The sequence below is a fragment of the Drosophila sulfurigaster genome, chromosome 3, assembly GCF_023558435.1.
Source record: "Drosophila sulfurigaster albostrigata strain 15112-1811.04 chromosome 3, ASM2355843v2, whole genome shotgun sequence".
Lineage (NCBI taxonomy): Eukaryota > Metazoa > Arthropoda > Insecta > Diptera > Drosophilidae > Drosophila > Drosophila sulfurigaster.
Genome location: NC_084883.1, coordinates 24,040,504 through 24,109,173, shown reverse-complemented (window position 1 = coordinate 24,109,173; position 68,670 = coordinate 24,040,504). Strand labels below are relative to the sequence as shown.

Sequence of the window (68,670 nt, the reverse complement as noted above, 5' to 3'; positions counted from 1 at the left end):
TCACTCACACTCTCTCGCTCTGTGAACACTCCCTACTCCTAACCTCACATTTCACTCCCCATCAACAGAATGCGGCGTTCGTCCACATGTCAAGTCCGGACGTATTGTCGGCGGCAAAGGCTCCACATTCGGCGCCTTTCCCTGGCAGGTTCTCGTCCGTGAGTCCACCTGGTTGGGACTCTTCACCAAGAACAAATGTGGCGGCGTTTTAATTACTAGTCGCTACGTCATCACCGCCGCTCATTGTCAGCCTGGGTAAGTTCTTTAAACCATCGAAGTTAAATCATTTGCTAATAATTTGTGCCTCTATACAGCTTCTTGGCGTCTTTGGTTGCCGTCATGGGTGAGTTTGACATCTCTGGCGATCTGGAGAGCAAACGTCCCGTCACAAAGAATGTCAAGCGCGTCATTGTGCATCGCCAATACGATCCGGCAACGTTCGAGAATGATCTGGCGCTGCTTGAAATGGACAGCCCCGTGCAATTCGATACGCACATAGGTAAGTTCCTTAATCACCATGAAAAACGCTTAATTTAACTCTTTTAATCTACACTTGCAGTGCCAATTTGCATGCCCAGCGATTTGGCTGATTTCACTGGACGCATGGCCACGGTCACAGGCTGGGGTCGACTCAAGTATGGTGGCGGTGTGCCCTCGGTTCTTCAGGAGGTTCAGGTGCGTGTTGCCAACTGGGAAATGCCCGCATTCCCAACTTGACTACAGTCATTTGTACGATTAAAAACTTTTTAATTGCTTTCTCACACGCTACAGGTGCCAATTATCGAGAACAGCGTTTGCCAGGAGATGTTCCACACCGCTGGGCACAACAAAAAGATCCTTAACTCCTTCCTGTGCGCCGGCTATGCCAATGGGCAGAAGGACTCTTGCGAGGTAAGTTACAATTATTGAACAGTTGCACTCATGCAAAACACCTAATCAATCAATCAATGTCCCTTTTTTTTGCAGGGCGACAGCGGTGGTCCTTTGGTGTTGCAACGTCCTGATGGTCGTTACGAGTTGGCTGGCACCGTTTCCCATGGCATCAAGTGTGCGGCGCCATACCTCCCGGGCGTCTATATGCGTACGACATTCTACAAGCCTTGGCTGCGCAGCATAACGGGCGTTAAATAGGCCACGCCCACTTGGTCAAGGCGCAACAGGCGAACTGTAAATAGAAGTAGTAGAGTTAGAAACTAGCAGAAAACAAAGTTGAAACAACTTTCATATATTTTGTAATTCGAACGTCGCATTCTCGACTCTGACCCCTTCATGCACAATCATCCCCCCTCAATTCCCCCCACATACACTGTCATTAGCTTAATTGGAAAAGTGTAGCAGCAGTAGGAAAAGCAAAACAAAAAACAAAACAAGAAAAAAGAAAAATACTCGTGAAACATGAGCAGGACACAAATTGAGTGCCATCTACAGTTTTGCATGCCACTCAAGTGACTGTCAAACTGCAAGCGCACAATTTGTGTTGCCTACTTTGCGGCGAGTACTTTTATTCATTTTAGCAGCGCGTGTCTAACAGAGTAGTCTGAATGTGTTTAATAATTACAAATTAAACTAATTTATTGAGCCTAATACGCAATAATAGCTTAAGACATAACATATTTATTTGTACGCTAAGTCTATTTATTTATTTATTTAAATTATTTGATATATATTTATTTATTGACGATTATTGCTGTTTTTTTTTAAATGTGTGCGCCAATTTCATTTGATTCAACTAAAAACTTCACGCGTTTTGATTTTCATATATTAATAATGATAATAATCATCAATTGTTAATTTTCATAGGCAAATTGTTGTTATGTTAAAATGAAAGAGAGCGAGCGAGAGCAAATGTTTTTAGTTCAATTGAATTTACTAATTATTTAAATTATTTATATTTCTCTATAAATATATATACATATCTAAACTTGTTAGCAACTTAAGTGCAAACAACGAACAAAGCGAACAAAAAAAAAACATGACGAAATAAACGAGAGTAAATTAGTGAAATAGCATTCACAAATTCTTGAACTCCATTGAGAATTGTATTTCCTTGTACTTGCCATGAATTTGAATCAGCAAATCCGTTTGTTCCATTTACTCACAAAGCAAAAGGGCAAGTGAAAATCATGAAAAGTTAATTTGATTTCATGTTGTGCAACTCTAGACCAAAGAATGCACGAAGAGAATTCTGAAAGGTAAGCAATTTGCAGTTTGGATATAAAGGAACTTTCTTCACTCCCAGTTCAATGCAAACTCATTGATGGCACTGCACTTGACTCGCATCAACTTTTGACTTTTGCTTTCCCCAGTTGCCATGTGCATATTGAATTTCATATTGCCGAAGTTGTTGCATTAACCCATTTGCGTCAAATCTCTTGGGTGCCCAGATGCCATTGCAGCCAAAGAAGCCATCATTTTCAGTTTTCAAACAGCATATTAAATAACATTTTATGAACAACTTTGTACGCAAAAAGTACGAGACATTGCAAGCGATTTTAAAGCCATTTTCATTGGGGTTAAGTTTCCGAGAAAATAATCGCTCTGACTTTATACTTATGGGGGGAAATAATCGCATAAACAACACAGGTGAATTTTGGCTCTTAACGTGAATTTAAAAGCTCCAAAAATAAAAAATCATAATAAAACGAAAATCGTTTCTGTGGTTGAGTGCTTTTCAAAACATGGATAAACCGTTGTGTACAGGGTGACTTACAAAGAGGATTTATAGCTGAATTTCCGCTGGAAATAGCTAAAAAGAAATTCAAGAATTCTTTGAGAAATATATATAATATTTACAAATTTACTCCATTGCACACTGCAAACTATTTCTTCTTGGCAACTCTTCAAATTCATCTCTATTGCAATCCATTTATAGACTCAAGCAATTGAATTATTCAGGCTAATTGATTTGCTTTTCAACAATTTATACAAGCTAAATGGATTAATTTGCATATCACAGATTTAGCCAGCGACAAGGACGACGACAAGGACAAGTTACAATTTTAGTCAGGGCAACGAGACAATGGCAATGAAGCTGCAGGCATTTTGGCTTGTTTTTCATGCCAAAAATGTACTTAAAATCGTGTTTTAATTCAAATTGGCGCACAGCCCGCAGCGATTTGTTGTCAGCCAACTATATTGACAGGCATATCAAATTTGCAGAACTGCCGCCGGCAGTCTTAGGATACTCTGTGCCGATTACACAGAGAGAGAGCAAGACAACATGGCGTATTTTGTCAGGAGGTCAGTGCTTGCCTTGCTTTGCTTTTGCTTGTGACGTCATTAGGGTGCCAAAGCAAATGCTAGGTACACAAATGTAGCCTTTCATTGATTCGTTGTAGGCCTTTAAGTTGACACAAACCAACATTCTCACGTTTCTACAAATACACATACACAGAGATGAATACTGATAGAAAGAAAGCTTTTTTGCTGCGCCACCGAAATTTAATTCATAAAAATGCACAGAACTGGCGAAAAAAGCTTTGCGGAAAAAGCTTCAGAGTTTTGCTTTGGTTGGCAGCGAGCGTCATGCGGCAGCCGACAGGTGTTGCCGCAGTCGTTTTAAGGACACACCAGCAGCAGGTACACGCCAGCTCCTGCCACCTGCGTTTGTGCCACAGCTACAAGAACAACAACGAAAACAACAACAACTATAGACTCGAGTGTGTTGTGATTGCACTTGAAGGCATTTGCCAGTTCAGTTCTGTAAAGTCATGTAAGTGCTAGTGAATGTGGCTTGTGGCTTGTGGCATTAGGCACTTAGGTCTACCACTTGTCTGCAACATCAGTTGCAGCATCGTTTGCATAATTACGTGCATAAATTGCAACGAGAGACGAGAGAGAAAGAGCGAACTGTGTGGAAAGTGGAGAACTATAAATTTTGCGAGCTGTGTTATAATTAAAGCGTTTTGTCATAATTAACTTTTTGCAAACCGTCCAAACTCATTTGTGTCCAATAATAATTACACTTCCGTGAGTAGGCACGCCACACACATCATCAACTTACAGGAAAACTAACGTTAATACACGCCAACTATCCAACTTATCAAATTTCTTAACTGACAGAAGGACTGAGGCCGCTTAATGACATTTGGCCAGGCCACATTTATAGCTTAGACAATATCCTGGGGCTAAACAAGTCATTAAATTGTCAGCGCGTCTGTCATTCGAGTTGACTTTTATGAGCTGCCAAGAGCCGTGAGCGAGAAATGTCAGAGAACTCGCAGTAAACGTAATATGATAAGCGTATCCATTTATCTGTGCTGGAAAGTATGCTACATATTTAAGTGGAAATTATAAGTAACTTGAGCTGTAATGTTTTTAATAGCCATAAAGTAGCCCCCAAGCTACTTTTATTTACTTAGCAATCAATCAAAGGGCTCATCTATAGTTTGTTGTACTTCATGATTGTCACAGTTAAATGATTTCCTTCAAAGTGAACCAGATGCTATTTTTAAAACATGAAATTTCCGGTACATTAAAATGGGTCTGCCTGCAATAAGAAAATTGTATTAGCTGACAACCTTAGCTGATTAAAAAAGGTAGGCTTTACTTTGAGCATGAAAAGTTAATTATATGATTGGATAACTTTCTAAAAATATTGCTGGCTACAAAATTCGCATGACCTTCAGTGTTAAGTAACGAGGCAAGCAGAGATGTTAACTATTTTAAAAATATAATTAATAAATAAGTAATTGAATACTTTATGCACTTCATAAAATCAGAATATTAACATATTTAGCAAACAACAACTACCGAAAAAAAACTTTGTAACCTTCTCTTAACACCTTTCTTAATATGCCAAAACCCGAAAAATATATTTTAACAGCAATCAATCAAATCGCAGCGTTATAAATAAGTCATACCTAATAATAAATTAACAATTTTAGCCAAATTCAAGACAGGCACACCCAAAAGCTAAGCCAAGCGCCAAGTTTAATCACCCCGAAAAAGGAGCTTCAGACAGCAGCAACAGTTGTTGTGCTTTCCATTTATTTTGTTGTTGCCGTTTTGCTTGGCTTTGATGTTAAAATATAATTAGCTAGTATTTCATAATCCAACAGAATGATACTCTTTCCTTTCACTCTCGTAAACCTTTTCTTTGCCAAGCCAAAAACTCAGTTGAGTGCCCCAAACTCGTGCAACTTTGTGCAAAAAGTTTGTCTCCCCAAAAAGTTTACCAACAAGTAATGAAAATGTTGCGTAGAATGCATACCTGTTAAAAAGTAATTAGTAGAATGTCGAAAAAACAAAGGTTTGAGTTTGAGACTGCAAAACTTGGTTAAAGCCAAACTAGACGGGGCCAATTAATGAAATTGATTCAAGAATAGGACGATGCCTAGCCCAAGATGTCAAGATAATGAAATGTTTCAATTACGGCAGCGCGAGTGTATTTGACTTGCGTGGGCGACTACTAACTTGTGTCTATTTTTAAAAGCGGCACCTTTGCGCAGCTTTGGTCGTAAACACCTTGAATCATGGGCAGCTGTCAATGCCTCGCTGGCCAACGGATAGTATAACCGGCAATTTTGCTAGTGCGTCAAACTAAAATATCAAATATGCATTTGAATTATTTAGTAAGAAAAATGTGGTATAAAAGTGCAGAGAGTATAGTTTTCCTGCAATATCAAACGTTGCCCAGTGAAGTATGCAACACTTTTTTCTCGAACCTTTCAAGTAACCAAAATGGCTGCTAGAACAATCAGGAATTCGTTTTCTTTCCAAAGCGTTGATTTATAACCGACATCCTTACTTGCCCGGATGTTGGCGATACACTGAGAATGTGAGAGCGCACACATAAATTAAGTAACTGCCGGTAATAATACTAAAAGCAAACCATATACAACTCGCATAATTTTAATGACCGGCAAGAGAGAGAGAGAGAACGTTGCCTGCCTGCGCAACGGAAACGCCTTTTATGCCATGAACATTTAATACAAACGGCGATTAAAGCTGGCTAAACATTGCGTTGCGTGGGTTGTGCGTTTTAATTAACGGTCGTGTTTTGGTTTTCACACACACACACACACACACACACAATTTTTCGCAGATCAACAGTCAACAGCCAACGGTCATGCGGTTTAACTAACATTGCAAATATGAGAAGCATTCCATTGCGACTTGCAGTGGCGGCTCTGCTGCTGCTGCTGCTGGTGCTGGGCCTGGCCACACAATTGGATGCCAGCGCCTCGAACACGGGCTGGCCATCGCACTCTTCATCGTCGTCGTCGTCGTCGTCGCTCTTTGGCCGCAATTCTCGCAATTTGCGGCATCGCAATACGGCAGCTGCTGTTGGCGATCTGGCCGCCGATGTGCCGACATTCGATATGATTGCCAGCAATTTGAACAACGCGGCGTATAACAATGAATATGGTCAACTATTTGTGCCATATGCCATCGAGTCGCAGTCGCAGCAGCAGCCACAACAACAACAGCAACTACAGCAACCGCATCAACAACAACAGGTGAGTGTGCGAAAAGTAAAAGCAATTAGAGCCAGGGACACTGAAAAGTCTGCTCTAGAGTCAGTGAGACAGGTAATTAAAATAGAAATGGAAGACTCTATGCGATGCGAGCTACGAGTTGCGCTGCTTAAAGCGAACTAAGCGTTAAGTGAAAGTTATAGCGCATCTAGTATAACGATGATAGCATTAAGCATGTTGTTGGCACAACTCCAAGCAATCTGTGCTCTATTATAAACGAGTGCAAAGAGAGACTGCAGCCTGCAGCCTGCAGCGTAATATTCAGGCAATTTTATTACTCATACGCAACGTGTGCACAGCCGAGGTGGCAAAGTGCAAGGCTGTGAACATAAATTGAAACGACACGCTGTTCTGCGCAGTTGTTTGTTAATTAATTTCAATTGTGCCCACGACCAGGTTTCCGTTGATTGCTTTTGGTTGAAGAGGACAGAGCAGGCTCAAAAGTGCAAAGTTCAAAGTGAAATTGAAATTGACAGGCCGCAAAGTTGTCAAGAACTTAATTAATGACAAGCGAGGCAAGCAATCGGTAATGGCACCCCATTGAGAACGTAGTCGAATATCACTCATACGCACTATTTAATAAATGTCACGCATACGCATCGTGTGCCACACTTCCCACCTAAAGATAATTTCTTTGATTGCTGACACAGGCCATGGCACCTCTATCGTCGCCACTGCGTCAGCAACAGACCGAAGTGTATGGCATTGTGGAGCCACTGATTGAGGACACGCCCTGCGCCAACCGCGCCTGTGTTCTCAACGATGATTGCTGCCCCACAGGAGTCTGTGTCAACACCTATGGCGGTAAGTTGGCCTAATTGCACCTTGCACCAGTCACACACTGTTGAACAGCCACTGCCATTATTTTGTGATAGAGGGCAAGTGCGTTTATGTCTTTGGGCGTCAACGGGATTTGTGCCAGCGTCATGCGGACTGTGCACCAGGCAGCGCTTGCATGCTTGCCCCCCAGGAGGGAATTTGGCGCTGCGAAACGGATGCACCGCTCTTGCAGGAGATGTTCAATGTGCGGGCCAAGCAGCCGCTAGGAGGCGAATGCACCAGCAGCAGTGACTGTCAGGTGATCAAGTAAGTGCCACATAACATCATCTCTCTGCCTCTCTCTCTGACAACAGATTCATTTCCTTCACTTCAATCAGCGGCATGTGTTGCCAGCAACAGCGTTTGCATCATCGTGCTGCCACAAAGTTGAGCTGCGGCTACTTTCGTGATGCCTTCGACTGCGTAAATGTGGCTCAAGAGGTAAGCTCTTGTCTCTTTATGCACTCACTTTCTATCTTTCTCTTTTTATTACTTTGTTATCCTTACTGCAGCATGTGGCTAGCATTTTCCAGCATCGCCGCAACTGAAGCTGACCACTTGAGAGGCAAACGGCACCGATTGATAAAGAGACCCACAAAGAGAATATTTCAATTACATATCAAATGTTTAAACCAAATACACATATCACTCTTGATGTTTATATAACTATTTAAGTGCTTTAATATATACACAAAATAATAATAATCGATACAAGTTTTCTGTAGACATATATAATTATTTACCCAACCAAAGGAAAAAAATTATTAAAATAAAATACTGACTGAGGCATTCAATGTTATTACAGCAAGTATTACAATATTAACTTTTATTCCAAATTAGCTCGTTCCAAGTCTAAATGTAACAACACAATCACAACATAATAATATAATTATAATAATAAAAGACCATAACCAATATGTGAACTGTACTTTTCCTTTACAAGCACATTGTATTCCCATTCGGATCAAGTCAAGTCAAGTCAAAAGCAAAAAGGAAAAGATAAATTATACATTAAAATTTAATCCTATGCGAATATGTTGTTTTAATAAACCAACAAAAAAAAAAGCAACCAAAGCAAAAACATGTTAATGAAGAAACAATGTAAACAAACGAGTAAGCAAATAAACATAAAAAAAAAAAAAAAAAAAAAAAAAAACAAACAAAATGTAAGGCACGCGTAAAGTGCAAAGGGCGTACGTCCTATATAAAACCAAAAAAAAAACAACAACAACAAAAAACACAAACAACAATTATTAATTCATTTAAATTTACGTCGGGTCGCCTTTGGGTAGCATTTCAGCTGTTCCACTCACTCCATGTAATGAAAAGACATAAAAGGAGACGCCTACTTTGCCCGAATTTATGGTTCGTATACATATGGAGGATTACATTATGCATAACTCGAGTGTCTACGTTGCCTTAAGCATGCTAATGAATCTGCAGTGCTTGCAAGACATATGCCAAAGTTGACACAACTTGAATTTTGCCTATTTTCATAACTCAATTTGTAGTTGTTTTAATTTTGATCAAATTATTTTTTATTGCATTAAATACTTTTGCATTTCTTCATTAAGCAAATGTGAATTACGTTGGCGCAGCTCGATGCCAACAGAATATACAAGTATTAAATATTATATTGAGTTAGTTGAGCCTGCAGTATAATTTTTAATATACTACATATGTGGACACTTTATGATAACAGAAGCTGTGATCTGTAAAAGATTTTCTTGCTTCGTTTTTCATGCTTGGATAAGTTTTGGTGAAATAAAAGGCACAGGAATATTTTTGGATTTGGCAACGATATTATTCTTAGAGCACAAATAAAAACAAGTAAGAATTCTTCGAGTACACTCGACTGTGAGATACGCATTTTTAATAAATGCGAAAAAGTGCGGTGTTATTTTTAAAATATACTGAATTAATATACCACAAACACTTAAAAAGCCTATATTGGTATATCCATATACTAATACATTCAAAATATTCCATAGACTACAAAAAAACTATACCACATTGTCAACCAAACCAAGCTCGAATGAAATAGGACATTTCTTTTGAATTTAAAATTTATTCAAATTAATTTGAAAATACAAGTTGGAATAAAACGCATTAAGTTGATAACAAACTAAATTATCTGGCAACGTTTTTCAATCATTTCTAATAAATATATTAGTAGAAGAAAATTGCTCATAACGTTGGTAATAATTAAATTCAACACTGTCTTTAGAAGAAGCAACTTCATGTGCGGAAGAAATTCAATTATGCAATTTAAAATTATGTATGTACATGACCTCGAGCTGGACTTGGAAATAGGTAAAAAGGGAGGCCAAGTAAAAGGCGAAAGTCCCTAAAGAAATTTGCAAATGGCAAAGGAGAGAAGCGCCAACTTCTGTTCCGTGAAATGTAGTTACAATTTTAATTAAACCAATTTTTCACCACATGAATAATCTAAGAATGTTGCGCCGTGGGCTGAAACCAAAAAAAAGCAGTTCGAATAAAAGAGAGACAAGGTGAGTTTGTTCATTTACAAATATTTTGGGTTTTTGTTTTTATTTAAAGTGCCAGTAAAAACGCAGCTTAAAGCTAAAAGTTAGACTCTGTTTACACTTTCAACGCTTTTGTTTGTTTGTTTTCAACAGTACACCGTAAATGCTCCACATACGTTACACATACCAAATACCAATTCACATTCTTCTTTCTCTCTCAAATCTTTCACTTTCTTCGTCACTTCGTCTTCAGCTAAGTTACGTTTAATACACATTACAAACACTTTTACATCATTTTCAATTTAACTTTCATGCCACGCTTGAGCCTAACAACTAAATCATAGTTAGTTTTGAATATTTTTCTCGGCTTCAATTCAAATTTTCTTAAAAAAACAAACCAAATATATTTTGGTTTTCAATCAGCTGCAAAATAGGAAATTAATTGTATTATTTTTCTTTGCGCATTTGTTTATCAAGTCTTTTATGTGTGAGTTTTCTTTTTCTTCACTTCGGTTGTGATATTTCGGTTTTTCTGTCAACTTCTTCAGCTCAGCTCTAGTTAAGTTGCCTCTTTAGCAAAAGGTTGTTCTCAATTCCGAATTCGCTTGGATAACATTTATGCATGCTTTACGTATATTTTTCTTAAGAATTGATGCGAATGTGGAATTGCGAACAACCTGATTTTTTGTCGATGGGGACAACATTTGGTAGGGAATTATGGTTTGCAATCAATTGGATGTGTCTTTACAGCAACTTAGGGGCACTGGGGGAGAGTAGGATTTGGGAGTTTTCGATTCTAGTTAAACATTTATCGAATTTAACATTGTTACAAATTGTTCTCTCTTTTCGTTATTATTTACACATTTTACAATTACAGGAATATTCATCGTAAAAACTTATATAATATGTACGATCCGTTAATTTGCAAGTGGAATATGAATAGAACATTCAGCAAATTACAATAATGTAGTATTACAGTTACAGGAAATGAATTAAGTTTAACTTAAAGTTTAATCGTAATCGTAATCAATTGTTTGTATAATTTTTTGTTTTTTGTTTTTCGCTTTCTTTTTAGTTGTTTTGGTGTGCCTAAATTAATAGGAAATCAAATTTCGCAGGCCGAAAGATATAACAATATAGTTAAAGTTCTGATAATATATATGCTAATATGTATATATATATATATATAGTTTATCTCGTTATACGCATATCAAATAGAATTATAATTATAATTAATGATGCTTCTTACAATTTACTTTGATGTAGGTCAAATTAATGGCTTTATCTTCATCTTTCATTATTTAAGTTCACATTAATCTCTCAGCGTTGATGTTTTGGGGAATTAAGGAAACATTTGATGTTATATAGAAACTACTATTGCAGGTTTATGTTATGATCGAGTGGGTGGTGAATGGGTCAGTGATTTGAGTGGTCGTAGCGTGGTGCAGACATACATATAAAACATTTAGTTCTTGAACAGATCAACATACACGACAGCTCTCGTAAAATGACTTATGATTACACTTTCATTCAATATTTTTGTTCATGAAACATCCCGAGTTTCTTACATGGATTGTTACATTGTTTCTTATATCATTTAGTTTTGTTTTTTTTTCCTTTTTTTTTTGCATTATTATTACAGTTAAAATAGGAAGAACAAGCTTTGGTTATACAAAGAGGGAGTGAGTTCCAGGATATGAAAACAACAACAGAAATTGCTGATAAGAACTTAAACGCAAAAACAATGTCTATATTTAGAGTAATGTGTATGTATTTTCTGTGTGTGTGTGTGTGTGTGTGTATCTGTGTAAACAGCTTGGGAGTCGCACACATTGTACGCTGAGCAGCACTGTGGACGTATATTTGGGGGAGGTTAGCTGGGGCAATGGGGCATGGGGCATGGGGCATGGGGCATGAGGCATGCAGCATGTGATGAGCAGGCGGCGCGCCAATTATTATTTTGTATTTCGTAAACTGTATTTTTATTTTCAGTATTTTCGCTTATCAATTTCGTTTTTATTGTAATTCGTGAGTTCCTGAGTTTTGTCAACGATAAACGCCTAAAAATGTGTTGAATCCTCTTTTCTCATTGTCTATATAAATGTATTCTCTAAATGTGTATAATCGCTACTTCTATATATGTATGTTTGTATATTACTCGTATATTGATATAATGCAGCACAAAAGTTGCCTGCAAGTTTGTAATTTATATTCCACTTTTTTGTAATATGTTTTCTATTTGTATTTCTCTTTTTTGTTTTGTTTTTGTTTTTGTTTTCGTTTTCGTTTTTTTACTTTTTTTGTTTTCTTTTTGGATTTTGCTTTTCTCTCACTGCTGCTCAGTCTTGGCAAAGTCTTTTAACTGTATGTATTTTGTTTTAGTTTTGTGAACAGTGGCTATAAAAAATATACGTATACGTATATGTATATGTTTTGTATGTATGCGTATGCTCTAATCATTTAGCACTAATGGCAGTGCGACGGTTTTGTGGCGCGCCGCATTCTGCTCCTCGTTTTTTTTTTTCTTGTCTCTGGCCGTGAAATGAAGCAAATCTCAGCAACAATTTCAACGAAAAAATTATATGTACAAAAGTATAAAAGCAAAAGAAAGAACTATAAGGAAAATTAACTAAATGCGATTACGAGTCATATCCAAAAGCGGCAATGGGTTCGGGGATGGGCTGGGGGGTGGTAGGCGGCGATTGTTATTTGTTAAGTCCTAAGTATGTACAAAGTATTTGTTAGTTGTGGGTTTCTTGCTTGCTTGCTTCGTTTTCTCTTAGGTTATATGTATTTAGATTTAGATTTTGTTTTTGTTTTTGCTGCTTGTCGCTTGAAGGTAACACGGGACCAGGTTACAGGTTACACAGGTGCGATGTACAGAGTCAGAGTTAAATAAAACGCATTCCATTCGGCTACGCACTAGAGCCACAATCAGTTCTTGACCTTATCCTCCACACGTATACTGGCAAGCGTCTTCTTGATCCGCAGCGCAGTCAGACGTGCCACGGGATTGGGATACCAGCACTCCTTCATGACCTTGGCCATGTTGTGCAGCACATCGGAGGCATGCCAGCGATTTGGTATATTCGGTCGACTCTTCTCAATGCACACCACCTGCAACACAAACCAAACTATAGTAACCAAACTCTTCGTTTAACACTGCTTCAATGTCACCTTTTTCATCTCATCAATGCTGGGATCGGGCTGCACGGCATCCCAATAGGGCAATTGGTATTCCTCAAAGATCATGCCCATGTTGCAGCGACGCGCTATCTCCCAGAGTATCAAGCCAAAGGCATAGACGTCAGCCCGTTTATACGAATCAAAGTGCTGGGCATTCATGCTCTCGTCGAGCACCTCGGGTGCCATATAACGCTTGGTGCCCACACGATGTGTGGATGGAATGTCCACCGAATCATCTTTCTCGACATGTCGCACGGCCAGCCCCAAATCGCCAATGGCACAGCTCAAATTCGTCTTGACCAGTATGTTCTTTGACTTTAGATCGCGATGGGCAATCGCTGGCTTTCCACGTGTGCCCACAATATCCATGTGCAGATGCGCCAATCCAGTGGCTATGCTCAGCGCCATGTTCAGCATGGTGTTGGTGTCCACAGTGTGTGTGGTCAGATAATCAAACAGTGAGCCGTTCTCGTGGTAATCCGTAACCAGCCAAAGCTGAGTCCAAGTGCCGTTGTCTAAAATAAAAGAACAGAAAGTGAATTTATAGAAATCGTTTAAAAGAATTCATAACTCACCTTTGTTGTCTGCTGCAATGAAACCCAAAATATTCTCATGTCGCAACATAACAGTCTGATATATTTCGGCTTCGCGGAACCAGGAGCACTCTTCACGACTGGAAAAGATCTTGACGGCAACATTCTCGCCACGCCAGCGACCGCGCCACACCTCACCGAAGCGTCCCTTGCCAATAACATGACACAGTTGCACTTGTCGGGCAATCGAACGTTGCACCAAGAGCGGCAGACCAGCTACAAAGAGTAAAGAGTTAAACTAATGCTTATGAATGCAAAGATATTACTCACCTGAACCAGATCCGGATGTGGTCATCTCAATGATATCGTGCAGTGTCGTGTTGCCATTCAGTATGGGATCATAGACAGAATCCTCCTTGGCAAACGGTCTTCCATTGGCCAATTGCTTGCGACGCTGGCAATAATACCAAGTCGCTGTGCCAGACAGACAGATGATTAACGTGGCGCTCACAATGATGGCCACCAATTCCCAGCTGCTTAGCGTCTTATTAGGTAGAAAATCTGATGGAAACACAAGCTTGATTAGTTCAGAGAGTTAAGCGGGTGGAGAGAACAGATTGAAAGCAGCTAAGGTTGAGCGTGAGAATTAATGGAAAATTAAATGCCAGAAAGTTAGTGAATAAATACCATATACATACATTACACCACAAAATATATTAAAGGTGAAGACAACATGCTGCAAGCCAACAGTTAAATCATTAATAACATATAAACATAAAACCAATTAAACTGCGGGTGCATGCTAACGAAACAGTTAATTGCCAAGTGCCGAGTGCATGTGTAGTTGTGTGAGTGTTCGAGTGTGTGTGTGTGAGTGTTATTTCGTGCATAGTTGTAATTAACTAGGTGCATTTTTCACTAACCTGCTTATGACTTTTGATACGTTATTTACAAACCTTTGCATACTTTGCGGCGCAAACTTAAAATCTACAGAGCAATAAACTGCAAAACTTATGTACATAAACACACACACACCCTCACACACACACAGACACACGCGCGCATTCATACAATATGGACGCAAAACAGAACTACTAATAATATAAATATGAGTGTACAAAATAATAAGTATAACAAAAAGAATGCTGCAAACAGCAAAAACACAAAAATGCGGCCATAAAAATGAATGGAAAATGAAGCCGCCGCCTGCAGTTGCTGCGACTGCGACGTCGACAGCGACGCAGCAGCAGATGAATGAATATACATACATACATACATATATGAATGCACGACTTGCATAAACAGACGCAGTGAGAGAGAGTAGTGAAAGAGAAAGAGCGAGCGAGGGAGTGAGCGAACGAGGTAAACAAAATGCGACGTCTGGTTGGTGTTTCTTCTTCCTCTTCTGCTGCTGCTTCTGCTGCAGTTGTTGTTGTCCCCTTGAGACAGTTGTTGTTGTTGTTGTGGTTGCTGTTGCCTACTTCCTTTTTTTTATGCAGTTGTTTGGCTTTTATGTGCGTCGTGTCGTCTTTTTAACAAGTCAATATGAATGATGCGAAAGGTCAGCAGACAACTCGGCGAAGCGACAAGTGGAGGGTAGGGGAGGGGAGTGGTGGGTGTTGATGGTATTGCGACGAGGCCACAAAAACAGCGCAGACAAGGTGAGACACACGCACACACCGAACAAAAACAAGTGTGTGAGTGCAACGCAAGTATGTGTATGTGTGTGTGTGTGAACCGAGAACGAGAAATCCCAACAAACAAAATACGTGTGTGTTTTTTTATTATTATTATTTGAAGACAGCACAACGACGCATGAGAGAATGTGGGGCAGGTCCAAGGGCAACGTGGGGGGTGGGGCAGACGGGGGCAGGACAACAGCGTGCAGCATGACAGGTGTGCGTGTGTGTCTGTGTGTGTGTGTGTGCCACAAATTTCGGTCTAAAAAAAACGCAAATAATGCGGTGCAATGACATGGGCGTGGCTCGCAGGGGGAAGAGTGACGACGTGTGAATGTGGTTAAATTTGTTGTCGCTGATGCGATGATCTATGTGTCTATGAATGTCTATGGCTGGCTGGACGGATGAATGAATGGATGTGTGAGTGAGTGAGTGAATGAATGGATGGCTGCATGAATGGTTTTGGTTGAAGATGGGAAGATGAGAGAAGATGGTTGAATGGTTGGATGGTTGGATGGGTTTAAGCAACTCTCACCTGGTATAGCACCATTGTAACTTTCACGCGTATTGCAAAAATCTTCTTGACAACATTTTGTGGAGGAGGTGGGTGTGTTGTCATGACACCAGGCGGGATCTTCGGGTGGTAAGTGGTTTGCAAGAGGCAGGCATCTACATACATACACACATACATTTACAATTGTTGTTCTTTCTTTCTTTTTTTTTTGTTTTTACTAGTAAGGTTTAATATAGTCTTGAATTTTAGTTACAAACTACTTAGTTAGGCGGGATAAAAGGGTCAAGGGCTAAATAATACTATTTGGCGGTTGCTTTTGTTGTTGCTGTTGGGGGTTTTGCTGTATTTGTTGTTGCTGTTGTTGTTGTAGTTGTGCAATTGTTGATAAGCAGCTGTTGTCATTGTTGTTGTTGTTATTGTTATTGCTATTATTATTGTAAAGTTGTTAAAGTTGCAGTTTTTGCTGTTTTGCTACGACTTACGAACTAAATCAGCTGTAAAATTGTTTGCGGGCGTGCAGCAAAGGCGTGGACTAAGAGGGGGGAAGGGCGGGTTGCTCACAAAATGGAGGATCAAGGTTGGAAGAACAAGAGTCAAAGCAGTTCAGAATATATTCCCAAAATCATTATGTACAATAAAAAATACAAGAGGAATCAAAGCACCAGTCGATAGTTTACCCAATTATACAATTGTAGATCGATAAAAAGGAACCTCAGTATTAACACAATTACTATCGATACTTCATACTATCGAAACCAAAAAAAAATTTACAAATGGTACGAAATCCTTTATTTGCACAAGTCGAAAACTGGAGAAATATACAAAAATGTAATTGCATAATGAATTGTTATCGATAGTATCGATAGTACCAACGATAGTTTTGCAGTTCCAGGCATGTACAAAAAAATGCAAAAAAGTACACGAAACCATACCATGAATAAATATGCCTACTAGTGGTTCCACAAAATATCATATAATACTGTACTTACTACAATAAGATCAGCGAAGAGTTTAAGAAATATAATTGACATGCAAACAAATTGATTGAGTATCCGAATAAGTACCGTCATACTTATATATTATGTGTAGGTGTTGTTGTTTGTAGCTGTTGTTGTTGTTGTGCATTTAGATAAAATAGTTACTTAAATAGTGCAAGAGGCAGAGAGAGCGAAGAGCAGAGAAAGACAAGCGGCAAACAGGCGGATATCGTGCAGAAAGATCAAAAGAAACCAAAAATAAAGAGACCTACAAATCGGAGGACGACTAAGGTGCAAATAGAAAACTAAATAAATGAAATACTCAAGATATATATTTTCAGAAGAAAACAAAATAAAGAAACATTTAGGATCAATTATAGTTCGAGTACTAAATTGTTGTGCAAACCGAATTAAAATGATTATTTATTATTATTACTATTAATATTATTATTAATACTGTTGTGCGGTAAGTGTGGAAATTGTTGGCATACAATAAAATTGTGTTGTTGTTGTTTTTTGTTTTGTTTGTTTGTTTGTTTGTTGTTGTTGTAGTGCATAATTAGCTGAGAGTACAAATGAAGAGTGCAAAACCAAAAAGCTTTTTAATAGAGACAGAGAAAGAAAAAAAGTATTTTTTGTTTATCTTTTTTGCTATAGTTTTCTAGTTGTTTTTTTTGTTATTTGTGTGTTGATTCATGTTTGTTGCTGTACCTGGTTCAAATATGGTTTTCATAAGCTCTTCCTTATTGCAGAAATCCTTACTACAACATCTAATTCTATACGAATCGATTTTACTGCGACTGGAGAGGCATTCCAGAGGTTCGCGATGCAGTTCGTAACGCTTTTCGAGGCAACTGTACAGCATAATAGACCAATACAAGTAAGTTTGAGTGTGTGTGTGCGTATGTGTGTTATTTGAAAGAGAGCAACGACGAGCGAGCGAGCGAGCGAAACGAACGATCACACAGAGAGTGACAGAGAATGTGCAGAGCAGAGAACAAGAGATCGCGTGTGGCATTTCATTATTGATCGTTTTGTCGGGTGTACACGAGCGTTTTAGGTGAAAGACAGAGAGAGAGGAGAGATAAATAGAGAAAGAAATCAAATTAGTAAAGTGTCGCTGTTGTTTTTGTTATTGTTGTTGTTGTAGCTGAGGCCAGTGTCTTTCGGCCAGCTGCTAATTGAAACTCAGTCTGGTTAGTAGCAATCAAAACAGAAACGAATACGAATCAAACGAATTTGTTGCCAGGAGCTTTGCTCGCTCTTAACGTAGTTGTTGTTGCTGTTGTTGCTGCAGTTGCTGCCGCTACGGTTGATGTTGCTGTTGTAGTTGTTACTTCTGCTGGGTTTTAGTAATGTGCGCTGCATTTAATTAAATTATTTATTTTCTTTTTTGGATTTTGAGGTTAGCTTTCGAGTTGAACTCAACGAGAACGAGCATGGTAGAATATAAATGGTAGAAGAACAAGTTCAAAGAACGAACAAACTGGAACAAATCAACTTGAACGACGTGCGTTTGTTTCACTTGAATGGATGGTTGTTAGCTAGGAGGAGCAGTTCAGGAATATAGAGGATAGGATTTTCTTTTTTTTTTTTTTTTGTTGAACAAAAGACGTGCACAGCATAGCGCACCTTCGTAGACAACCGAGTTGGTTTTATCCATGGACGGCGCATAGTACTTGATAACGGGACGCAGATCTTTATTGCAAAAGTCACGATCATTACAACACCCGTGTCCGCCACGAGGTGCGGCCGGACGTGCTGTCGGTCCGCCATGGCGACCATCGTTGCACCAGATGAAACGGCCCGGCGGAAAGCTCTGCGACATGTTGAGGCAGCTACGACAATGAATTCGAATCGGAATTCGAGTTCGAATTCGCGCACACGCAGATTGATCAGCAAATTGATTGTCATGTCGTTGTATTTGTATTTTTTTTTTCCTAATAAACCATATCAACTAACTTACCGGAAACTGAAGATTATCTTGTTGTCGTTGTCCTTCTCCACTGAGGTGAAGCAATAACCATCCGTTTCGCATATGTGGTTCGTTTCCTTGCAGATATCACAATGGCATTTGATAATTTCTGTAAAACAAAATAATAAATAATAATATAGTTAGTTAAAAAATATAATCATTTGGAATCTATAGATAAAATAAATTTAGCTCGATCAGTCTTATAGATAAGCAATCCTAAAAATTGTAACTCATCAAAACCTAAAAAAAAGAAGCAATATCATTGATATTCATCACTAAAATTTAGAGTTCAATCTAATAAATATCTTCACTCACAGAACATAAGGAATATTTAAAAGAATAGAATTCAATACTTCGAATTAGTTCTTTCACGATCAGCCTTATATACAACAGAAACAAAAGTTACGTTATGATTAACAATAAATATATATATTACAAAAAATAAAGTAAATGAAAAATATAAGTACAATTAACAGTCTTAATCTTGCAAGAACTGAATATTTTTCATTCCTCAATAATATACTAAATACCATAGTTCCTCCAAGATCAATCAACACTAAGCGTTTTCACATTATATCTGCTAAGGCTTCTTTAAAGTGCCACACAGTTCTAATTAAAATTATAATACCCCAAGCAAGTGTATAAACATATTATTTCCGTGAAAGCGATCAGCGAGCTTATCATATCTTTTTCTATATCAATTTCCTCTGAACTTTTCTATCAGCATATTGAAATTTACACAAAATTGTAGTTTTATGCAGGCCACTTATTCCGAAAACGGTTTTTCGTACGAAACCGAGGATTGAACCATTAAGGGAAATCAAAATAAGCTATTACTGATCTCAATTAGTGGCGACAGTTATCGGTTATCAGTTGCGATCTTTAAAGCTGCTGACACGAGTCGCTTGGGGCCAATTAGCAAGTCGCTTCTCAGCCCAATTTAAAGTTTTATCATTAATCATAATTCGGTCTTTATTATTGATTATTTTGTTGCTTCTTGAGCGATCGCTGACATTCAACGTCAAGCGACAAGCGCCAAGAGCCGACGACACGTTGTACGAGGGGGAGGGGTTAACTGCGTGGGGGGAAGGGGTCGGTCTCAAGTTGCTCGCACAAAAGCAAAAGCAAAAACAAAAGGCATTTAGCATAATAATAACAACAACGAAACAGAGACAGACGAAGACAAGTGTAAAGCGGAAAGCATAAAGAACCCAGACGAAGTTGACGCGGCCGTTGACGTCGCTGCCGCTGCCGCAGTCGCTGCTGCCGTTGGCGTTTGGCGCTGGCTTTGCGCGCCAGTTTTGTTGTTTTTGCAGTCTTTGGTTGCAGTTGCATTGCAGTCAAGTTGAGTTGTTGTTGCTGTCGCTGTAGGCACAAGTGCAATGCAAAACGCGGGGGTGGCTCAAGTGCGAGTGTCTGCTGCTGTTGTTCTTGTTGTTGTTGCTGTTTCAGTCAGTCAGTCAGTCAGACAGCGCGTGGGAATGAGAGACAGAGAGAGAGAGGGAGAGAGAGAACTGCAGTCTGCAGCACATTGACATCGGCAATGAGCTGACGTCACGAGACATGGCTTGAGGGCAAAGGGAGGGGGAAGTTGTGGAGTTGAGGTAAAAGCCAGACAGCTTGAGTTGGGTTGGGGATTTTTTAAACTCCATGAATAACGCTTGAGCTGCTCTTTGAGGTGTTAAAGTCACGCGAGCCGCGTTTCAGTTCATTCGTCTGTCCGTCTGTTTGATTGTCTTGGGTCTTGATTGTCTGCTCTCTGATTTGGCGGCTTTTACTTTGGACTTACTTTCGTGCTTCTTGTTGTGCAGTGGCGCGTAAGTGGGCATCGATGATTGTTGCAGCGAAGTGGCAGCAACAGCAGCCGTTTCATTTGCGGCTGCCATTTGGATTGACACTGCGCTGTTGTCGCTGCCGTTGCTGCTGCTACTGTTGTTGTTGTTGTTGTTGCCATGGCCGCTGTTATCAGCGGACGACAGCGACGATTTAGTTAGATAAGCACCAGCTGTTTCATTTGCTGCTGTTGTTGTTGCTGTTGCTGTTGTTCTTGTCGCTTTTCTTGTTGTTGTAGCTGCTGTCGCTGTTGCCGCCGCCGCCGCTTCGGGCAAAGCTTTGTTGCCAATTTTTGTTGCTTCATTTGTGGTATTTATGACAAGTTCAATTGGTGAGGCTGCATACAAAATATAGAAAGAAAAAAAAACAAATACAAATTTAGGTTAGTTTCACACCTCAAACTGTGACGTGGGCACGAGGGGAGGGCGAGAGGAGTGTGCTTATTGTCACCACATATCCTCGATGATCAGTGTTGGATAGTCTCTGTTTACTTACCGCCGATTACATGAAGCAGAGCCATCAGGCAGAGCAGCTTAATCCACAGCCACATTTTGATTGTTCTTCTTCTTTTTGATAATCGCTGACCGTTCGCCATGTTATTGTTTTCGTTATTGTGATTTTTCTTTTGTTTTCCGCGTACACACACGCACGCACACATACACACACACACGCACACGTGCACGCACACAAGCGCGTAAGCTCAAAGTCTGTGTGGGCAGCAAAATTTATTTGTGCTCCTTCTTCTGGCTGTTGTTGTTCTTGACGACACAAACAAAACTATGCAAAGGAGACAACAACAACGACAACGGCGACAAGGACGACGATGACGACGACGTCGACTGCAGACGGCAACTAATTTGCTTTATATTGCGCATTTATTGTGTTGTGTAGGACTCGAAACTCGCGCTCTGCTTGCGCCGCAACGAGCTTACATTTTGTTTGAACATTCGTTTAGCGATTTAATTAGCATAAGCAGCACTTTTTATTTTTTCATTTATTTTGGCCATTCGGCATTAAATGGTGCACCTGGCACGCATGTTTTACAATTACAAAACTGCACACAAAAAAAATCGTTTCACTTCTTTTGCAATCCAATTAGAAAAACTTGATCCCCTCCCACTTTACGGATAATTTTTCAGCCGTATTTTCATCACGTGAGTTTGGCACTTGTCTGGCTTGTTTTACCACCAAATATTATTTATAATTGTGGCCAGCACCTTGAATTGTATTGTGCACTGTTGTGTTTGCGTTAATTTCTATTATTTATTTGCTATATATGCAATTTTGTTTAACGAAATCAGCGGAAAACCCGTCTGTGTGCGAATAGTTTAGCGAACGATGTGACCGTCTTCGGCAAGCATAGCAATAACGCATTTTTATTGCAAAATACCAATGCGATAACGTTTAAGGCGTTGCCCCCTCTCCAAATTAAAATGACAACCAGTGTTTCCACAAGCAAAAATAAAATCATATATTATATCCATGTAATTCTAATGTTTTCATAACAAACATTTATAGTTTTGAAAGGGATCTAAATTAAAATTAGATTAGTCGTAACCGGCAATGGAAATAAAAAGCTATTTAAATGACTCGGCTTTAATCACGCATTTGGAAATATACCAAATGAAGAGTAACCAGAGGACATTGACAACGGGATTTCCTTATCTCGACGTTAAAACCTAATTTAGCTTATGATAAATTCCGGTTCAGATGCTAGAGCTTTATGGAAGCTCAATTTATCCGTTTATATTAGTTGATTTCATATTCTACGAAACAGATAGTTTTAAAACAATTGCATTGTGAACCACCAAATATTTTAATATTATTTGAACAGAAATTTATTTCCGCTAGCTCTCCTTAAGGTACTAGTGCTTTGAAAATGCCAAGCAATCAACAACAACATTTTGTCAATTTTATTTTGAGTTTGTTTCCGCTTGCAACCATACTCGGTATGAATTAAATATGTGTGTATCTATTGCCACAGAAGACTCAGAAGGGATAGTGGAGGCATTCCAGGCTCAGCTCCCTTGGAGAATCCTATTCAAATAAAAAACATAATTGTCAATACAAAATCAATAGAATTCACTTGTGGTGCTTATCGCCAACACGTGCAAGAAGTACTTACCTAAATAAAGGACCATGGGCACAAATCCCCAGTGAAATGTGGTCTGCACGATATCCACAACCACTCCCAGACGTTCCTTGACTCCCTCAGAAAGAACCATTTTAATTTATTATTGCAAAAAATGCGAACAATGAATGCACACTCTCGTATTATGAAATTGTATCAGCAGCAAATCACCGACTAGAAAAGACAGTGTTGGTAACCGTGTTATTTTTCAATAATCGAATGAAATAATATCGTTTGCGTGGAAGTTTAAAAAATAATTCGGCTTTCAACATTAAATTTGAAGTGAATTTCTTACGTAAGATAATTAAAACAGAGTCTACTGTATCCAAGCTTCAAAAATAGCTGGACGTTTTGTCTACACTGGTATTACAGTTGTCATGCCTTTATTTCTGATAAGATGTAAACAAACAGATGGTGGTGCCGGACTGTGCAAAACGAAACGGTGACAGGTTGTTCATGTTTTTTTGTTTTTCACAAACAAATGTAGCATAAATTTTACAAATAATGTTCTAGTAAAAAAAACTGACTGAATGCTGCGTTCCAATCAAAAATATTTTATTTGGACTCTATTTTATTAGAAAAACTCGCAAATAAAAACTATTCAAATAATTCAGTTTCGAGTGTAACCATATAGTAATATAATAATGGTATATTTTATCAGCGTGTATTAGGAAATTAATTTACGGTCACTCTGCCAACCATCTGCTCTTTCCTGCTGTAGCCCTGTCAGCCCTGGCATGCTGCTTGAGAGAATTTTTGCTTTTTTTTTGTAAATTAAATTAATGCATTAACAATCTCAACGCAGAACGCTCGGAACTGCATTATTGAATAGACGTCGGCAGAGGGCATCGCATTCAAATTACTCACTCACACTATGTAAGTTTTGATAAGCAGGTGCTGACGACTTTCACACTGACATTCTGAACGAATGAAAAAAAAAGGAAAAATCAATTTCCTCTTATGTAAGCTGGGCTGCGCTCGAAACTGAAATTTTGTTTGCTTTTCAGATAATAATTGATTGATCGGACAATGAAAACAACTAATATCGGATTATATGCATTTCGTTTAACTTTCGGTCAGGTGAGCATTCGCTAAATAGCAAAAAGAAAAACACAACCGGATTTTAAGTATTGGCAAATGCAAAAAATATGCAAATTGAGGGGAAATTGTGCGTAGCGTAAATTTCCCAAACACGTTTCGAGAAATTCCCTCGCAACACGCACACTCGCGCCCACATTACCTATAGAATGGACAAACTGCGGCCAGGTGATTCTTGCGAGGATTGCCAAAGTCAGGGATTAAACCATAAATTGCGATGGTTCTATATCAACCTCGAGGAGCAAGTACTGAAATGCGAGGCACGCAGTTGTTTGTGGCCGCACAATGATGAAGTGTCTTCCGACGAGGAAGATTTACCTGCTGAAGTGGTTGCCCGGCCGGAATCGATTGATGAAGTGACGGCCTCGCTGGATCTGTATGATGATGATGATTTTATTAAGGAACTACTCGAACAACTGGCACCGGAAGTGAAGCCGGAGCCCCAGCATGCAACAGATAACATTCCCAGTAACTCGAATCCAGAAACAGATGACTTAATCCAGATTAATGAAATTCTTGAGCTGCCGCCGACTCAGAATATTTGCATCGACGCAGATAGCAACAGTCCAAAGATCACTACAGTATCCAGCACTGATAAATCCTTATCAGCTACAACAACAGCTGCCAACTCAATGCCCGATTTAACGTCGAATCTCTCAATCAAGACTGATCCATTTGTATTAACTACCACAAGCAACAGCAAAACCGGAGATGCCGTGGAGTTCTCCACCTCCTTTGATCCCACGTCACTCGCTGGGAATACCGAGAAAGTGAAGCGGGTTCTTGACATTCCAAAGGCATCTGTCTTCCAGGCTGCACCCAAAAAAGCATCCACACTAACCACCAACTTGGGCCAACAGAAGCAACAAACAAAAGCATCGCCTGCGTCGGATTTTCTGGATGCATTGAAGCGACAGTCGGAGTCACGCCTAATACGTCCCCAAAGGCAACAGCGTAGCAATAGACGTAACATTGGCAACGCTCCAGTTGCCAGCCGGCCAAATACGCATCAGGTGATGCAGTTGCTCCAAAGCATTGATGCGCAGAAGCGACAGAAGGAAATAAAAACGGAACCCAAACAGGAAAGGGAAACGGAAGCTAAGCAAACGCAATCGCAATGAATGATTTTGGATCTTTTTTGTTTTGTTATGCCAAATAAATTTGCGTATCAAAATGAGTGTCAAAAATTGCCAAACACGTCGCATTTATTTATAAACATTGAATTTTTTTTGTTGACGGTCGCTCGCTATTCTACAAAATTGTTGATGCGGGCCACGCGTCCAGTGCATGATGAGCAATGACCAGCGGACTGAGAGAGATAGCCCAGATGAATCTGCTGAAAGTAATGAGGAAAGCGGGTCAAGCCAAGTGCGTCACAAGATGAACAAGATATCGCAGCTTAAGTTGCAACGCGGTGAGAGTTACAAATGCGAGGCTACCGCTTGCTTACTACAGCTGATAAAGTAATTACGGACAATGTCACACGGTGCACAGTGGTGCGCGAGTTGAGCGAAAAGCGCGAGTACAAACAAAACTTGTTTGCCTCCTTCACAATAATTGAAGCAAGGCAACGCGGCGCCGGCGGTGCTAAAAATAATTTATCGTTTTATTTGGCGAGCGTTGCCAAACCACAAATTTAAATACGCATATTTTCTGCATTTGTATTTTACTTACGTACATATATAAGATATATTATACTTGTATTTAGGTATTTTATGGGAAAACTGCTGAATCGCATTATTATATTTCTACTTAGCAATTATTTTTATTTCATTTGACCTAAAAATGCTTATGAAGATTGTTTTTGTTGAAGTCATCAAATTATTTTGTATATTAAGATCTCTTAACTAAACTTCTTTTCATTGCAATCGTTATATAACGTATTTTTATTATCGAGTCGCAATTAAATTGACTTCCTGGAAATACTTATTTAGATTGTTAGTGTGCTTATCAAGATTGTTTTTTATCGCAAATATTCGTAATATCAAACACCTAATTTTAACTTGATTAACCTAAAGCTTATGAAGATCTATTTGTTACGCTTGTAATATTAATTATCTTCAAGGTCGAGTACATTTATGGAGAGTACATAGTGTCCTTCATGAAATTATAATATATATTTTTTTGAATTGTTTTTATAAATATTTTTAATATTCGTTCTTAATCTAATAGTTAATTTTGTTTCTTCAATATTAGAATATTTCAATTTTATCGAGTCACCTTCTGAACTCTACATAAACGCTGCAATTTATTTCGCAGAAGTTCCAATAAGCTTTTTCCAATGTGCGCAGCTGACGTCACATGCCACGCGCTCGCAGCTATTGCGTCTTTGCTTAGTTTCATTGAGGAATGCAAAAGCTGTTCCAATTGCAATAAAATCAACTACAACTACAACAACAAAGTACAGTCGAGGCCTATACTAAATTTGCTGTTGCTGGGGGGATTGCCATTAATAGTAATGAATCGTAGTAGAATATATTATATATTATTGCATTATCAATATTATCAACAGGTGTTACAAGTTCACTGGCATGTCGAATACGCTTTACAGCGATTTCAATTGTTCGGTTTGTTTATCAGTTCAATGAACGTGGGAACGTGTGTGGTTGGGGGTAATCAGTCTCGATCCCATTTGAGGGAGGGGGGCTGAAGGAGGCACTTGAACTTGCCGTTGCCAACGGGTAAATTCGCAAACTTCTGCTGCGTAGTAGAAAGAGGCTTTTAGACTTTTTTTTTGGCAATAGGCCAACTTATTTGTTTGACATTTATAAAAATAGGAATGTACGCTGTGATAAGGCGTTAGCATTAACCTGGTGCTGATGTCTTAATCTCTTTCATATTATTTCAAGTATTATCTGTCTCAAGACGATAAGCGAGTGAATTACAATAAAATTTATAGGAATAGAAAGTTAACGGACAATTTTACTTTTATGTTTAACTAGGCGTTAATCTTTTTTTAAAATTATAATCCAAAGTATTAAGATAATCAATTTGATTCCATAATTATATATTGAGTTCGCCATTTGCACGGTTATATTTGTAATATTTGACATTTATAATTTATTTGAATTACAATAAGATAATTAATATCCAATTATACTTATTAATTTGCTTACCATAAAGGATAAATAAATATTTTAAAATTCTTTTAGTTACAATCTTAAGCAAATAGTATAATATAACATACTATTATATAATTTTATAAATATTAAAGATCTGGAACGAGCTTTCTTCTCATTCTTTTTGGTTCCAAGCTATTATCAGTTAGGCTTATTGTTAAGATGCTTTCTTGGTTGAGAATTCTATTTAATCTAGGTTTAACTATATTTTACGACACATATTTTTAAAAAATATTTAGTTACAATCTTAATTAAATTTATTTGGAATATTTATTTATACAAATATAATAATACTATCACATTATTATTACTATCTACTTAGTATTATGTTATTTAGTATAGTTTTATAAATACAAATTATCTGGAAGAAGCTTTCTTTTCATTCTTTTTAGTTCCAAGCTATTATCAGTTAGGCTTATTGTTAAGATGCTTTCTTGGTTGAGAAGTCTATTTAATCTAGGTTTAACTATAATTATGATAATACTATTACATTATTACTTTCTACTTAGTATTATGTTACTTAGTATAGTTTTATAAATATAAATTATCTGGAATAAGCTTTCTTTTCGTTCTTTTTAGTTCCGAGCTATTATCATTTAGGTTTATTGTTAAGATGTTTTCTTGGTTGAGAAGTTTATTTAATCTAGGCTTAAGTATATTTTACAATATCTTAATCTGATTTTAATTGGCTTATCTCGTTATCATTCTAATTGCAGGCACCGCCGCTGTCCGCGCAGGCCTCGACACACAGCAGCCATGCGTTCACCACCAGCTCGTCGGCGCCCAACCGTGTGGTGACCCGATCTGCCACGATGTTGGCCCTGTTTGGGATTGCGCTCTCCTCGTTCAGCCTGAAGCAGCTGTTGTCCAAGAAGCACAACAAACACAATCCGCTGCGCAAGCTTTAAACGTTGATAGATGAGGCTCATCTTCTGTTAGATAGTATTGTTGTTGGCCATGTCGTCCTCTGTTCGCTCGCCATACATTCTCAGTTCTCATTTCACATCGTAGTGTATATTTCTTTATGTTTAAGTCATCATCAGCCAAAAACCGATAGCGCAGCGACATGGCAACAACAATGACGAGGAGTTCATATTATTATTATGATTATTATATATTTTGAGACGGATGGGATTGAATGTGTATATAATTACTTGTTCTTCATACATACAACAAACAAACACACACATACTCAAGAAACACAAACATATACGTGAACGCGTCGCCAACAGAAAAGGAATAAAAATTGTGATAGTTACTAATGAACATGATGATGATAAGGATGATGATGATGATCGACAGGATCGAGATGATGTTGCAATGAATTGTTGTTGATGAGCGCATCCTATGGAATCCCAATGTATATTCTATATATGTATGTTTTCAAAGTCTCTGTCAACAAGTCCTATTATATACATATAAGATCTTTTAGTTAAATTCTAAATTTTAAACAAAACAAGCAACCCCCTAAAAGAAACGACTAAGTGAAGAATTATAATACAACATATAACAATAGCAACAGGATAAATAATTGCCTAATAATGGTCTGCAATTATGGGCGAAAGTATCCAAGTTTTGTATTAGTTTTAGTTCAATATTCAAATAAACCGCATTATTATCGAAATTTGATTTCTTTTTATTTTTACAAATCACTTTTATCATATGAAATACAAGCGAACTATAGACTAGATTACTCTATTAAATAAACAGAATATGACAAAATAACTGAAACTATTTTAATTGATATAATTGTGATCTAGTTGAGTTATATCAATAATTTCTATTAGTTCGCTGCCTTCCTCAAATTCAAATGAATCTTGTGTGACTTTGGAGATATTCTCGTTGTTATTCATTTGTTGCAGTGCTCTCGTCGATGGCAATGGATAATTCTTCTGGAGCAGCATGCTATAGACAGTTGGACTTGCCGCATATAGAGTAAATGCATCTTTTAGATCCTGTTTTGGCCACATTATGCGTTTGCCGCTTTGTAATTTATGAATTTGTGATCGGGAAAATACCTTTTCCAATTGGGTGTATAGGTTATTGTAACGAGCATTTACCGCCTCCAATTGCTGCCTCAGTTTCTCCTTCTCCGCGGCGACTTTTTTGTTCGCCAAGCTCATTTTAAAGTTCTCACGACGCAGCAAGATGCTAAAATATATAATATGTAATTAGAATTTGTTTTACGTTTTAATACAAAGACCTTTACTCACTTCTCCCTCTCCAAAGCTGTAAGATAGGCGTCTGCATCGACCACCACCTGGACAACCTCCTCAGTTGGCTGTTCATCCGTGATTTCTTCATCCTGTTCCAAAGATTCATTACTTTGTTTTTCCTCATATTCCGTTAGTAGAGAATCCACAATTCGTTTTCTTTGTGCCAATGATTTTGCTTGCTTATCATCCCCTCCTTCCAGTTCTCCTTCGTATTCGAAGTCAAAGTCTTCTTCATTGTTGCTTACACTTGGCACTGATTCCGGCTTCAGTTTCAATGGTCTGGGTTTATTATAGACTCCTAGTTCATAAGGCAAATCCCTTTCAAAGTCACTATCCAGAAAGTGTTGCACACATATTTTCTCCAATTTGGTGTTTATTTTATCTGTTCGCCGGCAAAATTCCACCCATCTCTGCCGCAACTTTGCATCCTTTGGAAACAAAAAGTAACGGCTTTTTGATTTGCGATTTGAGCAGCCTTCAACCGCGCAAAACATGTGTGAAACGGATTTCTGTAGGCGAAATAAACTTGTAGGGAGCACAATTGACGTCACTTTTATATAACAGTGCTGGACAATATTAAAACAGCGCAAGTTCAGATCTGAGCTGCGAACTAGCAAATGAACTATTTTGTAATGAGCTGCCTTAGAAATTAATTTCAATTGATCATTTATATGATCATTAATTATGTAAATTTTATAACAATTATGTAAATTGTTCTGTTTAAGATTTTTAATGGTTTATATACTTCAACTACAGCTATACCTGAATGAACTACTAAACTATCGCACCAAAGTTAGCACTTGCGGCGATATATGCAGTGTTGCGAAACGCACACAAAAAACATATGAGAGAAAGAAAAAAAAACACATACAAATAAATGGGTGACGTGCCTAGTGCCAACTCGTTGAATTGTTATTATTTGTGAATTGAAAATAGGCCGAGTGCCCTGGCAAGTGGCAACAAATGCGCTAGGCAACTCCAAGCCAGACACTAGACCAGCAGCAGCAGCGACAGAGCGGAGAATTGTGTTTACAGAGACAAAAACAAATATGGGCATTAACGTCAGCAGAAATGCCGACTTGGCGTCAAATGAGTTTCTATTGCGGTTTGTGGGACGCCAGCATATTGCCCATGATGATGAGGCCTTCTGGAACGGTCTTCTCAACTACAATATTGTGATGCCCGAGAACAGGTAACATCAGCAAACAGTAACAACAGTGAAAACAACTCAAGTGTTAATCTTTCTAGTCAGGATCAGCTGAGTCTGGACTCGCGGCTGGAGACACTATGTCAATCGTTTATTGGAAACAATCTGAAGACGGGCAACTTTGGCTCGCTCATCACCGTCTTTCTGGAGAAAGCCACCGAACTGTTGTCACTCTCGGATCAGGAGAGTAACATGCATGTGTGGCAGACGTTCAATGCGCTCTTTATCATCCGCACATTGATTAAATATATCAACGAGACGGCATCGGAGTTTCAGCTGCTACAGCACTTTGAGGCCATGCCCAGCGCTGAGCTGCTGAAGGCCGCCGAGGAGCAACAACAGCAACAGGATACGGCAACCATTGCCATAGAGGCTATCGAAAATCCACCATTGGCCGCTCTCATTGTGGACGGCGCCAAGTTTGAGACATTCATCGATGCGCTTGTGAATCTGATTGTTGTCATACCCGTCAAGGAGTTCACCTACCATCTGCATCTGGAGTCGGTGAATACGCTAATCACGCTGCTGGCCGTGCATCTGTTTGCCCAGCAACAGCAGCCGAGCAGCCCGGATAAATCGATCGTCTTTCGCACCATCTACAAGTGCCAGCATGCCAATGTGCTGATGTCGGCACTGTTGCATTTCGTGGCACGCATGGTTGAGGTGCCGCACACCATGTTCGGCTCCAGTTCAGCGGGCTCCTTTGTCTTTGGCATTGCCGAATCGTTGCTCTCCATTTTCACGTTTCGCAAGCAACAGGATGTCCTCAAGACGACCAATGCCACGGGTGGCGAGTTGTCGCAACAGTTTCGCACGCACTATCCGCTGGCTAATCAGAGTCTGCTATTGATCTTGGTACTGACGAATCATTGCACCGCCCAGGACAATGCGTATCGCAACAGTTTGTTTGGCTGTGCCGACTCCAAGGACTCGCCCAAACAGAGCGGCGGTGCTGTTTCCTTTCAAATTGACTTCTCCGCAGTGTATGAGACGCTGTGCCGCATTGTGACCATCGATCAGGCCACGTTGCTGCTGTACTTGCTGTTGCATCGCAACGAACGCTTCTATCGGTTTGTCATGCAACAACCGGATCTGGAGCAGCTGGTGATACCCATACTGCAGACGCTGTACAATGCACCCGATAGCAATTCACATCACATTTACATGTCGCTCATTGTGCTGCTCATTCTCAGCGAGGACGAGGGCTTCAACAAGAATGTGCACACGATTGTAAGTTGCTCTCGAATATGGTTTAGAATATGTCTTAACTTATGTCTTCCATTTGCAGCTGCTGAAGAACATTAGTTGGTACACGGAGCGCACCATATCGGAAATATCATTGGGCGGCATTTTAATACTGATTGTCATACGCACGATTCAGTATAATATGCTAAAGATGCGGGACAAGTATTTGCACACCAATTGCCTGGCCGCGTTGGCCAACATGTCCGGACACTTCCGATCATTGCATCCGTATGTGGCACAGCGTCTGGTGTCGCTGTTTGAGACCCTGGCGCGTAAACACACACGACTGGATGCCCAGTTGAAGGAGCCGGCGGATAGTGCCGTCTTTGTGAATGTATCGACAACGCCCGAGGACATGATGCAGGATTTGAGTGTGCTGGAGGAGGTGCTGCGCATGGTGTTGGAAATCTTAAACTCCTGCCTTACAAATCAGTTGGTCTATTGTCCCAATCTTGTCTATACGCTGCTCTACAAACGCAGCGTCTTCGAGGGCTTCCGCAGCCATCATGCGTTTCAAGATGTCATACAAAATATCGATATGGTGAGTGTTAGCGCGATATCTGCTTTATCTTCTTTATGACTCACATTAATTGCTCTTATCTGCAGGTGGTTGGCTTCTTCTCGTCGCGTTTGCAACGTGTGCAAGAGCAACGTGGCGAATTGGGAGTCAATGAGGTGCTCGAGGTGATATCGAAAGGCGCCAGCCAATGGTCCAGCGATCGACTGCGGGTGAGTAACTGACTAAATTGAATTATTATTTATATTAATAAGTTTTATTTCGTAGAAATTTCCGGATCTGAAGTTTAAGTACGTCGAAGAGGATGCGCCCGAGGAGTTCTTCATTCCATATGTGTGGACGCTGGTCTGCAAATACGGCTGCGTGCACTTCAGCTCCGAGAGCATTAAGAGTGTCACCACAGACATTGCCTGCTAATATAAGACCACTCTTCACTCCACGCTCTACGTTCTTCTACGTTCTACGTTCGCCCACTTCCCTACAATTACTTATCCACATACGCTGTTCCGCTTTCATTTGCTTCTTTAGTCTATGTCTTAACAAATTATGTGTAATCCCAGCTAAAAACGAGAGGGAGCCTGGCTCGCTCCGCTCTGATTACCGTCAAGCCAAATGGTCGAAACATAAGCGATACCTAATAGAGAAAAACAAAGTAACGTTGACGTTAAAGTATCCTCTCGATGAACTAATGATAATACATAGAACTAGGCTGCAGAGCATAAACGAAATCAACAAATAATTATAATAATAATTAATAATAATAAAATACATATTTTGCTACCGCTAAAAAACAGTTCAGATAGTTGAGGATGAAAAAAAGTTAAGCTCCGATATCGATTGTACTAATCAAATAAAGACAACAGCAAAACGATATAAATATTATTGATAAATTAAATTACAAATTTAAAGAGAAAACAAAAATTGAATATATACATATATATTTACATTGTGTATGTTAGTTATAATGATTATATATTATTGTATTTAGCAATTGGAAAAGATCGATAAATTAAATATTAACACGAGTTGATGAAGTTTCACAGTATGTTTCCATTCTCGTATTTTATATCTGTCTTTAGATAAGCCCCTCTTATCTACTCTCCACCTTACTTAAAAGTTATTCCCATGGGCGTTGGGGGCTTTTTATTGCTTCTCTTTATCTAGACTCTAGATATGAGGACAGCTGCTTCGATGCATTGATGGGCAGCCACTTGAGCAGACAGGAAATTACCTCCAATAATGCCTATGCCTATTTGCGCCTCATTATGCATATTTACATTATCAGCTGTAAAAATAACAACAACAACATCAACGTCAACAATATCATTGACAATAACAATGCATTCGTCATGTCTGTAAGTGTTTTCCCCAATATCAACGGCAATATAAATAACCTAGCAAGAAGAAGACGCTGGTTGGCGACCCTTGTTGAAGACCGAACATTATATACTCTTTGCTATCTAAATTGAAATCAGCAAAACTGTCACGAATTCGAGGGTCGCACTTAGTTTTAGTGTTGTAAATTTATTGTAATTTATTTTGGAATAGTTTTTCGAAATGTGTGATGTATTTTTGTGGATCTTTCTGTATTTAATCATACAAATATATATACATATATTTTTCCATTTAAAAATACAACTTTTTAATATCCCAAATCCTTCCATTTTTAAATTTCTTATGTTAGACTCTTACTACCATTTCTTGTTAACTAAAAGACTATCTTAGTTTTTAAAATATGTTTATCTTTTTTCTTTGTAGTTAGTTACGTCTTTGCAACCTGTTATCGTAAAAGTGTGTTAGGGTATCGTAAGGGACTTTTACTGCCAACGTAAAAAGTTCGTTGACTTTTGTCGTCGTCACATTTTAACATAGACACAAACCCGCAGGGGGGCGGGGCGCTTTGTGGTCGGCTGACTTTAGTTGTTGTTATGGTTGTTGTTTATATATATTTTTGTTGCATTTTTTTGTGCAGTTTTTGTGTTCGCTACGTGCTTTCAATAAATAAATTGCAACGGCAAAAGCAAAAACATAAAAAATTACAAACAAGAAAAAATCATAAAACATTAAACAAAATTTATTTGCTGTTCATTAGTTGTTTGTTGTTTGTGTTTTTGTTGCTGCTGCTGCTGCTGCTCAACGCGGAAAATTTGTTATTGTGCATTTTCATACAAGTTGAGAGTTGTTGTTGTTGTTGATGGTGCGCTTAGCGCATTTTAATTAATTTTTCTACACACAACAAATGTTTTCAAATTTCCTAGCGTGCCCCGAATTGTTGTTGTTTTTGTTGCCTACTAATGTTGTTGGCCGCTATGCAGGTTAAAACAGTTTATTGACTTCACTCGCCCGCATTTTGTTAAAGCCATTTGTTTTTGCCAATTTCAATTTGGCAATTGGCCACTAACAACGCTAAATAGACGCGATTGTGTTGAATTCTTGACCAATTCCAAGCGAAGAATTTGCCAGAATTTATATAGTAAGAATTCGCTTAGCGAAGTTCGCAACCAAAAACCCAATTGCGAAAATTCTCCGTTAAAAATAAATCGTTGCGCATGCGCCAAACGAAAATCGTGAGAGAAACAGAGACAACAACAACAACAACAGCAACAACAACAACAATTATTGTGGAGACCGAAATCAATGTGAGTTAAGCTTGAGCTTGATTGGATTTGGAGTTGGACTCGGTTTCGGACCCGACTGGACTGAAAACGTGAGCAGACCAAATACTTGATGTATGTGTGTATGAGTGTGTGTGTGCGTGTGTGGAGTGCAATAAATGCGGGCCCCTCACAACGCCCCTGGGCGCCCCCCTTTTGGTGCTAGTAAATTACAAATTATTGTGCAAAGTCCGCCTCATTGTGAATTAATAAAGCCAACAACAATTTTATGACATAAATATTGGCAAAAACCAAAAAAAACTACAAAAAATAAATGGCAGAAAATGAAAATGAAAACGAAATAAGAGCATAATGGCAAACATAAGCCCGCATTTTGAATGGGCCTACAACTGGACGTGATCTTTGTTACATAGTTATATATTCATGTCATCTAACGGTCATTGATCCAACACATATGTGTTCGCAAAAAAAGAAAAAGAAAAACAAACCCGCAGATTAGTTATTGGGTTCAAATTGAACCGTGTTCGGCCCGCAGCCCAAGCTCAGGTCGAGTGAATGAATGAGTTACATTTGTTTTGCCCATTTGCCCTGAGGTTTGCCCTCGCTTTCGGTTTCGCTTCAAAGACTACGAGATTCGCGCAGACCGAAAGAGAGACAAATTATGTTTTATGTTTATTGCCAATCGATTTAACATAAATTCGCACCTTTCAATTGTTTATGTTTACTCTTGTCACGGTCCGGTTTGACGTCCATCTCTGTCCGTCCGTCTGTCCGTCTGTCTGTCCGTCTGTTTGTCTTGTTGCTGGTTGTATTTTTACCGCTGACGTCTTGTAGTGGTTTACCTAGACCCAACTAGACATCCATTGACAATCTATCCATCCAGTCATCGAGCCAGTCATCTTTTGGCGTGTGACCTTTGCTGCTATTGATCTGGTTTGCTTACCGATCTCATTTTGTTTGCTATTCGCCAACAATTTTTTCTATTTCTGTTTGTTTGCCCGTTTGTTTTGGCCCCTAAGAAATGATTTTTGTTTTTTTGCCATTCGACTTGGGCCATTTCCAAGTGAAATCTATGAAAGTTGCACTGCGACTCGATCGCTCTCCTCCATTGTCCATTGTCACTAGCCTCCAGCATTGCTGGAAATCAATCAATTCGATTTGCATAATCGTTTCATTTATTAATCTACATATAGTAGGCTGTTGTTAATGATCTCAGACAGCAGCCGACAGCTGAGAAGCCATAACAATTGCTTCACACAATTACAAGCGAGTATTTCACTGCATACAAGTAATTAGATCGCTAGCTAAATGTTGTGCTAAGTGTTTATAGTCAGCAGTAGTAATTGCAAAATACTACAAGAAACTACTAGAGAATTCCAGCGGTTTCCATTGAGTGATTTATTCGACTTTTAAATGCTCTGCGATGGTAGAAATGAATTAAAATACTATTCAAATATTAAAGTATAGTAAAATGTAATAGAATTTATCATTAAAAGTAATTTAATATACTTAATTTAAAAAGATTTAGACTCTCTGAGGAAACATGGAGAAACTTTGATTTAAAATATTTGGAATAATAAGTAGGAAAGCTTCTATTGATTTTAAATAAGAGTAAAGCAGTGCGGTATTATTCTTAAATTATACCGCATTAATGAATTAACGCTTTATTTGGTATATTGATATAGTGATGCATTGAAAAATACCATAATTAAGATACCAGAGTACCAGATATACGGAATGCTATATTTGGTATATGTATATAGTACTGCATTCAAAAAATACCATACTTAACTTACCAGATTGTCAGATATATTGAAGGCCATATTTGGTATTCTAATATAGTACTCCATTTAGAATATACAATAGAATATTTAACATACCAGATTGTCAGTCAGTTACAGATTTTTCTATACAAAAGTATTCCTTAAATAATTTTATTTTCAATTTGATCGCTTTATAAAAATAAGAATATACTCTACTCTATGATACTCTTTGTATATTTAAAATCATTGTCCAATTACTTACAATCCATTACCAAATAGATAAATAAAATTATTTATTTGTTTGGAATTTCTTGTTTACTAAATATGTTTAAAGGAAATCAGTTTAATATTTGCTAATACTTACATATATCATATATCCAGTTAAAATTGACTTTTAAAATTGCAATTCAACAACAAGCTTAATATATTGCAGAAAACAACAAAACTCTGAACTATCCTCCATCGGTTTAAAGTAAATAATAAAATACGGTTTATTTGTTGGTTTTATAAAAAATGTTTTATGTATTTTATTTCATCATGAATAATTATCACAATAACTTAAGAGCTACGCAAGTGTTGAACACCTTATGTAAAGCAATAGAAAATGATGCATGAAATTACTTACAAAATAAGAAACTGCATAAATATTAAGAGAAATATTGAAAGACAGTTGCTTAATGGATAATGTGTACTTGTTGTTGTTGTGAGTGTGTGTGTGTGTGTGTGTGAATGTGAATGTGTTTTATAAGTAAATGCTGCCTTCGATTCGGGTGAAAGAAAAGCATGCGCCTTTGGCAACGCCGGCTAATCGGAAACGGAAACACCGACCAGCAGAACTCCCCTTAAATTTCCCTTCGAAATTTCCCTTCGAAATTTCCCTTAGAAATTTCCCTTCGAAATTTCCCTTCGAAATTTCCCTCTACATGCCCTCGCAGGTGGCCATGCACGTCTTGTAGCTGGGGAAATTGTTTTCGTTGCCATCGCAGCCACCGAATTTGAATTCCACACACTTTTTCTGCTCCGGATCGTATCGCCATCTGGGGATCAAGGCACGACAAACACCTTTGCGGGCTGGCATCATGCAGAATTGCTCGGGATGCGTGTTGCGTCCAGTGTTCGCCACATCGTCCAGTGAGATGGCATCGAAGAAGTCGCTGACATCATCGTACAGATCCATGGGACGCGCCTGACACGCCACCAATAGCATCATCAACACCATCACCACGACTCCAAAGACTTTCAGCTGGGCACACATTTCGGTTCGATTCGAATACGATTTTTGGCACGAGAATACGCGAATTGATTTAGTTGATTTTATTTATGTGATCTATGATCTGCGTCGGCTTTCTTTCTTTTGCTGCGTTTACTTTGTTTTTCTTTTTGTATTTTGGTTTGTTTTGGTCTCTACCGTGAGCTCTTCATCAACGACTGGCGACTGACTGATTGCATTACAAGAGTCGCATTTGGTTTTATACCAGGAACGTGACGTGACTGTTGTCTCGCGCCGTCGCAACGTTCGATCGGATGGTCGAATGCTTTACTCTCGGCCCCTCGATTCACAACAATTCGCATAACTCATGTTAACTCTTGGCTCTTAACACGCTCTTTACTCTTTATCTCTTTTTTTACACTGTACATAAAGTGGCCAGATCGACAAAAACATTAAAATTTTACAATTTTAATTTTGTAAAGTACAAAATTGGAATGTCATATATTTAACTATTCTAGTAACTAAATCAACACTCAAATTATATCCTAAAATATAAATAGAAGAAGTCATTATATAGTATTTACTTTGTAAGAATTGATTGAAACAAGGAATTGTAAATTAGAAAATTGGTAACACAAAATAAATATATAATATATTTGAATGCATAAAATTAGGAAACCTTAGAAAAATCCCTTTTTATGTTGAAATATAAATAATAATAATTTATTTTATGTAAATCAAATGAATTGCAAGAAATTGCTTGAAAAAATTGTAAAAATATATATAGATATATATAAATTTAGATGTATGAATATACAAGTAGTATGTCATAAAAACCAATAAAAATCAATTAAACTTTAACAACTAAATCGATGCTCACATTAAACCCTAAAATATGAAATTCTTTAAAATGAAAAAGTTATCCAATGTAATATAGAATGAATGAGTTTTTGAGATACTATTTTATAAATAAAAATCCAGCAATCTGTGAAGAAGTTGAATATTAAAATTATGTAAAAACCAAAGAAAAAATTAACATCAAATAAGATGAATGATTTACTAAATGTCCCTTAAAAAACTAGCATTCACATCAATGAATCCTTAACCTCACTAAGTTTAATCAAATAAAACTTAAAATATAAATTGCTTTAAATTTCAATGCATTACAATAAAGGAAATAATAAGACGTTGCAACAATTGCAACAATCCTTTGTTGAAATTAAAAAATTAACAGTATGTAATACAACAAAATGAACATAAAATTAGGTGTAAGAATCAAATCAATTAAACTTATGTATTAATGGTTTTAATTAGGCTTTAAATTAGATAATTACAAGTGAAGAATATTCAATTGCCCAACAGCTAATAAATAACACATGTGTCTAAAACGAATGTGTAAAATGAATTTATTTAGAAACATTTAAAGCCTGTCCGCAGTTAACGCTGTGTTGTGGCCATTGATGGCTAGAAATGTAAGCGAACCACTTGCTGCGTTCAAAGTATTACTTGGATAATAAAATAAACAATTTTATTGCTGTTGACTCATTTGAGAATTGTCTGCCTGTCTGTCTGTCTGTTGTGTGTAAGCTCGTGTTGGCCAGTTCAGCTTCAGGTTGAGCGCATGAGGAACGTGCCCCAAACGAAGTCGCAGCTAAAGCTGAGCAAGCCAGCAAGGATGATGCTGATGATGACGATGGCAGCAGTGGAAAGCAACAGTCAGCGCCCAGTGGCATTAATTTGTGCAATTGCCTTGGCCATGCCGTACAACGTAACGCACACACATAGATAAGCAGAGTAGAGGAGGAGTAAGATGCCAGTGAACAGGTAACAGGTAACAGGCAACATCTTGTTAGCTCCGACTCCGACTCCGATCCGCGTGTACTTCGTTGTACTAGCTTGAATGTTGCGTCTGCATTTGCTGCTGCTGCTTTTGTGGCCGTGATAAAAATTGCATGAGCATGCACTTGGCATTTTATGCTGCCTGCAACTTGCGCCCGTTGCTTCCGTTGGCAGACGTTCCCAAGTTGCAGTCAAATTTTCATTTTTCCGCTCACGTATTTCGATTAAATTCTCATTTTGGTCATAATTTTGCCGTTTTTACGTTTGCCTTGGCATTAACTTTTCTCACTCTCTTTATCTCTTTCTCTGTGTATCTCTCTTTCCCTTTCGCCCACACTCTATCACTCTCACTTCTCAGTGGTTTATGTTTCTTTATTTGTGTGTGTGTGTGTGTGTGTGTGTTTTAGCACTCTCCAGTTGGTCTGCGTTCTTTATGTGTGTAACGAAATCATCAAGTTTGTCCAAAATACATTTGGAAAATTAAAAGTTTTTAACTTGAATTCTCCCTCATCTCTGGGCTAATACACGCATCGTGGTTGCCAATAGTTCGATTGTTTTGCCTTATTGTTGGTTGGCAACATACATAAATCAATTTGGTTTGCGCGACATTCTCCGCTGCTCCGGTTAGAGTTGGCAACTTTTTATTATTGCTGCATAAATCCGTTAACAAAGCCCAAGCACCTGCGGTCGCTCTCTCCAGCTCTCTCTTTCTCTCGCTTTACTTTGTCTTGGCTGTCTTTGGCTAATTTTCCCGGCACGCACACATTGGCACGTCACATTGGCAAATTCCCCATGAGCATTGAACAGTTGGCAGTCACAGGAGCAGCGCGCTCTGCTAAAGCTTAGCAATAAACTTTTGTTATGTGCGCGTAATAAATTGAAAAATAGTGCGCACAACTGCAGAGTTACACACCCACACACACACGCACTGACACACACCCACACACACACACATACACCTCACATTCAACTGTTGCGCATATCCGTTCACATCTTCACCGTTAAATTGCTGTCCATGGAGAATGCAAATGCATGTAACATGTCTGACATCGAACCGATTTCCTTTTGCCGTCTAAAAGTATGCAACAGCTTTTGCGCAACTACAGGTTTTGCAGTCGGGAGCAAAGCCAGCAATTTTATGTTGCATACTATTAGGCTGATGGTAATATTATTACTAGGCTGCATACGGTAGACAGGATAATTCCGTTAAGATATTAATTAAATAAAATCAATTGCCTAAACTATAATCAAAGCATCGACATCAAATATGAATTCCAAAAATGGCACTCCACACGTCTATCTAATCTATGTGCAAAGCCAATAAAATCACACACACACAGCGTTCGATGCAATAAAGCATATTGCAATAATTTTACTGCCGCAATGTAATTAAATTACTTAGCTGAGGCCCCCAGGAGCACACTGAATGCACGGAACAAATCCTTTTAAAACGGCCGTAAACGCGCCAGTGTCATGCCAGTGAATCCGAAGTGGATCCAATGGGATGCGTTATGCTCTGGGCATATTTTGCAGTAAAAGCCACCGCAATAACCGCTGTCAATATGCGGATTAACGCATCAATTACATGACCAGCCAGAGGGGGCACTCGCAACTGAATGAAGGGAGCACTTGGTGGCTCCAGGCTGGATATCGTGTTTATTAAATTTGTTCGTGTAAAAAAAGATGCGACTGTTGCATGCAGCAAAAATGTCATTTACGCTGTAATTTAATTAATTGCAAATTTTTCAATCAGACATCCAGCCGCACAATTGAGTTCCACCAGCAACAGCAGTAACAGCAACAGCTTGCCATCAAAAATAAAACAATTTGAATTCCATTTCGGGCAGCTGACGATGGCTCAAAGCCATTTACATTTATGATGCACCCTAAAAACTAAAAGTACAGCAAGAAAAATATAAAAAAGGAGTGTCGAAAAAAATAGAACGAGCAAAAGGAATTCCCCATTTAGCCAGGTCACTTGCAACTAAATTAATTCGATAATTGACTTCCACACTCTTGACTGCTTCTCCGGTCAGTTTTCGGTTCTCGCAGAGTTTTTTTTCGTTGCTGTGTCCTTTTGCCGGGTTGTCGCCCCGACATGGTTCGAAAGCTTCCACTTTCGGCTCGTTTATTTTTTTATGTGCGGCGCACACAAAACATAAAAACGTCTGTTGCGTGTTGCATATGGAAAATTGCCAAAAGTGTAAGGGCGAAAGGGCGACGCAAAGAAGTCGCAAAAGGAAATGTAGCAAGTCGTAATGGCCTGACAGGGCCCAAAACACAAGCATCAAAATAAAAAAAAAAAAAATAACTGAACTGAACGAAGGAGAAGGAAGGAAATTTGTACTTCAAGTTTGGCTGGCAGTTTTAATAGTTGTGCAAGTGCATGTGATTGCTTTATGAGCTTGGGATGAACTTGCCGGGCACGTGCCACGTGCCACTTGGTATTTAGTTAATTATACGAAATTAGCCAGTGCTGGCTGCACAAATTGATTGTCGACTTTCTTTCCATTCATTTTGAACAGTTTTCTTGGGGTTGCATTTGTTTAAGTTTGAAATGTCTTAACTTCAATTTAAGTATTTTCAAATGAAGAAAACTCTTTGAGTAGTAACTGAGCTGTCAATTTGTTGATACATCGATGTCATTCTGTTTGCGTTCTTTAACAATTTTGAGCGTTTTAAGAAGTGAATGACAAGATCTATATTCAGTTTGCAGTTGACAATTTCAAATGAAATTGTTTTGTAAGGTTTCGTTCACCTTTTGGGCAAATGCAGTTGAAAATTTGTCAGCTCTCTCAGATGTCCAGCTCACACAGTTCTCATGTATATTTAATTTGATCAATTGGCGCAGCGTGTCACATAAATTCGCCCATTTTAGAAATGCACAAAAAGACACTAAATTTGCCGGTTGTTTGCCTTGGCAGGCAGACAAAACTGAAAACGAAATGGGCGACACTTGTGGACTTGTGAACGCCCATGGGCCAACGTCAGCCAACAGCTACGTCTTGACCTGTCCACGTAGCTCACATACGTCTCAACACCTTTGGCAAATGAAAAGAAATGGCCAAGACAGACGGCGAGGCGATTCTATTGTGGAATGTGTATGCAACACATTCGATATTCTTACTTTTCTTTATTTTGTATTTTTTTTTGTATTTGAGAATGCAACAATTTCCCTGTTGTGCACGTGCCTAGCATCCTCATTCTCATACTCATACTCATTTTCATTCCCAGTCAAAGTCTCATTCTCATTCTCATGCTTGTTCTCATGCTGTTCCTTGTGGACCTGCCTGCCTGCAACTGACAACATACTTCAATGCAATTGCATTTAAATCAGTTGGCTATGCGTTGTGTCTGCCTGTCTTTCACTCGGTTTATTTGTGTTTGTGTGTTTCTCTCTGTGTGTGTGAGTCCTTCGTGTGTTGCTGCCATTGCCGTTGCGCTTTGTTCATAAATTATGCAAAATTTTTTGGAGTCAACATTATAGCCCACTGTATGTGTGTGTGTGTGTTGTTGTTGTTGTTGTTGTGCGGTTGGTGGCGTACGTTGTGCTCCATTTGTTCATTTCGAGACCAATAAAATGAAACATTTCAAAGTAGTAAATATGCAACCCATCGACATTTGCCCGTTGTCTGCGTCTGTGGCTCGTAAACTCGTTCGGCGTAGACGCTTTTCCCTCCCTTCCCGTCCCCACGCAGTCAGCGCATCAGTAATTTTCTATTTTCTATTGCGCTTAATGAATTGCTTGTGTGCGGTTAGCAGCCCCAAGCATTTTGAATATGCATAAGCAAAACACTATGGAAATGCATTTAACTAAGTTTTTTCCTTTTCTCATTTCTTTTTTTTTTCTTTTGCTCTTCTCTACGCTTATTTTTTTTGGTTTTTCACACAGCCGCCAGCGAAAATGCAACAACAATGCACAAAAGTTTTTGTTGGCTGTAACATAATATTTTACTCAAAGCGCACAAGAATATACACAAAAAAAATGTTTGGACGCAGCCCAAAAAACAACAAAAAGTGAGTACGAAAAAAAAACGAATGAGATAGCTGCAAAGTAAGAATAGAAAAACAAACGAAATGGCTCGTGCCATGTCATGTTTTTTGATGCACGCCCGCGCTGCCACAGTCGCTCTAGTGTCCAGTATCCTGTGTGTACTGTATCCTTTTTTTTTGTTTTTGTTTTTTGTATTTTTCATTTTGTCGTGTCGCTCAGCATTTTTCCTTCCTTCTCCTGTTCGCAGAACACTCGGACAAGGCAAAAGTATTGAGGCATAAGTAAAAATTGCTGTAGCATTTGCTCACAAAACTGCTGCCGAGTTGACGATGTGGAAACTGGCAAGCTGGCAACTGAAAACTTTGGCAGCCTCAGCTTTAAGCCCACGCAAGGCTTTCCAAATAAAAAGAAAGGTGGCAGCAGCAAATTAAAGTCACAGCCTATGCGAATAATTGAATCATTGCAAATAAATGATGTACTGTGAGCGTAAATACTGAGAAGAATCTTCCACCTCAATTTTATATTGTTCTTTGATAAGCAAAATCAGTTTATAGAACTATTAACATTTTTATAAAAATATAAAATCAGTTTCCTCTCTCACTTCTTATATGTTTAATTTAATAATGTTGCTAAAAGAAAACACGTTCTTAGAAATATTTAAAATTTGTGGAGTGGGAAATTCTAGTTTCAATATCATTCGATTCATATATTTCTTTCACACATAATTTGTTAAAAAAGGGCTTCATTCCTTCCGTGGCAGTAGATAATCATATAATACAAATTTGATTATATTTTATATCATTAAATTTTCCATTTGCGTTCAAGTTTATTTAGACATTTTATACAACATTAAAAGGAGTTTAAAACGCTTATCGGTATAAGAAAACTCAAGATAAAAAATAGATAAAATGTATAACAAATGAAAATAGTGTGTAGGCAAAACTTTAGTTGTCTTTGAAATTGTAGTCACTTGGGAATGTTTACTGTTTACTGTTACTGTTGAGAAGTGTAATCGCATATTTAATTTTGATGACTTTGTTCAATGAATTGGCGCTTCAGTCAAGCCGCAAAACTTTTAATCAAATGTGCTCGCTAATTACATTAGTTTCGACTGTTGCTCCATGCGGAGGAGTAGTTGTTGTTGCTGCTGCTGTGTTTGCTGTCGTTTGTTGACTGCACATTTGATTATTTTCAATTATTTCGAGCGCGCGCATTGTGCTGACTTTGGCATTGACTATACACACACACGTATTCCCAAGTGGCGATAACACAAACTCTCACCCACACACAGAAGCGAGGACGCGTGCTCACCCACACACATAGTCAGACAAACAGACAGGCAGACGGAAATAGGAAATGTTATTGTCGTTGCGCATACGCCCCCATAGCCCGTTCACTTTTCGCTGTTGGGTAAAAGTTTTGGCATAAAACAAAAATGTGATTTACATGGGGAAACGCAGCTAACAATGCGCCAGCTGTGTGTGTGTGTGTGTGCGAGTGTGTGTGCGTATGTGGTTTGTATGTTGTATTGGCAACAATGAACATTTCATGTTAAACAGTTGGCATCGCTTGTCGGAAGTCGCCGTGCAAAACTTGCCACAATGCAGAGCAAAAAAAAAAGTGAAGGGGAAACTCAGGCTCAAGCTCGAAACTCGAGCACAGGACTCGACTCGACTTGACTCGACTCTCTCCAACCCAACACTACTTAGCTTGGCTCGACTCGACTCGGCTCGACTCTTATCAGTTGTTGTCAAAAAGTTGGCGGCAACAATGGAGCTGATGTCAGACACCTGTTGCCAAGTTAATGAAAACTCAATCGAGGCAGTTGGCGCAAACTTTTCAATTGAATTTCGTTATGCGACTTCGTATTATGCACAACTCAAATTGTTTTTATATTTATATTTTGTATTTACTTGTGTGTGTGCTTAAAATTCAACATGATCTTTCTACAACTCTGGTGGACTTTAATGGTCTTAGCAGGCTCGAATACGCTGACGCCAAAGGACGAACCCGTGGGCAGCGACAAGTTGCGCAACTTTCACGATGCTGTCAACGAGGCGCGTGAGCAATTGCACGAACTGCATTCCAACTATGGCGTTGTTCAGGGATCGGAGCTCTATCGGCATAGACGGAACACCATTGACGACTTGCTGGCGAGCTTTGCTCAGGCAGGTGATAAACAGGAAGCCGAGGAACACGATGACAAGTCGCAGCAACATGCAGAGGATGATTGGTTTCGTGATTTCGAAGCGGGTGTTGTGCGAATGGCGCCAGCTGCTTCAGCGGCGGATTCAACTATGAAGCACTCGCGCTCCGCCGGGCGAACTAATGCCAAGACCTATGTCAATGATTATGCCAAGATGCTGGAACAAACCGAGATCGGTAAGGTGAAGAAAAAAGTACAAAGATAACGGCATGGAAGGCATGCCTTTGGCTGCGCCGGTTGAGACTCAACCAGCGCCAGTTGAGCCGTTGACTGGCGGCGCCTCACAGCTGGACATTAAGCTGAAGCATGTGCAGCAGCTGCTGGCTAACCAGGAGTTGGAGCAACAGCACCGAGAGCGAGATCGTCAGCGTGGCCACAAGGAGAACAAGGGCAATACCAAAGAGCGAGACGAAAGGATGCCCGAGTTCGGGGATAACGCTGTGCCCGATGGCATCTATGAGCAGACATTGGCGCGCCTGCAGATCGCTCACATGAATCCCAATAATCTTTCGCATGAGGCCAACTACAAGCTGTCCAAGATCGAGCAGGAAGCAGCCGAACGAGCGGGCAAGATGCGGTACCCGGGTGGACTGCAGAAGCGCAGCTCCAGCGCTGGCTTTAATCCCATGAACGAGATCAAGCTGAAGACCAGCAATCGATTGATGCGCAAGGGCATGGGACCTTCGTTGCCCAGCAATGCGTTGTCTGACAACATGCGCGCCCATTATGTGGATGACATGTTGATGCGACGGGAGCGCAACATGAAGCGGCAGCGAGAGCGACAACAGTTGCAACAGCAGCAAAAGCTGCAGGAGGAGGAGGCTGAGGAGGAGAAGGATCCCATGCTGGCACCTTATGAAGAGCGCAACGCTGCAGCTGACAGCTCCTTGGATGTATCTGGCATGCGTCTGCTGGAGACGCCACAGAGCTACGACTATCGCTTGCCGCAACTTGATCATTTTCGCACTCTGAATCAACGCACGATGCCGAATATGCGCGATTATGTGCAGGCTATTGACAGGTTGAATCCGAAGGCTGAACGCTTCAAGCGGCAGCCAGATGAAGTAAAGCAGCAGGCGGAGGCAGAGCTAAAACTTACAGAGACAAAGCCGAAGCTGGAGCAGAGCGAAGTGGCCAGCAGTAATAGAAAATTGGCAGAGGGAGAGGAACTTCAACAGCCAAATTTAAAAGAATCAGCTGGCAAAGAAGCAGCCAAGCTGCAAGCAGAGAGTGTCAGCAAAGACAAGTTGGAGAATGCTGCAAGTGAAGAGCTTAAGCAAGCTGAAACTGCTGCTGTAAAGTCTGAGAAAGTGGTGAACGCAGGTGAGGAAGACAAACCCCAACTTGAAGCTCAAGTTAAGCCCCAAACTGAGGACAAGTCAGAGAAACAGCTTGTGGCGCCACTTGCTGAGTCGAAGCCACAGCAGGCTGAAGAACCAGAGCAGCAGCAAGTGCAGGCTGAGCAACCTTTAGGCGAACTAAAGTTAGAGACCGAAAAAGATCAGCAGCCTATGCTAAAGACGGACAGCAAGCTGAAAGCCGAGGCGCCACAGTCAGCTGCTCATCTGGAGCCAAGATGTGGCCCCGAAGCAGTTGTCAAGTTGCTGGCCAACAAGTTATCGTTGGCGAATAGCATTGATCGCGACAAGCGCAACATTAAACGCTGGACCTGGCACAGATGCCATCGCCAGAAGGGCAGCCATGTGCCTTTGGAGGCAACACATCAAAAACGACGCAGCAAACGCGCTGTGGAGCAACAAGAGACGAGTAAACCAGCTGCCAAGCTGTTGGACGAGTTCGAGGATCACAATGGCAATCGTGTGCCTTTTGGTAGTCTGGGAAATGGTTTGCTAACAGATCCGGATGAAGATGACACTCTTCGCTATCCACGTCATCAGCAACTCAAGGTGGAGGCAGATGAAGCTGCTCATATCGATAGTCTGATTGAGTCCAATACTTTTGCCAATTCACGCTATCAGGTGCCCATGATTGGCCAGCGTAACAACAATTTGGTTTATCCACAGCCGCAACAGCAGCAACCATCTTACGGACAGCAGCCACAAGCGCCACAGCAGCAGCAATTGTTGCCTATGCAACAACAGCCACAGCAACCTTTGCTTTCGCAATGCCAGCCACAGTTGCAGCTGTCTAAGCCACAGCAGCAGCAACAGTTGCCAGCGCCGAATAATGCAAAGTCCAATTTCAATTTGACGCACTTTTTCAATGAGCTGGCTAAGCTGGAAAAGTTGCCAGTGGCAACGCTGCAGCAGTTGCAACAGCAACCACAACAACAGCAGCAACAGCAACCACAACAACAGCAACCACAACAACAGCAGCAACAACAACAGCAGCAGCAGCAACAACAGCAACCACAACAACAGCCACTATTGCCAACTCAGCAGCAGCAACAACCACTTGGACAGCAGCAACAGTTGCCGCCGGGTCAGCAGCTGCCAACAGGTCAACCTGGACAACAGCCTCCAGTGCATCTGCAGCCAACGGTGCAGCTGCAACCAGCAATGCCGCAACAGCAGCAGCAATCGCAACTGTTGCCGCAGCAACAACAGCAGCCGCAGCAGCAACCACAGCAGCCAATAAGTCCAGAGATAAGCCAAGGCAAGCCGCTCTATGGCATGCATCGTTATCTAGGGCCATTTATGAACAAGGTGGGCAAAGGTGGCACCACAATTGATCCTTGTGCAACCACCACGACGACAGTTGCTCCCGAAGTGACAACCATGAATCCGGATTGTGTGCCAATCACAGCAACTGACTCAGCGAGCACAATTTATGCCGGCGACTCTGGCAATCCTTGCGGCAATGCCGATGCCATGAAGCTTCGAATATCCATGAATGGCAATGTGTGCAGTGATCCGAAGACGAAGCAGCTCTTTGGCAATGGATCGATCAGTGTGCAGCCGAGCAATCAGCGCATGAATGCCGAAGCATACTATCAACTGGTGGATGCTTTGGTGGACGAAACGGAAGCGGAAGCGGATATGGACAGTGATCATCACTATACCAGACAGGTCAATCTACGTGTCAACAGGGATAACAGGGATAACCAGTTGGATATGGATACGGACAATGATAAGGAGAAGGATAAAGAAAATGTGACTGAAAAGTCTAAATTTGGTCATTCGAAAAAATTGAAAGCCAAGGAACGCAAGAAAACTACACGAACGAAGGACAAAATGCAGAGCAAGACAAAAAAGGAGAACAAATCCGAGAAGAAAAAGGGTCAGGGGAAAAAGAACGATCAAGACTATAGGTAAGCCATAACATAAATGTATATTAACAAAAATACACCCTTATTTCAAACCTAATAGCAACATCGATCGTGGCGAACCTTTAACCGATAACTATGACAAGCTGATCACTGGTCGCGCTTCTGAGCAGATTGTGCGTGCTGTCTTCGATATGGTTAGCAATGATCCCAGCATGGATCCATTGCTATCGGTGCTTTCCCGCAATCGTAAGATAGCTAACAAATATCCGAAGACTTTTTATCAAATACGCAACGATCGCACCGAGGTGCAATTGCAACAGACCGAGGAGATGGTCAGACGGACCATGGAGTCGATTAGTGACATCATCGATACACAAATGCGACAGCGGTCGTGCATTCCATTGAGACCCGATCTCATTGAGTTCTACGATCTGATAGTCAAGACAATGAACGAACAGCAAAAGACACGCGAAAAGCGAGAAGCGAATTTGGGTTTGCTATCTGATCAGTACAATCAAGATGTGCGCATTCTAGATGCGAACAATATTGAGCAAAAGTCGCGAATTGTCAAGAAACTGTTGAGACAGTATGAAGAGCTGCCGCTGGAAGAGCAGCGCAATGCGGCTTCAGTCAGAGATGAATTGCTCATGGATCTCATATATCTGCGTAAGATGGCCGATTCGCTGGAGCGCAATAAGCGCAACGAGCAACTGCAGAATGTGATGAAAAAGTTCAATGGCAACGGGGCGGATGATCAGCAAGTGAATAGCGAGTATACGCCCCGTTTCATCAAACTGCTAAAGACAGCTGAGATCTTTAAAGAGGTGGGCGAGCAGCAGGCAAAGGAGTTTATTGGACTCTAAGATAAAGGTTATTTATTTAGTTATTTTATTGGAAAAGTATTAAATTATTTTGCAATAAAGAAAGTGTTGAATTGCAAATTCCATTTAATGTCATTGAACAAAATTTTAAAGAGCAGCAAATGTAGTGGGGAAAGTTGCCCTTACACTTATTAGATAAAGAGTAGTCCTGGTACCTACGAAAGGTAATACCGATATCAACAAAGTTGTTATATATGTTATTCTATTACAACGAGTTTCATGCATTTTTCTGGTTTTGTCTAACATAAGTAACCCAATAATCTTGAAGAACGCTTGTAAGGAAATTTCCTAAGTGACCCCAAGTTCATTTATGTTGTTAAGCGGTTCAGTTATGCATTTGGATTTCGTGATACGATTAAACTGGAATCCATTGACCAGCTTATTTTGTGCGGCAAAAGCCATGTGTCAAAATTATGTACGCCATTACTGAAGGGACTCAAAGTTTCTGTTTGTTGGACGCTATTCCTCACACCAGGTACGTGTTTGACTGACTTTTGGTCAGTTCCACACTATGCCTATGTCTGTGTAAGAAATGATTAATCGTGCTGCCAGCTAATTAAGGGAAACAGCCTGACAAACCTATTTGCTGTAGGCTAAGGTGTCGCCACTGCCTGCTGGTCTGATGACACGAAGAACAGTTTGCCATTGTGCTCTACGTTGTCGAGTACATCAGCCCAGTAAGCTGGATTCGAGGTAAGCGATCCACCAAAGGCCTAACGGCGTGCTCGTTAAAGCACCATTGGCAACGTCGGTGGCGGATTATAAACTAGGTGCTGGACATACACTTGCTGTGCATTGCTGTTGCAAATAGGCAATATGTAGCCCAACGCTGACTATGATGAAACTAACGCACATTGAACTCATTGTGAATTAGTGCACTTACTCGAACAGTGCTTGACTCCGACTGCAATTTATGCGGCGATAGTGTTGATTGGGTTTTTATAGCAATCGCAAGTTCTAACTGTTGTTCTAATAAAGCTTTTCTAAGGTTCGTGCTGACTCAACATTGCCTGATTTTGGTCAACATTTCATTTCAAAATTATTTTTTAACGTTCTACTGTAGAGCTAGCATAGTTTCAGAACATTTCTGCTTGATATTGTATTTATTTATTATTTAGCATAATTAATATAACTTGTAAGAATTTACGGAATTGTTTTGAGGCACTCTTTATGTAATAATATTATCTAAAAAACTAAAGACTTTTCAATTTAATTATATTTTCAGCTGATATGTGACAACTGACAACTGTAATTCAAATGATTTAAAACTTCTCATTTTTCAGATAATATAAAGTATGTTTTATGATGACTGCTTCCAAGCACTCTTTAGTTTAGAGGCTTTAGTCAATAAATAAATACTTTCAGAAAGATGTTCAAACCCTTATTTATGCATACAAAATTAGTTGATTACTTCGTTTAGGCTACTAATGCTGATTAAAAATATACTTGCATATATTAATAAGTGGCTTACGATATCGTAGATGTTTCCTGACATATATAACTTACTTATTGGAATACAATTTAACAATAAGTCTACCCTATAAATATATAACTATTTGAAAACATACGTGTATACTATTTAGTCAAAGAATTTAAAAATAGCCTTATAAGAAAAACTATCTTAGTTAGTGCAGAGATAAAATTCAAAATTTTTGTGTGCATATAAACAGAAAGTTAAACTTTGTATAGCTAAACACAATTAACAATTTTACTACAGACAAATTGAAAATGGGGAAAAGAGATTCACTGGGCGATTATTCGCTGGAGATGCAGTTGATCCAGAAGAAGATCGAGCATATTATAAGATCGATATCCGAGGATAAATTGAAGGGAGTGCACAACCCTCGCGGAATGCGTGAATTGCGGAACAGATTATTTGTTAATCTGAAGAGGCTGCTGAAGGTGAAGTTAAAGAAGAACAAGTCACTGAAGAAGAACGACATCGGATTGCTGAGAAAGTACAGTAATAAGTTGCATAAGTGGCAAAAATATCTGAATGAGCAGCAAAACGAATTGCAAGAAAAGGAGCAGAAAGAAATTAAATTAGATAATAAAATGCAAAAGTTGAGCAAACAGTTGAAAGAACTTCCGCAAACACATAATAAACGTAAGGAGATTCCTCCAGCACGAGTAATCATACCAATTTCTGGCATTGAAAAAAATTCTCTGGTTAAAAAACGCAATCGTAAAGTCAAGTTTGCAAAATTTACCAATCAGAAGAGATACACTGTGCCGAGCACAATTATTGACTATTCGAGACGTTCAAGTTCTTTTAGTGGACCACGAAAAACTTTAAGTGCCGAAAATTCAATTAAATTAAGAGATATATTGGAAAACATTGAAAAATCGACTGCAGAGAAGAAAGTGGAGCGGGAAAACATATCTGAACCGGATTTGTTACCAGTGAGATCACAACAGTTCCTGAGCAGTCACGATAAGAGATTAGATCCATATTTCAGGGATATCCGAAAGAGCATTTCTGCACAGTTGATTACTAACCACAGGCCTGAATCTAGGAGCAGTAGCAGAATGAGCACAAAATCATTAAGTTCATTGAGATTGAAGAGGCTCAAAAGGAAACTGCAGCAGCATGTAAATGTCGGTTCTGGTACCCAGACCCCTCAGCATACGGTGCCTGTTGTGATTGCGACACCAACACACAAGTTGCATATATCAGATGTCGATGCTTTGGTGATTCCCAAGATTATTTCCGCCGGGCTTTTCACACAGAAAACACTCAAATCTCCGCACTGGAAGTTATTTCAACGCGTTGTTGCTGAAAATAAAAAAAGTTTTGGTGAGGAATTTATTGAGAACGTCGATGATACGACTAAAACGAATCTCAGATCAGTGCACATTTTGCTTAAAGATGTCATTCAAGGACCGAGCATGCTTGACATTATTGCAGATAGAAATGGCATTCTTAGAATTGTGCGTCGCCATTATATGTGGAAAAATTTGGCAGGTGTTTACAGTGATATGAGCAGTGTTGGTGTTGGAAAGAAGGAAATTTATAATGTCTTACGCAATCAATACTTGGAAAATATCGATGAAATCTTTAATGAAGCCATGGAGAATGGCATGGCACTTGTTAGCGAAAAGGAACCCACAATATCTGTGGACGATCTGCAATTTCATAATTTGCATTTGACTGACTCTACTGAGAACTCAATGGATGTATTACGATTTAAGAGAACTTCTGCATCGAGAGAGGGTTCGATTGCCTCCGGAGGCTCAGACCGACAAAGCGTTCTTTCACTTGCGATAAAGGACTTATCTGATGTGAATAATCGTTACTCGCTCACAAACTTGAAAAACATACAGAAGGCGCATGTGGCTTACTTTGCTAGCCTAAAGAAAACGCCATTGGAAATTCAATTGCAGCAACAGAAGAATGCCATGAAAAAAGAATTACGAAAACAATCGCGATTACAATCGGCGACTAAAGAATGCAAAAAGAAGCAAAAAAAACTGCAGCAGAATGTCGACAACAATCGATTGTACTATGAGCCAAGGAAAACTTGCAGAGAGCGCAGCATCTTGGATGATGAGCTGCAAGATTGCAACTGCCTTGAGCCGCTTTGCACTCCAAAGTGCATGCGCTGTGGTGCCGAAATGCCATCGCTGGACACTATGGAAGTGAAAAGTAGCAGCAGCAAACTCTCCTTGTACTCCATTGCAGCATGTGGCAAGAACAAGGATTTGCTGCATCTGACCTCTGACATATGCGATCAGTGCGGCTTTGTGCATCATCAGCGTTCACCTTGTCCCATGCTCATTGAAGCGTCACCCTCAAGGACAATGCAGCAACTGCGATGGATAAAAGAGATCGCTCCGTATGCTGAAGATCGTTGCCAAGTGCTGACGAATTGAAGTGTTGCAAGCGCAGTCAGTGTGCTGCTGATTGCCCTTGCAACACTTTCAATTCGTTGCAGCTGCCTTGGTATTAGCATCAAATCAGATGGCAAAAGGCAATGGCATCCTGATGCTGATGCTGCTGGCAAATGAAACATTTTGTTTAAGTGCAAAATAAATTCAAGTAATGAGTTTGCAGCGTTTATGGTTGCAAATACTACAAGTGAATAACAGAATGGGAGGAGAGAGAAAGAGAGCGAGCGACTTTGTAGACGTTGCACATACGCAGCGTGGGCTGCTGCTGGGCGTTAAATGCTCGCCAAGTTTCATAAAATATGCAAAAAGCCAACACACACACACATGCAGAGAAAGAGTACATACACTCACGTAGTGGCAAATGGGGCTGGCTTTTAATACACTTGCTGTCGGCTGTGCGCCTCAGCGTATGCAACGAAATTTTTCGGCCAAGTTTTTAAGTCAAGCGGCTGTAATGGAATTTTATTGCAGCACTCGCATTCTGTTTGCGCAGGCGAAACATGTGCCAGACATTTTCATAAACGCTCCGCTCCACTCCACTCGACTCGAACAACGAATGGAATGGAAAGAAAGGATACACTGTTAGCCAGCAGTTGCCTAAGTTGTCCATGCTCATTGATTTAATTTCCTTTAAGTTTTGTTCGCTTAAAGTCAAGCAGTGAGACCAGCAGCTGAGCCGTGTTGAGCTCAATTGAGCTGAGCTAAACATAGCTTCAAGCTGAGCGAGTCGACAAACTATCGAAAGCAACGCAATAATGTTGAAAATTGATGCCTGTGATCAATCATTTAGTTGCCCATTGCTGCTCTATCTGCGGCAGCACTTTCATTTGGCCAGCAGCAGCAGCAACAACAGCAGCAGCAACAGCAACCGACACCAAAACCAACGACCGCGGCATTCTCTCTTGCCACCAAACCGCCCTTCGACCTAGGGCCGGTTGCCGCATATTGCTGGCCACTGGCTGGGCGTAAGCTGAGACGTTTTCATTTGCATTTTGTGCCAGCAGCTGCAAAAACCGAATAGTCAATTGAGAGGAGACACGACTGAAAGATGCTCTGTGTAAAGTGAAGTCAAGATGATTTGCAATACTTATATGTCTTAAATTGTCCTACGATCTGTAATAAAGTAATCGATATAAGTGTGGTTAAATTGTTTAATTCTAATGCTATTTATTTTAATCTAAAGCTTATAAAAATCACATTGGATTTTTCGATTTTAAATATGAAATTTCTATAATTTACTAATACTATTTTGTTGTAACACAATTATACAGTATTTATACATATGCATATATAAATATTGTCATTCATGTGTTGTTTACGTTCTTTTCATGTTTGTACACTTAATAAATAAAAAGAAAAATGGAAAATCTAAAAAATTAATATAAATTAAGGCAGCAGAGTTTAAAGAAGTGGTATAAAGTAAAGTTTCATTTAACTCAATGAACCGTTGAATTTTAATTAGAATGAGAACTCTTAAAATCATCGCAATTTATCACAGGGTAACCAGCAAGTCAAGCATTTCATTGCTGTCGTCATCGTCATGCTGCTCAATTTGCGCTGACTGGCTGTAACATTATCTTGTTTGCTCATGACACGCGCCACAGCCTCAAACTCCGCCTCAGACGCCGTCTCAGGCTCAGTCTCAGTCTTAGCCTTAGCCTGGTTGATGGCAAGGAAAAAGGAATGGAAAGGAAATGATGGCGATGGAAGGAAGAACATGGTCTTGGTCGACTCTGGACTCTGGGTGATGTCCTGGCATTGTCCAGCTTTGGCATTTCACTCATTTCTCGCATTTCACAGTTCGGTTGCGGCTTTTGTCATTTCTCCCATCGTTTTTCGCGTATTTTTCATAAGTCATTTGTGATTTAAGTCTTTTGGCTTGTCAAAACAAACGAAATGAAGCGTTGAAATAACTGACAACTCGAAATGCTCTCAACTCAAATGCTCAAATGCTTGTAATAGCAAACAATAAATGCATTGTCATGCCTTGCTTTTCTGCTTTTGCGAATGTCTACAAATCGGGTAATTGCATTTTATTAGCGCTTATCCCTGATCCATGATGTTGGCTCTCCATTGTCATCGCTCGACAGTCAAAATTTAATTAATTTCCATTCGTGCAGTGTTAGTTTCTGTCTTTCTTCATTCTCTGAGTAACACATGGAGACACTTAATAATGCCTCACCAAACACTTTATTATAAAGCAGCAAAGCAAACAGTGCACAATGGTCTCTCTTTCGTTCTCATCTCTCTCTCTCTCTCTCTCTCTCGGTCTGTCTGTCTTACTTTATTGTGTCTCAGGTGTGGGCAGTACTCAGCCTAAGTACTCATAAAGATGCTACAAATTAGGCTGACTGGAAAATTCAGCTGAAGAAAAAACACAAACAGGATGATAAATGTGCCGGATTTGCTTGATGTGCTTTTGGCTAATTGAATAAAGTGCTTTGAAAATCGCTTTTCACAGTAATTCGACAAGTTAAATGGACCAAAATAAACGAAAATTCACAAATGAAATACTTTTAAATGACTTACTATAGTTTTAATTATTGTACAACTTTCAGTTCATTTCATTTCAAATGCTGCTGGATAGTTGTTCTTCAATTTGTTGTGAGCTAATTGCAAGTACCTAAAAGGAGTTTTAATTGTTTGTTTTATATGAGCTTCATTACATTGATTAGTTTAATATATTTTTTTTGATAATTAAGAATATGTAAATAAGCTTCAAACCATATAAATGCTATACAATAAAGGACTTTCTATTCTATATATGCAATTCAGTTTTTTTATGCAATTTATTAAGAATACTGAAAGTTCATTGAAGATAATTTTGACACTAATTCGACAATTTAAATTTTATTAAATGGATTTTTAAATTCTTGCGTGAGCTTTTTAAACACATTTATGCTTTAAAGGTTAATCTTTACATTTAATTAGTTTTGTATTGTTCTTTTCTTTTAGTCCGAACCCTTAAAGGCACATTTATGGTTTACAATTGATTCTTTTTATCGAATTCGAGTGTCTTCTATTTTTGTAATTTAGCTATTTAATTTTGATGATTTATAAAGTTAAAAGTGTTTAGAAGTGTTGAAGTATATCAAATTGATTTTAACATTTTGTTGTGAGCCGTTAAATCACATTAGTTCCTTGAATGCTTTCCTATTGTTATTCTTATGAAATTCGAATGTTTCTATATACGTAATTTAGCTTTTTGTTTCAGATAATTTAAAACAATTAAAGTGAAGATAAGCATATTGAATATTTTTATTAATATTGAATGTAATCTTTACTATCGAGTATTTTTTTAGTATTATTCTCATAAAATTGTAGTATGTATTTGGCTTGTAATTTTGTTGAAGAATAATTCAATTCATTTAAGATTTGCAATTTTGTAAAAACCTCGTTCAACTTCTTGTTATTGTTCTCATAACTCAGAAAGCTCAGAGTTGACTAGGCAGAGGAAAGTTTTCGAGTGTCAATGCCATTATACTAAAATCTAATTGTTGACAGAATGCGGAGCTTTAAGCAAGTGTCATTGGGTTTTGCGGAGCGTCAAAGAATAGTTACGATAACTGCAATTTGCACTTAACCCCTTGCCAGTCAATGTTTTAGACGATTTATCTAGGCGTTGGGTGTTCTCCTTTGGACAATTAAAGTGGCACACACATACACGAGGCGAAACCAATGTGTGTGTGTGTGTGTGTGTAGAGATAGCACACAAACTGAGACGGAGCTGGTAACCACTCAAACCACTCGAAAAGTTGTCCGCAAAGTGCGAATGCATAATTAATTCCAATTATGAGTTTACCCAACAACATTGGCAACATTGGCACTTGCCTTTCGCTCTGAACTCGAGACGACACAAGATGCGAGCTGAGCGTGGCACAAACATACATCGAGAAGGATGAGAAGGAGGAAGTGAAAGGGAGGGGAGACTAAAGACTTATCAGCGCATCGACAGCAGCAACCAACAGGCGGCAACTAACAACCAGCAGCAGCAAGAGCATCAGGTTCTGGCTGAACTTTGGTGATGTTGTCAACCCTATGCGACTGATGCTGCCACCGCTTGTTGCATAGTTTGAGTGAGAGGCAAGTGCTTGGCATGTTTAAACACATGCTTAAGTGTCATTTAGACAGTTATCCGCTTGGAAGCAGCAGCAGCAACAACAACAGCAGCAACAACAGCAACGTGAATGGCAACGGTAAAAGGACATTTAGTCAGACAATTGATGGCCCTGTGCGATAAGTACAAGGCGAATTTCTTGGCGACTTCAGCGACTTCACATCTTGTTTCAATTACAACACAAAAAAAAATGCTAAAAAATGCAATATCAATAACAGTTAACAGGCGAGAGCGAAGGCGGGGCTGGAATGGGGCAAATGCTGTTGCGTCTAAGTGTTGCTGCCTTCAAAGCAGCCTTCACTCTAAACGGAAATGCATTTTGATGTTGTTCCCATTCCCATTCGCATTGCTCTCTTACCCACTGTTGTTGTTGTTGTTGTTGGTATTTCGAGAGCCGCGTCGCGTCTGCCAACGGCTCAAGTGTTTTAATGGATTTTGAACATGCATAGAAACTGTTCAGTCTCCTCTCGCCCCTCTTTGCCTCCACCATTCAGCTGGCCCAGCGTAATGAACTTTCTGCTAAAGAAAAAAACATCGAAGAAATGTCAAGTTTGCTTGTGAGCAATGTCACATTGCTTGATGAGCATCGTGTATGACAACTACACATGCAGCACACGCAGCGACAACGGCAACGGCAACGGCACATCAATCATGCAACACAATCTAGAGAAACCTTAAGCCAAATCCAAAAGAGGCAGTTCAGTTCATAAAAGATAATAAGCCAGCTTACCCGCATGCCACTCAAACTTAAGGCAGTCCTTATATTCCTTGCCACCAGCTGATGCCCCGCTGGCAGCCAACAACAGTCTGCCACTCTGCCACCAACACCACCCGCAGCAACCGTTCAGTCTGCCACGCAGCAGCTCCCCAAACAAAAGCCTATAAATTTTTAGATTATTTGCATATTGTGTCGAGCAGCCAGAAAGAAGAAACACAGCGAGAAGGTAAGCAGCAGGGGCAATTTTGTTGTTGTTGTTGTTGTTCTTCGTTTTTTTATGCGGCAAATTCAATTTGCTGCTTTTCTCCTTAAGCGTCGTTTTTGTTTTGTTGTGTTTTCTCGCGCACTGCTTAAACTAATGTAAATCAAGGCACATTAAACGCACAATGCACACAGAAATAAATATGGCAGGTTGTATCAGCAGCAACAACGCCAACACCAAACGCGACGCAAATGTCTGCTTGCTAAATTTGTTTTAAGCATTAAACATTAAATTAATATTTGTCGCCGTTGCAGCTGCGCAACAAGCACAGAGATGGAAGCTGTTTGTGCTGTGGCATGTTGCTTACAAATGCTAAATCAGATTGCTTACTGTTTGGATTTGTGCTATGATTGCAACTAGTTTCTGTCATTAGTTAGTCTAATAGCATTTTTATTCATGCTTAAAGTGTTGAAGATAATAGCAAGGGAAAAAAAGAGAAAATGCAGAGAGAGATTGTATTACAATTGGTACACAATAATAAGTTTGTGATTAAGAGCATTTTTTTTTTATAGAGTATTTTATATTTATATTACTTAGTCTTTAATAAAGTGCACAGAAAATAAAAACTTACTTAATCTTAAATCAAGTTTATATGATGTCAAAATTGACCCAAGAAAGTTCAATTTAATTTTAAATCAAAATTAAAACTATGCAAAAAATCTAGATTGCCCACTCCTGAAGTTTGAGCTTTTAATCTTGTTTCTTGAATGGAAAAACCTTAAAATTAAAAAATAATCTTAAAACGCTGATTAAAGAACAAAATCTACTTCTTATCTACTTTTTAATCTACGTTTTTTCTCTGTGTGTATTTAATACAAAAATTACTTTATTGTTAATAAGGTATTGAATATTAAAACAGAATTTTAAGTTCTTTGGGAATAAGAGAAGTAGTAACAAAACCTTAACAATTGCTTTTCGTATTTTAATTCTTAAATTAAATACTTCGTAATTGAAGTAGGTCAACATAAATAACACGTTTTCATTTTGTATTGCATTGGATTATAAATTGTTATACACTAATCTTAATTTATCTCCAATCTTAATCAATGTCCAGCATAACTAATAAGTACATTTCATTTAATGGATTTCCTATAAAGCTTATTTTCCAAAGGCAATCAAGTGGAATCTGAATGTATTTAAATATTAAACTGCCCTGCCCAATTCTCAATAGTGTTGCCAAAATAAAGCCACCGCAGTCTATGACACAAATTACCGTGCTATAAACATATTATAGCCCAACATGATATGCTGCAACTGGGAAAAGGCGGACAAATTGAATTATCAGACAGACTAGTGCGTTAATCGGGCATGATGTGAGAGCCGAAACCGAAGCTGAAGCTGAAGCTGGGATATGCGCTTAACATGGCGGAGAGCAGTAACTGGACAGTGGGCAGTGCCTCATCATGTCAATCAACGCTCGCCCCAATGGTGCAAAACATTTTAATTTATGCGCCCGCTGGCGATGAATGCGACGAGTGCAGCATGAACAGCGTACACAGCGGAGTCAACGTGGCGGATGAGCGATAACTTGTGTCTGTGTAAATTGCCTTAAATCATTTTTAATGAAATTTCCATGGCAGAGGCGAAACACTTTATCGAGGTTCATAGGCGTAGCTAATCGACATGTGTATGTGAGTTGTTGTTGTTATTGTTGTTGCTGTTGTTGTTGGTATTGTTGCTGTTGCTGTTGCTTTTGCTGTCAGTGTGTGACAGGTCGCGCGCTCTGCGTTGGCTGTAAACGCATAATTGGGTTGTTGGGCAAGTTGTCAATGGATTGAACAACGCCGAAGGCCACTTGATAAATGAGCCATTTGCTCAGTAATTTAAGCATCATTTCAATAAGCAACCGAAAGACTGGGGTCAGCTGGTGGTGGCAAGTGGCAAGTGATGGTGGTTGCTCCTGCTCCAGAGATTTGTGTAACCAAATACTCATTACATAAGTCGACGGCAAACTTGGCAAACAAGTGCTAGCAAAAATATGCTGATGCTCGGCGAGATGGCAACTAAGCAAATTTTCAAGAGCTATGAGGCAAAGGGAGACTCACCCTATGTGTGTGTGTGTGTGTGTGATGCGTGCGTGTATGTAAGTGTGTGTGTGTGTGCTAGTTAAGCCAAAGGCAAATATTGACAAGCAAAGTCAAATGCAGGACGAGGAAGCATTTAAAGTAATCGAGTGTTAAAAACGGCAAACGCAGGCAAACATTGGACCAGGCAAAAGGCAAACACACAGCAGCTTCCACTTCTACCGCTTCTCCCCTCTCATTTCCGTTCCTCATTCCCCATTCGCCTTTTGGCTTTGGCAAATATTTAGTTGCTCATAAATTACGAGTGTGCCTCTGTGTGTGTGAGTGTGTGTGTGGGGAGAGTTTTGGCATTAGAATCACACTTTAATGCCTCATTAAAATATGCACAGCGGCAAATAAATTCAAGCTGACGTGCCCCAAAAAATTGAGACGCGACCTGCGGCAGCCAAAAAGTCATAAAAATCAAAAGTTTTCACATAAAATCAATTGCTGCCAAGGAGCAGGAGCAACAACTCGCAGTTGGAGATGGAGAAGGAGAGCAATCAGTAAAGAGCGAGGGCGAACACAATCCGTTAGCCAAGTCACAGTCAGTTGGCCAAAGGCAGTTCCGGGCTGTCAAACAGCTACGTCTACGTCTCCGTCTCCGTCTCAAAACAAGCTTTGCCGTTTGGTTTATTAAATTACAAATAAATAATGAGACTGATGGCAGGGCAAACTGTTGACTGGCAGAGAGCAGAGCACTTCTGACTGCCAGTTTTTCAGCCTGCCTGCAGTTATTAAAAACTTTACAAAAACAATTAACACAGTCACAGCAATTGGTTTGGGGGTGCAGAATTATTTGCCTCCCTCTCTGCCATGCCACAAAATAGAAATACTTTACTTAAAGCATTGACAAATTGCTTAAGGATTTATTTAAAGGCTGAAAATCTGCACAACACCCACAGCAACCAAAAAATAAGAAGAGAGTGATAAAAGAAGTGGCATCCACTGCAGCCTTTCGTTGTGGCCACAAAATGCAAAGCATTAACCAAAGTTACAGCCGCAACAATAACAAATGCAGTTGCAAACAGAAAGAGAAAGGCGCACACTGCGACAGAGAGGGAGTGAGAGAGAGGGAGAGGAAGAGGGAGAGGGAACTTGTTCTGGAATTGAAATTGCAGCCGCAAATAAATTTGTGCTGAGTAAAATATATGGCAAAAATATAAAACATCGCATCGCATCGCATGTGCAACTGCAGCAGGAACAATGCCAAAAGCAACAAGCAACCCCCTCACTGTCCTCAAACCCCTCTCCCCATCTTGGTTGCTCTTCCCTTTTTTCATTACAATACCAAACACCCGCACCCCTAATGGACTCTGCTTGAGTACGAGTGTAGCGAGGGGTGCGGGGGGGCTCGAGTTTCTGTTCCGCTGTTCCCATTGTTTGCAGGCGCGCTCTGATTAGAGACGAGCCCCATTCAAAAAGGTATACAGTTCGTCGCTGCTGCTGTTGTTGTTGTTGTTGTTGTTTTACTCATAACTGCAAATGCATAAACTGGAATATATATTTCACATTTTTAAAGACACTGAGGAAACACTGCATAGAGTGGGATATATTTTTGGTGCAATAATTACAAGCTGCTCACAATGTGCAACACAATCATTTTCGCTAAAACCCATTTCAATTACTAAACAATGTGAATAAAATAAATGTGTTTAAATGCACTAAATACATGCAGTAGTATATTAAATATAATGTGAACATTTAATGTTTTCTACGTTAATTAAATTTCTTTTCCGGGTGAAACTCAAAAGCAACACTAACTTGTATTTATTTTAGATTCTGAATATTTGGTATGAACACGAAGTAAATTTCAAATTAGCATGTCATTATTAAAGAGTGCTCTTCTAATTATCATTGAATGAAATTTCTTACTAATCGATGTATATTTAAGCTATCTCTTTCAACAATTTATAAATTTTAATTTAGGTAAAAATCGTATTTTATCAAAGTTTTACCAAACGGTATACGTATTAGTATTTTTAGTAAGAGTAAACAAATTTCTAAAAGGTACATTTTTTTTTTCTACACACAATTAACTATACTCTTTATGATTCCTAAAATGTAGAAGCTATTTAGGAAATAACTTTATATGGCTAAAAACTGTTGCAGTAGTTGGGAATTGGTTGCTGTAGTTGAAAATCTGGTTTATTTCGCAATTTATGCTTTATTTTGAGTTGCTTAGGTAGCTATCTGGTATATTTTGTTTTCTATGGTATATTTTGAGTTGCTTTGGTAGATACTTTGGAATATTTTGTACTCTATGGTGTATTTTGAATGTGATAGTATATCTTAGTGTATTAATTAGGTATATTTTAAGAATAATACTGCAAGATTTTTTATTTTATTGAGATTGTAGTCGCGCACCCTTGATGCAGCTTTCTCATTTGCTTGATATACAAATTAGTATAATATAAATAGTCAAAAAATGTGTTTCAAATTGAGTAAAATAATTAAAGTATAGTAAATTCTTTTTACTTCTAACACAACAATCGAGGCAATGTAAAGAATCACAACTCGACTTTAACATGCAAATTTGCCTACACACTTTTCAGATTATTGTAATTTCATAGCTTTTATTCCCAAGTTTAACTCTACCATTCTCATATCCATATAAGGGATTTTGGCCATTTGAATAGCAACTGGCCCAACTGCAACCTGATACATTTTGATGTGTTGAGTTGTGTCTGGCTTAAAGAGGAGCGTTGATTGCAAACATGATGCGCCTAACTTTGCCATTAACCAACTGCAGCTGTCAACTGTGGCTTTCAGTTGAGGGTTTTGGCTAGCCATCTGTCCTCGCCTATGTTCCCCCTCCTGCCTCCTTTTTGGTTGGCATTGTTGGCATCTTGAGGGGGAAGGAATAGGAAGGGGGAGCTGTAGTCGCCACTCAACGAAGCGTGTGTTCTGTGCTCTAACCAAAGCGCTGTGTTAGTCTTTGATTTGTCACACCAAAGCGGACTTTTCTCTGGCAGCCTGTCACAGCAGCAGCAACGGTTCTTTTTTTTGCTCTAGCTGAGCTGGCCAAGATGAGGCCAAGATGAGAGATGAGGGGAGGGGAAGTGTCCAAGGCACGACATTGTCGTTGCCAACCGACTGCCGACTGCCTGTTCCATGTCCAGTTTAGCCCTTGGCTGATTTTTGATGAAAAGTTTTCAGTTTCACATTATTCATGCGCATTGCCACCCTGCTTTGCTCCCCTCTCCGCTTTCCCCTCTCCCCTCTGCTCAGCTCACTCCCTCATCTTCTTCTGCTGGCACGCCCTTTCACAGTGTTTGCGGTTGAATGGCGCTTGCATTTGCTGTTGTCCTTTTGTTGTTGTCGGTTTTTTTTTTATGTTTTTTTTTCTATGCAGAAAAAAACACAATTTTTGTTGTATTTTAATTTTGCACAAATGGAAAATAATAATCAAGACAAATAATAAAATGGACGCAGGCGAAAAAGGTGTTGGCAACAACATCATCAACAACAACAACAAAGACTAGTGGGCGTGGCCAGAAAACGCATTGGAGGGCGCAAAATGTTGATGCCGGTGACGACCCCGCATGCCACTCCAGCTCTAGCGAGAATCTCAGTCGAGAGTCAGAGATTCCAGAGGCTGGAGTCAGCATTGGATGATGGCCCGCAGCAGCTCTTGGCTTTGTTTCGAGTGATTTTCAACAAAGCGCAGCGCACTTAATTCTCTTTACGCACAGCACAGCACACATGCGAAGAGGGGAAGAGGGAGCAGAGGAGGGAAGCGGGGCCAGACATGCTATGACAGGCTTTTTATGCCTAAGTATCTTAAGTTGTCAGCTTGCAAAAGGCAAAAGAAATCCTTTAATTTGCAGTAAAATGCAAAAACGCAGCGCCACTTTGTCACACACAGCCAGCATGTGTGTAAGCTGAGTGTGTGTAAGTGTGTATGTCATGTGTGTGTGTGTGTGTGTGTGCTTGTGTGTAGAAGGCAACAAGTCAGCGTACATTGGACTTTGCCACTTGGCATGCGAGGCGAAGGCAAAGCGAAGAAGAAGGCGAAGGCGATTCGCCTCAAGGTATGCAGTAAATTAAAATGCAGAGACATTCTGCGAGCAGAGCAGGCCAGCCAAATGACATGTGTGTGCGGTGTGTGTGGGTTCGTGAGTGTGCGTGTGTGTGTGTGCGCTTGTGTGTGTCTGGGGCGAGTGCACTTTCTTTGCACTTTTCACATTAAAAAGTTTTGCCCGCAAGCAGCCGGCTAAGAAACATCTTACCAACTAGTGGCAACTGAACTTCGGTTTTGACAGCACACACACACATACATACACAGGCACCAGCTACGCACACATACATGTAGAGAGAGAGACACACTCACACAATGCATTGAGCCATAAATGCATGACTTTGATTTCAGGCTGGGTTGCCACACGACTTTTACTTCCACACTTTATGTTCTCTTCGCTTGCGTTCAACTTTTGTGACACATCTCGCTGACAGTTTTGCATATGAATAGCAAGCAGGTAGTCTGGCTGGCAGATCGAGCTATGGCCAACACGCTTATGGCCACGTTAATGGCAAACTAAACTGCAAACTTTGCTTTTGCCACCGACGCACGCATACGTAATAAAAGGTGTAAATGAGCAAAAGAGCCAACAGGCTGCTGCCTGCCTGCCGAGCTGCCAAGCTGCCGAGATGCTGCCAGCCAACTAGCCACCTCACCTGCTGCAAATGGTGGCTACGACTGTGGCTGTGGCTGTTGCTGCTGCTGTGGCTGTGCCAGAGGCAGTCAGGCGCATAGGCGCACACGGACGGACTGCTGGACAGACGGACGGACGGACAGACGGATATGGACTTACGCCTTGGGCCATTATAGGGGCCACTTGCTGCCGTTACAATGCCTTTGCCTTGCCTTCCAACCAAGTGCCGGAGAGGTGAGTGTTGAGGTGGTGGGCTATTTATGTTGCCACTGCACAGTGGATGAATGTGAAGCGAATGAATGTCTTTGGAGTTCTGAATAAGCGTAATTCTGTCAGGCTAGCAGAAAGCTGTTAATTTTAATTGCGTTTGTCAGTTTGATGAAACCTACAGTTAAATTACTGCAGAAGATTGAAAGCAATTTCGATATTTTTCAGATTTTTAAATGGTGAAAATATAAAATTACGATACTCTTAAATTTAGAAATTTGTTTTAGTATAATTTTTAGTAATAAGCCTACATTTATAAGGGTTTTGCAAATATTATATTTGCTTATATTATACGAGTATTATGTGACTTTTATCATAAATTAAATCGGCATGCAATATTTTCTTTAATAAGGGTAAGAAATAACCCATTACTTTTTTAATACAAAATACAATTGGAACAAAAAAAGCAAATTTTTGAAAGCTTTTAAAATTATAGAGGTTCAAGTTAGACAAGGGTATTAAATAGTTTTGAATTAATTTGTGAGACTTTTTCAATATTCAGTTAACACTATTTTGGTATTTGAGCAAGAACATATGAACTAAAAGCTTAATTAATTATTAATACACTATAAAACACACTAAATAGAGAGAGTTGCCTCTTATTTTTACTAGTTACTTAAGAATTGAAGAAACAAAATTTATTTTAAGCTTGATATATTCGAAAAGTATTAACGTGAAAGCGAGAAGACAGCCGCCAAAAACATATATGCTTTTGGGCCTCACCTAAACAAATTTTTAAAAAGTAATAATTAGATAGATAGATATAAACTGAAACAATTTAAAAAACAAGAAAGGTTTATTCTTATAGCTAGAGGTTAGTAGTATATTTAGAGCTAAGGTTAACATTTGGAACTTTTTCTGTTTTATGATAAAATATGTAAAATAAATTGGTTGATTTTTGCCATTACCTTGAAACAGAAAAATAATTCGAAAATCAGCTTGAAAAATATTTTCAATTAATGTGCTATAATGTTCATTTTTAGTCAAAATAAAAAAATGTTTTGGTATATGTTTTTTCACTTTAGATATTGTCGCAAGCGACATTTTCTCCAGAGAATTACCCATATGCAGAGAATGCACACCAACAATTTGCTTATTTTTTCAATTAAGAAAGTTAACATTTGTCTCCATGGTAACTTTGCATGTGTATTAAACTAAATTTAGCGTCACTTTGAATTACGGCAGCTGCGAGGCGAACAACTACAACTACAACTACAACCACAACGACGACAAGGACGACAAGGACGTGAACGTGGACGACTGGAAAGCTGTGGCAGGCTATTACAATACAAGTAGTCCTGGCAGGCAACCACCAAGCTAGTCGGTCTGAAAGGATGCCTAGAAATCTAACAACCTATGTATATGAGAGTTATAATGCGCTCATGTTTGCAAATTTATGTAGTTGCAGGAAACGCCAGAAAAAAACGCAAAAAAAAATAATATATATTAAAAAATGTACATATATAAAAAATATATGTGTATAAGAATATGAGGGGGAATAAAAAGTGTGTGTGTGTGTATGTGGCCGGAACGAGGAGCTGAAGCGGATGTGAAGCGCTGCTGTGACAAGCTCGGACGCGTTTAAAGTGCAATTAGCGCACGTAATTGTAATCGAGTTGCCCTGGCCCTGCGCTGGTCGACAGCGGAACGTTGCCATATTAAGCCTCGAGTCCAGGCCCAAGGCATTGCCACACTCGCGGCTGCCACGCGGCTTCCGGCAGGTGGCCTGCCGCGGCTTATGCAACAGACCCTTTTGGGCTTTTAAGCAGTTGCGACCTCAGCGTATACTTAGCGTATATGCGACCTTCCTGCCTTTCTCTTTTTTTTTCTCAGTTATTTTCCACATCTTTTTTTTTTTAAAGGCAACGGGGGGAGCTGTAAATAAATTTGGCACTTAATCATATTTACGGATTTGGATTTGTGGCGCATTTATTTATGTGTCCCACAGCAGCCACATCTTGAGCCTGGTCCGCCGCGCTTTGCATTTGATTTCGGTTTCTTTTGGCCGCTTTTCCGGCCACGCTCGCAACGGAAGTGCAGTCGCAGTTGCCGTCGCCGTCGCAGTTGACAAACTGCTCAAGTATGGCTGTTTGCTTCACGGCCAACAAAATGCGCCAATTTGCGCTATTTCAAGTGTGACAACAACAACAACTACAAAAAGGTGAACAACAATGTCAAACGAGGCAAACTCCAAAAACGCTGCCTAATTATGCGTTTCGTGGCTTTGTTATTCATTGAGAGAGCGATTCGACGTTGTCGCCATTTGCCACTTGCCATCGCCATCGCCTTGGTCTGCGGCTCTTTTGAATGCTGCCCACGAGGCTAATTAGGCCTAAAGCGCGACCATTGTGAAACACACACAATTCAACGATGTCGCTGCCTGTTAGCTGCGCTTTGTTATGAACTCAATTTGTGTATTATAGCACATAGTCGCTGTCGCGGTCGCAGTCGCAGTCGCAGTCAGAGTCGCAGTCGCAGTTGTGTCCCTCAGGTGGCATTTCCGCATAGTTGCATTTGCGAGTTCATTAATAATTTAAGTGTTCAACATAAAGTATCAACAGTTCAGTATTCAAATTCGATGCGATAATTGTAAATATAAACCAATTTGATTAGCATTGTTACTATGCCAAATGATACCCTGTGGCAACATGAGATAAAAGGGAGTGCTGCAACGTGAAATGAATAAATAATATATTTGAAATCTTGAATTTTTTATTCAGTACTTTTTGGCCTTAAAAAAAATGCATAAATTAACAATTCCAGATTAAAATATTTATATAAAAAATTCGAGATTGAAAAATTCTTGAAACGCGAATTCTATTTTCAATATTGTTTTTAGATAAGAAATCCTTGATTTAAGATTTCCAATCTTTAAATTTTGAATCTTAGCAGAGCGAATATGGCAATTTCCTTGCTTTTTTGTCGCTTTTATTATTAAGCGAATTA

General features: G+C 39.4%; 11 protein-coding genes and 1 long non-coding RNA gene across 16 annotated transcripts in view; 7 read left to right on the top strand and 5 right to left on the bottom strand.

Annotated features, from left to right (window-relative positions):
* The window catches only part of LOC133841075 (serine protease filzig), a 17,676-nt gene extending 16,293 nt beyond the window's left edge, over nucleotides 1–1,383 (top strand). Inside the window, exons 3-7 of one of the 2 annotated variants that reach the window (XM_062273344.1) lie at nucleotides 69–255; nucleotides 315–499; nucleotides 560–675; nucleotides 772–891; nucleotides 967–1,383. In XM_062273344.1, coding sequence (XP_062129328.1) covers nucleotides 69–255; nucleotides 315–499; nucleotides 560–675; nucleotides 772–891; nucleotides 967–1,131 — 773 coding nt within the window. In that variant the 3' untranslated portion in view covers nucleotides 1,132–1,383. Of the gene's footprint in view, nucleotides 256–314; nucleotides 500–559; nucleotides 676–771; nucleotides 892–966 lie in introns of those variants that run through there. The other variant, XM_062273345.1, reaches the window with a different exon arrangement.
* A 2,051-nt stretch (nucleotides 1,384–3,434) lies between these two features.
* On the bottom strand, nucleotides 3,435–6,134 carry LOC133841080 (uncharacterized). The gene is made up of 2 exons (XR_009894254.1): nucleotides 6,060–6,134; nucleotides 3,435–3,719 (listed from the first exon to the last, which is right to left on the bottom strand). It is a non-coding gene; the product is annotated as an uncharacterized LOC133841080 (long non-coding RNA).
* LOC133841077 (uncharacterized) lies at nucleotides 6,096–8,480 on the top strand. The gene is made up of 5 exons (XM_062273352.1): nucleotides 6,096–6,461; nucleotides 7,130–7,283; nucleotides 7,355–7,565; nucleotides 7,637–7,739; nucleotides 7,811–8,480. The coding sequence occupies exons 1-5, from the start codon at nucleotides 6,096–6,098 to the stop codon at nucleotides 7,844–7,846; spliced, it is 870 nt and encodes a 289-aa protein (XP_062129336.1). The 3' UTR covers nucleotides 7,847–8,480.
* A 2,885-nt stretch (nucleotides 8,481–11,365) lies between these two features.
* LOC133844965 (TGF-beta receptor type-1) lies at nucleotides 11,366–21,905 on the bottom strand. 4 transcript variants are annotated; one of them, XM_062279259.1, is made up of 8 exons: nucleotides 20,977–21,843; nucleotides 20,438–20,818; nucleotides 18,640–18,757; nucleotides 18,306–18,511; nucleotides 13,834–14,064; nucleotides 13,546–13,779; nucleotides 12,962–13,485; nucleotides 11,366–12,901 (listed from the first exon to the last, which is right to left on the bottom strand). In XM_062279259.1, exons 1-8 carry the CDS (start codon nucleotides 21,137–21,139, stop codon nucleotides 12,719–12,721), a joined length of 2,040 nt encoding a protein of 679 aa, XP_062135243.1. In that variant the 5' UTR covers nucleotides 21,140–21,843; the 3' UTR covers nucleotides 11,366–12,718. The 4 variants fall into 4 exon arrangements, with proteins under 4 accessions (XP_062135243.1, XP_062135244.1, XP_062135245.1 ...); XM_062279260.1 differs by lacking the exon at nucleotides 18,306–18,511 and adding an exon at nucleotides 17,385–17,527 and having other exon boundaries at nucleotides 20,977–21,842; XM_062279261.1 differs by lacking the exon at nucleotides 18,306–18,511 and adding an exon at nucleotides 15,718–15,851 and having other exon boundaries at nucleotides 20,977–21,842.
* A 390-nt stretch (nucleotides 21,906–22,295) lies between these two features.
* LOC133844970 (mitochondrial import receptor subunit TOM7 homolog) lies at nucleotides 22,296–22,867 on the bottom strand. The gene is made up of 2 exons (XM_062279266.1): nucleotides 22,607–22,867; nucleotides 22,296–22,518 (listed from the first exon to the last, which is right to left on the bottom strand). The coding sequence occupies exons 1-2, from the start codon at nucleotides 22,704–22,706 to the stop codon at nucleotides 22,454–22,456; spliced, it is 165 nt and encodes a 54-aa protein (XP_062135250.1). The 5' UTR covers nucleotides 22,707–22,867; the 3' UTR covers nucleotides 22,296–22,453.
* A 462-nt stretch (nucleotides 22,868–23,329) lies between these two features.
* LOC133844968 (uncharacterized) lies at nucleotides 23,330–28,453 on the top strand. Its single transcript, XM_062279265.1, has 3 exons — nucleotides 23,330–23,488; nucleotides 23,620–23,692; nucleotides 27,546–28,453. Exons 2-3 carry the CDS (start codon nucleotides 23,642–23,644, stop codon nucleotides 27,735–27,737), a joined length of 243 nt encoding a protein of 80 aa, XP_062135249.1. The 5' UTR covers nucleotides 23,330–23,488; nucleotides 23,620–23,641; the 3' UTR covers nucleotides 27,738–28,453.
* On the top strand, nucleotides 23,699–24,905 carry LOC133844966 (uncharacterized). The gene has a single exon (XM_062279263.1). The coding sequence runs from the start codon at nucleotides 23,860–23,862 to the stop codon at nucleotides 24,829–24,831; it is 972 nt and encodes a 323-aa protein (XP_062135247.1). The 5' UTR covers nucleotides 23,699–23,859; the 3' UTR covers nucleotides 24,832–24,905.
* LOC133844967 (52 kDa repressor of the inhibitor of the protein kinase-like) lies at nucleotides 27,961–29,642 on the bottom strand. Its single transcript, XM_062279264.1, has 2 exons — nucleotides 29,043–29,642; nucleotides 27,961–28,980 (listed from the first exon to the last, which is right to left on the bottom strand). The coding sequence occupies exons 1-2, from the start codon at nucleotides 29,537–29,539 to the stop codon at nucleotides 28,566–28,568; spliced, it is 912 nt and encodes a 303-aa protein (XP_062135248.1). The 5' UTR covers nucleotides 29,540–29,642; the 3' UTR covers nucleotides 27,961–28,565.
* A 169-nt stretch (nucleotides 29,643–29,811) lies between these two features.
* On the top strand, nucleotides 29,812–33,059 carry LOC133844964 (dymeclin). Its single transcript, XM_062279258.1, has 5 exons — nucleotides 29,812–30,237; nucleotides 30,294–31,482; nucleotides 31,541–32,038; nucleotides 32,104–32,226; nucleotides 32,282–33,059. The coding sequence occupies exons 1-5, from the start codon at nucleotides 30,095–30,097 to the stop codon at nucleotides 32,429–32,431; spliced, it is 2,103 nt and encodes a 700-aa protein (XP_062135242.1). The 5' UTR covers nucleotides 29,812–30,094; the 3' UTR covers nucleotides 32,432–33,059.
* Nucleotides 33,060–37,281: 4,222 nt separating this feature from the next.
* LOC133841079 (PI-stichotoxin-Hcr2e) lies at nucleotides 37,282–37,838 on the bottom strand. Its single transcript, XM_062273353.1, has one exon. It carries the CDS (start codon nucleotides 37,645–37,647, stop codon nucleotides 37,312–37,314), a length of 336 nt encoding a protein of 111 aa, XP_062129337.1. The 5' UTR covers nucleotides 37,648–37,838; the 3' UTR covers nucleotides 37,282–37,311.
* An 8,012-nt stretch (nucleotides 37,839–45,850) lies between these two features.
* On the top strand, nucleotides 45,851–49,811 carry LOC133841974 (putative uncharacterized protein DDB_G0271606). The gene is made up of 2 exons (XM_062274843.1): nucleotides 45,851–48,912; nucleotides 48,971–49,811. The coding sequence occupies exons 1-2, from the start codon at nucleotides 45,851–45,853 to the stop codon at nucleotides 49,731–49,733; spliced, it is 3,825 nt and encodes a 1,274-aa protein (XP_062130827.1). The 3' UTR covers nucleotides 49,734–49,811.
* A 1,668-nt stretch (nucleotides 49,812–51,479) lies between these two features.
* Nucleotides 51,480–53,624, top strand: LOC133839956 (uncharacterized). Its single transcript, XM_062271610.1, has one exon. The coding sequence runs from the start codon at nucleotides 51,480–51,482 to the stop codon at nucleotides 53,622–53,624; it is 2,145 nt and encodes a 714-aa protein (XP_062127594.1).
* The last annotated feature ends 15,046 nt before the right edge of the window (nucleotides 53,625–68,670 follow it).

Coding starts and splice junctions, on each gene's coding strand:
- LOC133841077 (XM_062273352.1), top strand. CDS start 6,096: ATGAGAAGCATTCCATTGCGACTTGCAGTGGCGGCTCTGCTGCTGCTG. Junction 6,462..7,129: donor AACCGCATCAACAACAACAG/GTGAGTGTGCGA, acceptor TTGCTGACACAG/GCCATGGCACCTCTATCGTC. Junction 7,740..7,810: donor GCGTAAATGTGGCTCAAGAG/GTAAGCTCTTGT, acceptor TCCTTACTGCAG/CATGTGGCTAGCATTTTCCA.
- LOC133839956 (XM_062271610.1), top strand. CDS start 51,480: ATGGGGAAAAGAGATTCACTGGGCGATTATTCGCTGGAGATGCAGTTG.
- LOC133844964 (XM_062279258.1), top strand. CDS start 30,095: ATGGGCATTAACGTCAGCAGAAATGCCGACTTGGCGTCAAATGAGTTT. Junction 30,238..30,293: donor ATTGTGATGCCCGAGAACAG/GTAACATCAGCA, acceptor TAATCTTTCTAG/TCAGGATCAGCTGAGTCTGG. Junction 32,039..32,103: donor TCATACAAAATATCGATATG/GTGAGTGTTAGC, acceptor TCTTATCTGCAG/GTGGTTGGCTTCTTCTCGTC.
- LOC133844967 (XM_062279264.1), bottom strand. CDS start 29,539: ATGTTTTGCGCGGTTGAAGGCTGCTCAAATCGCAAATCAAAAAGCCGT. Junction 28,981..29,042: donor ACAGCTTTGGAGAGGGAGAA/GTGAGTAAAGGT, acceptor TATATATTTTAG/CATCTTGCTGCGTCGTGAGA.
- LOC133844965 (XM_062279259.1), bottom strand. CDS start 21,139: ATGTGTGCGTGCGTGTGTGTACGCGGAAAACAAAAGAAAAATCACAAT. Junction 18,512..18,639: donor AAGATAATCTTCAGTTTCCG/GTAAGTTAGTTG, acceptor TCATTGTCGTAG/CTGCCTCAACATGTCGCAGA. Junction 13,486..13,545: donor CATTGCAGCAGACAACAAAG/GTGAGTTATGAA, acceptor CTTTTATTTTAG/ACAACGGCACTTGGACTCAG.
- LOC133844968 (XM_062279265.1), top strand. CDS start 23,642: ATGAAAACAACTAATATCGGATTATATGCATTTCGTTTAACTTTCGGT. Junction 23,693..27,545: donor TTCGTTTAACTTTCGGTCAG/GTGAGCATTCGC, acceptor TTCTAATTGCAG/GCACCGCCGCTGTCCGCGCA.
- LOC133841974 (XM_062274843.1), top strand. CDS start 45,851: ATGGAAGGCATGCCTTTGGCTGCGCCGGTTGAGACTCAACCAGCGCCA. Junction 48,913..48,970: donor AAGAACGATCAAGACTATAG/GTAAGCCATAAC, acceptor CAAACCTAATAG/CAACATCGATCGTGGCGAAC.
- LOC133844970 (XM_062279266.1), bottom strand. CDS start 22,706: ATGGTTCTTTCTGAGGGAGTCAAGGAACGTCTGGGAGTGGTTGTGGAT. Junction 22,519..22,606: donor GCCCATGGTCCTTTATTTAG/GTAAGTACTTCT, acceptor TTATTTGAATAG/GATTCTCCAAGGGAGCTGAG.
- LOC133841079 (XM_062273353.1), bottom strand. CDS start 37,647: ATGTGTGCCCAGCTGAAAGTCTTTGGAGTCGTGGTGATGGTGTTGATG.
- LOC133844966 (XM_062279263.1), top strand. CDS start 23,860: ATGGACAAACTGCGGCCAGGTGATTCTTGCGAGGATTGCCAAAGTCAG.